General features: G+C 32.7%; 1 protein-coding gene across 1 annotated transcript; it reads left to right on the forward strand.

Annotated features, from left to right (window-relative positions):
- Positions 1–17724: 17724 nt before the first annotated feature.
- On the forward strand, positions 17725–35762 carry LOC134701438 (uncharacterized). Its single transcript, XM_063562592.1, has 2 exons — positions 17725–17841; positions 33305–35762. Exon 2 carries the CDS (start codon positions 33353–33355, stop codon positions 35510–35512), a length of 2160 nt encoding a protein of 719 aa, XP_063418662.1. The 5' UTR covers positions 17725–17841; positions 33305–33352; the 3' UTR covers positions 35513–35762.
- Positions 35763–72089: the final 36327 nt, after the last annotated feature.

Genomic DNA, 72089 nt, shown 5'->3' on the forward strand with positions numbered 1-72089 from the left:
AGTAGATATGGTAAATTTCAGACAGACAATCATAAAAATAAAAGATAGATAAACAGTGTTAGTACCTATGATAGATATAGCAGGCCCAAGACCACAATTAATGATCCCGCTTGTCGTTGTTCACGAATATAGTTCCCCTTAATTATAGTGTATTTTTTCTTTATTTTTTTTCTTTCCCTTTCTCATTCATTTCTTAGCTTTTCTGGGGTGGAAATGAAAGAAGAGAGCTGAAATGAACTTTTGGATGTTTTATTTTAACTGATTTTAACAAGGAAAGAGTGATTAGGCCAGGTGCAAAAAGGTTATATTTACACTTTTCGGAACATCTCTTGACTTGCCTATAGGGGTATGGATGTGTATTGGCTAAATTTGTATGTTGGGTGAAAGCAATCTTTCTGAATTTTGGATATATTTTTGGACTAGTACTATATATGACACACACAAAAAATTGGACAAAAAGAATCGGTGCAATTTTTTTAATGAGACAAAAAGTTATAAAGAACTAATAGAGGAATTAATTGTGGTCTGTGGCCAGCAAGACCATAATGAATTATTTGTGATGTTCATACGTAATATTTATCAATACATTTTTCATATCTTCTAATGACCTTGAAACACAATTTTCGTCATGGACTGGTTTTGCATTTCTTGCAGTGTGTTAGTTGCATGTTACTATTGACTTTTTCACTGTCAATCAATAATTGAACATTTATATTTATCTTGATTCGACGATACAATCGCCACATGATAATGTTAATACAAACGTTCAAACAAAACAATATTGGATATTGTTCCGTGTCGGTACATGTATGTACAAATGTATAATCGCGCAAAAGGGACAAGAACACGACAGGGTTAAATTATAATCATTTGTTATACACAATATATCTCTATTGCTTAGTATTTAGTGTTCTATACTAGTATTGTGTAGATGTTGTTTTCGTTTCACGTATGAAGCTCACATGACCAACAGCTCTTTATTTGAGGTGTGTTGTCCGTCATCGTCTATCGTAAGTCAAGTATAATGTTATCTTTCTTTGACATTTTTCATTCTTTTCTTCTGTCATGGCTTGTCAGTTTTCTACGAATGAGTTTAAATATCCTTACAGTATCTTTCAATTCTCTTTTTGAACAGAGACATATATATGTCTCTGTTTTGAATCATAAAACTTGATCATGATGATAGTAAATTGTAGTTTAACTTATTAAAGATTTAAAAATCAAAATATTATATGGTGGCATTTTAGGAAAAGACATTGACACTGTGTCTAAACCACACCGGCAAAATTTGCTCGGACTCGATGCTATCTAACATGCGGCACAATGACGGAACACCAATAGACAAAAGAAAGGTAGGTTTCTCCTTATTTGTTTATTCTTTTTATGATATCGAAGAATATATATACATATACAACTATTTTCTATTGTGAGATGCAATATTTTCTACAACCGTTCTCTATTAACGGAGAAATAAGTCAAAATGCATGTCAAAATGACTAATTGAGTGAACCTTGCCTCGAAATTGTTTAATTTCTCGTTAAATTGTTCACATTGTACGGAAAGAAAGGTACGGGAAGATAGATATTGACACGGTGATTGCAAATTAAGTTATTATGAGCATCTCATTAATTGTATCTCTGTGTATGGAACGAAAGAAAAGGATCATGTCAAATTAAAATAAACCGGTTTCGTCAATGTTGTTACTACACAATCACCCGGTTTCGTCTATATATATCACCCGGTTTTTTTTTATAACAAACAATTTATGAAAAGCAACTTTGGCACGGATCTGAACATTGTATTTCGAGATTTCAAATATATATTTATTGTGAGGTAAACTTGGCGTGTTAAAATCTATTTTAAACAGGCACTTTTGGACATAGTTAATTATGATAATACACATTTTCCTAATGAAAGGCGTATCCCTTATTTCACTTAACTTCAAACTAATCTTAAATGGAATATAAATACTCAATAGCAAACACTGGTATCTAATTATTTTGTAACATTATTATATTTTCTTTGTTTATAATAGTAGTATGTAAAGATGAAAAATAAAAGTATGTGTTTTGATTGTGCCATAATTTTAATTTTCTATACTAAATTATATACACTTAATGAATGGCTATTATTTATTTTGAATTTATTGAACCATAAAACTAATTTTTGACTCTTCACATTGAATAATCCGCGAAGCGGATTATGTTAAATGTGAAGAGTCAAAAAATAGTTTTATGGTTCAATTATATATCAATATACTAAATAAATAAATGATTGGGAATATGTTAAAGTAATAAAAAGTCAAGAGAATTTCAGAACGCAATTTGGTTCCGAACAATATCTATCACGCTTTGTGCATGCAGACTCCACGCGGCCTTCACGTGATTTTACTATTTTTAGAATAATTGCATAGCAACCAAATGCACCTGATTCAACCTTTACTAATTATGCAACATTTTCGAATATTCACTAGAAAATATTTCAATAGATTCTAAAATTTATATTGTAAATATACACACTGCAGTTATTAATAGATAAATAAAAAAATAACTTGTACCCTTTAATACATCCAATCACAGCGTTCTTAAGTTGACTTCCTTCGCCCTGTCTTGGGTACACAAAAGGCCAATAATGCTGGGAAAATGTAATACTTCCGTTTTCCCTATACATGAAGCATCATGAAATTGAATATTATGTCCAGAACTATACGAATGAAAATTATAATAGATCCAAATTTTATTCAGATTGTACTATAAAGAAACCGAAGTTTTTTTCGATTTATTTACATAAACTTATTAAATCAGCTACAGCATTACTATTATATATAGACCTTCATTGCTAAAGCAATGGAAATAACATTGTATATTGATATAAACGATCAAACTTGTAAAATCAAAATAAATTATTGCCATTCATTATAAATAAATTTCTATCAAAAATAAGACTCAAAGAACTTTTTTTATATTATTTATCTTGACAATAACAACGTACACACATGTTGGCGTATGAATACACAACATCAGAGTGGGCGTGTCGCCATCAAAATTGATAACATTGAAAATAAAACTAATAATTTTAACCAATCAGAAGACAGTAAATACACAAAATTTATTTATTATGCATTCAATCATTGACGAACAGTCCCAAACCGACTATAGTCTATACTGTTCTGCACAAGTTTATCATGCATGTAGTCCTGCCAGATTTTCTGGTACACTATATACTGTGTTCTTTGCGCACTAAAGCAAGTTTTCACTCTTAAGCATCCATAACATAGCAATGAGATTTGTAACTTTCCCCCCGTTTCTGGTAAGCACATTTATTTTCCTATAGGCATGTTTTTCACATTATTTTTTAGAGTTCAAATTCATCTTTTTATCAGTTCGAATTCAATTGAAACTTCAAGATATTTTTCGAAAACAATATCTGACAGTTTTGTATTTTCAATGTGAATAAAAGTTGGTTTGCAAAACATGACCGTTATTTATATCTAGGTCTTATTTAGAAGAAGTGAGGGTAACCACTTATCCCATACACATTGACAATGAGACAACTTTCTTTTAGACACAAAAATGATGTTGAATTAATCAAGTTAAGGTCACCGTATGCCTTAAACAATGAGAAAAACACACAAACCGCATGAAAGCAAGCTATAACAGGGCCCTAAATTATAAATGCAAAACAATTCAAACAAGAAAACTACCTGCCTATTTTATGTTCAAAACACATATGGTATAAAGCAACCAAAGACAACCATGGAATTACAAGCCTGTGACTCGGGAAATGGACTGAGTCAAAGTGTTGTCGCTGACACAAACAGTACAACAAAAGTACAAATAATAAAACATGATGCATATACCTTAACTCGTCCTATGACGGAGCCTTTAAAGTAAATTCGCGATTTGTGCCAAAACTTGTATCATAGTTAAAATTATCCATTAAATATGATAAATATACATGTATTCGCAGTTTACTATGAAATCCACTATCACTGAACTAGTATACATATATATTAAGGGGCCAGCTAAAGGACACCACCGGATGCGGGAGTTTCGGTTTACTCCTGGTTTGCCCACTTTTAATTCTACCAATTATCTAATAGCAAAGAAAACAAAAAAGACAAAAGGTTTAATGAGCATACAATTGTATAGTCTGTTCCAACTTCGGTATATTGTTTATCAGTGTTTTCTTACTATATTTAAATATATTTTTATTATGTTTTTTAGAAAAATGAAAAATAAATCAAATAGGTTTTCTCTCAATAATTTGATATCAATTCAATATTATCATTTAACATACAACTAAAGACAAAACAATGACATTCAGTAATAAAAGTGTCTTCACAATTTATTAGTTTCTGAATGATTTTCATGATATAAATTCTGCAATACAAATTATCTTTTATTGAAAACATAATTTATATAATATATGAATCAAAGTTTATAAGTGCATTACATAGGGAATAAATAGTTGACACAACATAGGTTTCTGACACAGAATGAATGTGGTCTAAGAACTAAAACTTAAAAACGTATATAAAAAAAAATTGTATATTTACCTATTATGGTCCAATATCCAAAATTTAAATACATGGTTAGATTCAGCATATCATAGGACCCCAAGAATTTAAATTTTGATGAAATCAAATAATGTTCAATTTTAGACCCTTTAGACCTCAATGTAAACCAATTTGATAACCGGGCCCAAATATTAAAAATCTAAATACATGGTTTAATTCAGCATATTGAATGAAGAACCCCATATATTCAATGTTTGTTGAATCATACAAACTTTAATTTAGACCCGGATTTGGACCAACTTGAAAACTGGGCCCATAATAAAAAAAATCTAAGTACATGTTTTGATTCAGCATATCAAAGAACCCCCGGAATTCATTTTTTTGTTAAAATCAAACTAAGTTTAATTTTGAACCCTTTTGACCTTAATTCCTAAACTGTTGGGACCAAAACTCCTAAAATCCATCCCAACCTCCCTTCTGTGGTCATTAACCTTATGTTAAAGTTTCATAGATTTCTATTTACTTATACTAAAGTTATTGTGCAAAAAACAAGAAAAATGCTTATTTGGAACCTTTTTTTGGCCCTTATTCCTAAACTGTTGGGACCAAAACTCCCAAAATGGATCTTAACCTTGCTTTTATGGTCATAAACCTTATATCAAAATTTCATAGATGTAAGTTCATTTTCACTAAAGTTATTGTCCGAAAACCAAGAAAAATGCTTCTTTTGGGCCCTTTTTGGCCCCTTATTTCTAAAGTTAATGAAGTTGTTAGTGAGTTTTACTGAAGTTTTTGAACAATGTATCCTTACTAAGCTGCTGATTTTGTTGTTTTTGAATAAGAACAAGCTACCTTTAAGCTAAGATACAGATTTACTGTTGAAATTGTGCATTTGTTAAGCTGCAGTTGCATTTATATTCTATTTGTTACGACTAATTGCAATTTGGATATTTTATATATTAATTTCAGAACAGTGTATTTATTTAATTGATAAAAATATCTATATTAATCTTTAATTCATTATTTTTCAGAATGTAACAATAATTAAAACTTTTTGTTGATAAGTTGTAAAAGTAATACACATTTTTGTCTATTTATACTTGCCAATTTCAATACATTGTCCCACACAAATTATATCAAATAAAAAATATCTTTGCACATTTTTCTTGAGTTAATAGCAGAATACAGTATCTTTAATTAAAAAAAAAATACAGGTAACATAAGAGGTATATTTAAATAAAAAAATATTTTCGCACATTTTCATTAATTTAATAGCGAAATATTGTATCATTTATAAAAATGTACAGGTAAATTAAAAGGTAAAAATTATGACTATTATTCAGAAATAAACTATAATTGCTAAAACAACAATTCCCCCTATGTTTACATATGCATGTAATTAAAAGTGGGCAAACCAGGATGACACCGGAGTTTCTCGCTTCATTGAAGACCCATTGTGGCCTTCGGCTGTTTTCTGCTCTATGGTCGGGTTAATTGTTGTCGCTTGGAATTTGTATGAACTTTTCATGTTTAAATGCCCCCCCCCCTTTTTGTTTTTGATTTACCAAAAAAAAATCAATCCCTCTAAACCACAATTTTAAACATCACCAAAAAGTAAACAGAAGTTTATAGAATTTATATAACTAAGAAGTGTATAAAGTTTGATGCAGTTATAATACTTCGTTTTTGAGATATGGCGCGACATGTTAAAAAAAAACACATTCCTGTTTCACTTACATGTTCTGTAACTCAAAAAGATTTAATTCGATTTTCACTAAAAGGTTTACAGATCATGTTAAATTTTAAGAAAATAAGATAAGCTGTCCTGAAGTTACAGTGCGACATATTTATGGTGGACAGACTGGTAGATAGACGGACGGACGGACGGACGGACAGAATGACTGATAGATGGAGGAACGGACGGATGGAAGGACGGATGATTAGACGGGTGTATACAATAATACGGCCTGTCAAAATTGGGACGGGTGTGTAAAAACGCAAAGAAATAGAGAAAAAAATCGTAATTAAAGGTCATTTATTAGGATATCGGCCAAGTCGATTTATTTGTATATTTGTCTGCCTTATCATTTTCCTATATAACTTTTATATATATTTGAAAAAAAATGTATAGAAATCAATAAAAAGAACTTGATATTCGGCATTTATTATGAGAAACATAATCCAACTGACATAATCCGATTTCCCGGGTGTCCCTGTTTTCTCATTTCTTACAATATTTTAATTCGGTATACACTTTATAAGATAAGTGGCGAATCTAGATGACGTATATGTTGCACGCCCCGACCCCACCTTTGGTTGCCAAAACTTTATTGAGTCCTGTATTTAAAGATTTTGTAAAGCAAAACATAATCAAAATATTGTTCGACTCGCTACGCTCGGCGGGTCCGTGTAACACTTATCAATTCAAAGTTTTAAAAAGTTTTGAAATTTTAGATTTTTGGAATTTTGATCAAAGTTTTAAAATATCAAAATTTCAAATTGTGTTCAAGTTTTCAAATTTTGAAATTTTAACCAAATTATCAAAATATCAAAATTCTAAATATCGTTTATAAATTTGATATTTTTGAAACTTGATCAAACTTTTAAAATACTAAACCTAATGTGCAATTTTGATTATTTCACTTTTTGAAAGTTTAATTTTTTAAATGTTTGCTTAAAATATCAAAAGTATAAAGGGGCGACAAGAGGGGTACCTGTAATCACTGATGTAAACACGGCTCTGATAAGAACTATTCTTAGTTATAAATAAATAGCATGAAATATATCAAATCATTCTTAATAACAAAATAAATAATGAAAAGAAGAAGTCGGTTTTTTTTTATGAAACATATTAGACATCACATGGGATAACAGTATCCTGAAATTTTAAGGTTGTGCATCTTTCAAAAAAAAAAAAAAAAAAAAACCTATTTAAACCGGAATCAACTACGTTGATTTAAATCTCTTATATAAGGTTAGCGTTTGAGATAAATAATTCAAAGCTATTTTGTGTTCCCAGTGCCCAACATTTAGAAGTATCAGTGAAAAATGACCAACTCGCAGTAAACCATATAGTATTATTCGCCTTAATATAGCGTCGCAATAAAAGTTGTGCTAGGCGTATTTCAGCTGGTCCCTAGACAAAAAAGTGTACTGGTTCAGCGATTATAGACGTAATACTAAACTCCGAAACATAACAATGAACTAAAATCAAAATCATAAAGACTTAGAAGGACAGAGGCTCCTGGATTGGGACAGGCGCACAAATGCGGCGGGGTTTAACATGTTTCGTGAGATAACAACCCTCCCCTATACCTCTAGCCAATAAAGAATGAAAAACACACAGTAATACGAACAGTAAAACGCACTTCAATAGGAAATACAAGTCCTATGTCAGAATAGGAAACAAACTAAGAAACTAATTAACATGCATGACAATGATAATAAAATAACAAAGGACTACTATACATAAGACAAGCAGTTACTGTCATACGCCAGCTCCAGACCACAATTAAACTAATTGAAAGGTGTTATATGTCCTCATTATGCACACTCTCTCCCTGTTGCATTTATTGCTATTTTGTTCCGGAACATTCATGAAATATTTGTCACTGGCAACAACAAAAAATCGATAATTTAAAATAGGTTGTTTACATACAAATTACGAAGAAACGTAAGATTCAACTTCCGAGGACAAAGTTGCCCTTATAGATGGATTTAAATATGTTTTAACTTCACTTTGGTCAAACACCTCTTTAATTGTTTCGTTCTTATTTTGCTTGAATTTCAAATTTCAGTTTCAGCGTTCCGTATGTGAATTTTTTACTTCAAATTCAGCCGTTTAACATTGTACTGCTTTTTCGAGAGCGACATTGGTGTACGGCCAAAAATGGAAAAAATCCATCATGCAGCTGACAGTGTGGCTTCTCTTTGCACGTCCCATTCTGACTGGGTGTACATGTGAACTTTTAGTTTGCTAAAAGTCGATTGTCGTACAATAACTTCAAAATACCCAAATAACAAAATGCAAATACGGGACAGTAATATCCTTTAATATACAAAAAAATCTATTCCTTTTGTTTACTATAATAAAACAGTGGTTGATTTAGAACCTATAATGGAGCTACGTGTATGATAACCAGTCCAAACATTGTCTTTAAGGTAGCAACCATGTAACTTTAAAAGTGGGGTGAGGTTGTTTTGTCGAAGCGCTAACAATTTTATTAAGTTTTTCATCGCCATCAATCAACTTGTCTGGTTCAAAATTTAACACTAAAAGGCATGGATAATTTTTTTTTTTGTCCTCTTCTGGCACAGAATATTATATCATCAAATAAGGGATCAGAATATTTTAATGTACCATTATCGAAGTCCCTAGTGGTAGTATCAAGTAAAAAACAGGGACTATCTAAATATTGGTTCCCCAGAAGATTACCATTTATCGCTGATAAAAACTTTTGAACACAATTTTCAACTTTCAAAATGCCGACACCTACAACTGGATAGATGGGTGCTTAATGTAGTACAGCGGCAACTATTACATAAACATGAATGCAAGTTGGGTGCTTAATGTAGTACAGCGGTAATTATTACATAAATATATATGCTCGTTAAAATAATGTTTATGGTATACGTTTATATATGATATGAAAGGTTTCAACTTTTACAAAACCAGAGCTATACGTTGGATTTTAAAGTTAACTTTATTTGACCTTTTCAATTTTATTTGACTTTATTTGCCTTTTTAACTTAATTTGGTTCGAGTGTCAATGATAAGTCTTTTGTAAACGAAACGCGCGTCTGGTGCAAAAACCGGCAAAATTTATATTTCGGTATCCATGCATCTATGATGAGTTTTTGTAGATACATTGTAACAGTATCTTTGCTGATATTGTATCCTATTACCGTCTTAATTTCAGCGTAAAAAAGATTATATTAAAAACATCCCACACTGTGGACTAGCACAACCTTAAACCATGCATTCAGTATCATGAAGCGCTTTTTCATGAGCCCCTTGGTCGACCTCCTTACGGAACGCTTAAAGCTGAATATTTAGGGCAAACAACTTACAAAGAACAGATAAAAAAGTTTAAGATAATCTTTCATTCTGTACATGAAATGATATATTCTTTATCCAACATGATTGCAGATAGTAAGAAGTCGTAAAGCAAAACAGAAAAAAAATGAAATCAAAAGAGATAATACATCGTGTATTGGGCCTTTTTATGGCTTAGAGTTTAGTAGAAAATGTATATATACATGCTCAACATTACCATACTATTTGACCTACTGCAAGTTGTTCAGTTTTTACGGTTACTCCTGTTTCTCCTAAAATATGGGTGCTAGAAAAACCAGCAGGTAAAATGGTCAATATCAGAGCCGTACATCTGGTTTTGAAGTGAATTAATTGTCTTCTTTTAAGAAATATTAATTTTATCATCCAATTTTTCACCGCTTTCAACTGTCCGTTTTATTTCATACATAAACTTTTAAGCATCAGTATGTTTTTAATTCATATTGTTTGGTTTCGTTCCGCTTTTATTTCGTTTCGCTTTTTACAGGTATCCCTCTTATTGCCCCTTTTCTATTTTGATATTTTAAGCAAACATTTAAAAAATCAAACTTTCAAAAAGTGAAATAATCAAAATTGCGCGTTAGGTATAGTATTTTAAATGTTTGGTCAAATTTCTAAACTATCAAATTTATAAACGATATTTAGAATTTTGATATTTTAATAATTTGGTTAAAATTTCAAAATTTGAAAACTTGAACACAATTTGAAATTTTGATATTTTAAAACTTTGATCAAAATTCCAAAAATCTAAAATTTCAAAACTTTTTAAAACTTTGAATTGATAAGTGTTACACGGACCTCGGCGGTATGTAAAAGTTGTTCGAAATACGCCCACTTTGAAATAAACTGAATCTGTCTGTCCGTATATATTGTCAAAATATATTGACCAACATCAGTGTACGATCATCATAACACAATGGAGAAAGTGCAGACTCGTTTTTTTTTAATAATGTTAACAAAATAATTATTATTGAATTGTATCGATGACCTGAGACTATTATACTAATTTGTACATAGCAGTATAGTGATAAATAAATTTTATTTTAATGCATGGTAGTTGTAACCCTACATCCATTTTCTATGCCGATTATGCATGCATATACATTTGTCTTATTATCAACGTTTATCCTTAAGAAGATTTATTTTTAACGATGGTAGAAAAGATTACATACATGGAATGATTAGATTACTTATAAAGGTGTCCATTCATTTTGTGCGAGAAAATCACATATCAATTGTGTGTTTCGATTTTTAAGACCGTAAACTTTAATTTCAAGTTTAAAAATGTTCAACATATTTTCCAAGAACTCATATAGAAAAAAACATATTTAGAGAGCTTTAATCTCAATATGCTGTTAAAAAATTTCGGAATGCAAAGTAAAATTAAAATATTTGTGTCGGCTATAAGAGTATGAATTTGCTTATTATTTATTTGAATCTGAGACTCATATAAATAATAAGCATCTGTCCGGTGAACGAACTTGTTTTCGAACGACCCACAAAACTCCCTTTGAACGCTGAAGTTAAATAATCAATTCTAATGTAATGCGATTATGATTTTTTTATTTGACCAAACCGGGTTATGCATTTTGAAATCTATGACGAAACCGGGTTGTATACATTGACGAAACCGTCCAGTTCGATTTTGACATGACCCATTTCTTTCGTTCCATACACAGAGTTACAATTATTGAGATGCTAATAATAACTAAATTTGCAATCTCCGTGTCAATATCTATCTTCCCGTACCTTTCTTTCCGTTCAATGTGAACAATTTAACGAGAAATTAAACAATTTCGAGGCAAGGTTCACTCAATTCGTCATTTTGACATGCATTTTGACTTATTTCTCCGTTAATAGAGAACGGTTTTAGAAAATATTGCATCTCACAATAGAAAATAGTTGTATATGTATATATATTCTTCGATATCAGAAAACGAATTAAAAAAAAAAGAGAAACCTACCTTTCTTTTGTCTATTGGTGTTCCGTCATTGTGCCGGATGTTAGATAGCATCGAATCCGAGCAAATTTTGCCGGTGTGGTTTAGACACAGTGATTGAATTTCTCCTCGATCATTTGATGAAGATAACCTTATCTTTTAATTATTATATAGACAGGTAGAAAACCCAATACCATGTTTATACAGAAAAAAATGTCTAACTCTGGTCTCTCTGATTGGTTAATGGTAAACAATTAACTATTTGATTGGTCAGTGGTACACGATTAAATCTTTTAAAACGTTTACAGTCAGGACAACTCGGATGTCTCTGATACGTTATAGTGTGTGATAACATTGTGTGAGGGAATTAGAAGTTTGCTATACCACTGTTCACTCAAACGCAATTTATGACGATACCACTGCATCAATCTGTATGATTTATTTTTCAGTGTTTTGAAAATTGATTTTACTTTGTTGTCACGTATTATTTTTGAAACATTCAATGTTTTAAAAAGGCGAATTTTCTGTATAAAGTCAATAATTATGTTGACTTTTGAAGCCCAAACTTTCTACAGTCTTAAATATGCAAATAAAAGATTCAGAAAGTTTACCAATACAGAACTACATGTTTATTGAATTATGGCAAATCTTTTGGTTTACACATTTTTATTCGTTATTGCAAAATAATGAACTTAAAATATCTGACATTTTCTCCCTACCCAGTTTACCCCTATTATTGTTTTATGATGTGGACTAGTCATCATTATTAATTCGTAGGCAATTTGGTTGGATCAACTTGTTATTAATTAGACATGTTACGAAAAGGTATATTCACGACGCTGAGGTTGACAAATTACATTTTAAATGTGGGGTTGTGTCAAAACACAAAAGAGATTACCTGTGTATTCATTGAATATAATTTAAACCTGCATTGGTCCTTTTGGAGGAAATTCCGTAAGAAACGAATATTCAATAACATTTTTACCATAAAAAATATGAGAAATTGAGAGCAATGCAAAAAATGAGAGAGAGGGGGGGGGGGGGGGGGGAGGGGCGTTCATGTAAATGCAGTAGATGTGCGGGGCAACGGAGACACGGGGTACAGTCATACGTGAATTCTTCGACGAGCCCTTAACAGGTCTTTCAAATAATCTGTATTATAATCTATTTTATACCTACTCGTGAATAAGTTTCTTACGGTAATTTTTATAAAGTTATGAAAAGCAAACAAAGGAGTGTATGCATTTCGGTCCACTTGTTTACCACCTATTTTTTATTTAACGGGGGTCTATTTTAAAACACCTTAAACAGAATTTTGTTTTACAATTTCAACTTGCAACTTGTTGCATTATAGTTTTAGGAAATTTACTCGCGATCATATAGCTTCGAATGCATGTTTTTTTCCCTTTATTTTCTTACAACTTTGTCTTAATTTGAACAGTTACAGCTCAATTTGTATTTTCTTTGTAAGGTGTTTGTGATTTATTGATTGTTGGTTGCTTTACATCCAGTGGCAAATATTTCATGCGCGTTCAGAACGCTAAGAGGTTTGTGTAATACATGCCCCACTACTCACCGGTTGAACATCCCTGCAGCGTTTCAAATGCATGATAGCATAATGACTTTGCATTTACACCTTAACACCACTTCTTCAAATATTTTGTATTTTATAAATTCCTGAAACGTTTTGTGGAAATTCGCCAACCGTTTCATTAACAAATGACGATAGTAAAAATAACACCAAAAAAAAATGAATGATCGATTGGTCTTTTCTCTATTTAAGATAACAATGATAGGGGTTCTCTAAAAATATTTATGGCGTTTTTAAATCAAATCTGTTGGATGTGTACCTATTACTACTCTATGGAGGTATCTTTTTACAGGGAGGGGGAGGGGGCAGGATTCAATTTTAAAAAGGCAGGACAGGAGTTTCGAGATTGAAAAAATGGCAGAATGAGCAACTTCACACAAAATAGGCAGGATGACAATTCATGTCAAACAAGGCTGAATAAACTAATAAAAAGTCCGGATAAAATAGGGCGATAAAAAGGCAGGAAATATATAACAAAAATGGTAAAGCCCGCAATACTTTTCATTAGCCTGTCCTAAGTCAGGGGCCTGTAGTTCAGTGGTGGTCGTTAGCTACTGTCATATGTGTTCTTCGAAAATGTTTACCCCTACAGACGCCACCAACCACGAGTAGAAAGAAGAAAATGTTAACAAATGAATTTTCTATATCAGAGTGTCGGATATATGTCGAACACGCTATAAAGCACTTTAAAACTTTCAGTCATTGGAAGCTTATGAAGACACCGGAGAGAGAAAAATCAACCAGACTATAGAGCTCTGTGTATGATTAGTGGAGCGACAGAATGAAATTTTTCAGGAACTGTAATACAACAATAAAACTAATATCTATTTAGCTTAATATGTATATGTTATCAATCTATAATCGAATGAACTTGTATAACTCTCAGTCCCCCTTTTTCTAGCCCACCCCCTCCTGCACGAATACACTTTTCATGTCTTATGATAGCCAAAAATGATATCACAAAAGCAATTACCATCATAGTATGTTACATTATGATGTTTCAGATAAATGTGATTTGAATTTACCAAGACACACAATATTTAAAGTTTACCTGTTTAAATTATAATCAATGTTTTGACAACCTCAGCGTCGAGAATATACCTTTTCGTAACATGTCTAATAGTTTACCTTTAAACTTGTGTATGCTTTTCATACATGACTATTGAAAATAAGAACGTGCATGCATGTGTACGGTAACTAAAATGACCTTCAAACTGGACACTGGACGAGTCAATATTATGTGTTATCAATGAAAGTTAAGTTATGAAAGGTGAGAATTGCCACTTCTTCTATTTTCACAAAATTTTCCGAATACAAAGTTGAAAGGTTATTTTTTAAAAGCCTATTGTGGAGATAAAAGAGAAAGTTTACAAATTAGACGTTTCGTTCCATTAAACAAGTCATTTTCTTAAGAGAAATGCCGAAATACATTTTCCGCACGGCTACGGCAAGTAAAATTATTATTTATCATAACCAAAAAAGCATTTTTCAGTCTCATTGGAATATATTAATTACAATTAATCCCAAACTTAGGTAGTAAGTAAATGTAGTCAAAATATGTCCGATCTGCCTATTTTTGACCATCAAAAGTCAATACGATCGTTTAAAAGTCAATTTCGTCTAGTCTCTCTGATTGGTTAGAGGTACACAATTTCATTTCGTCTGACGTTAACAGGCAAAATAAATCGGGACTCTGAGATTAGTTGGTTGTTTTTAATATGGAAAAAAGTAAAAACACCAAAAATCAATCGTTTTATATCCGCCAACTTACATCCCAGCTCCTTTATCCGACCCGATGTGATCTTAGCCGGATATTCGGACTAGGTGTGTCAGTGTTATATCACTCGGATACCTCCGGCCATCAGGGTGATCTTACATGGACACACCGCGTCATCATAGGATAACTATTGCATATTTTATATTGAAACGGATTTCCCAAAAGCCTCATTATAAACATAAGAAGTATGTCAAGATATTTTCCCTAGGCATCATACTATTTACAGTGGCGAATCCAGGGGGTGGTCCCACGGAGTACCGGACCATCCCAATGACGAACCTCAATTATTTTTAAAGTGTCTATTTTTTCAATAACTAGCTAATTAACAAATTAATACTTAAGATTAATCCTTTCATCGCACTAATTGGTTAGAGATTACCTGGATACCTGGAGGTGTCACAATGATAGAATACGGATCAATACTGTATTCATGTAATTAAATTGTCAAAACATTTCGTCAATGTGAAGAAGTTGACTTCTTATTTTGAAAGGTAAATACAAATTATTTTTGTATTTTTAAGTGAAATTTTCATATATACTTGCATTATCCAACTAACTTAGTCTCGGTTTTAAATTTCATTATTTACATTTTGAAAAAAACAATCTCCTCCCTTTTCCTTCCTAAAAACTTTAAATGTTTAAGCACGACTGACCGACCTTCTATATATTTTAGGTCGTCAAGCTGCCCTAGTCCCAAACACAAGTTGGAGCAAGATGACAATATTCAGCCTAGAAAACGTCACAAAGCAAATCTAGATGAAGTTTGTGATAGTCGAGGGAGCTCATCTGAGGAGTCACGTTTGAATACAATTGTTAAACCTTCATGTTCATACGCTCAGCCATTGCAGTTTTCTACTAAAAATGATGTTGGTAATTTTTCGTATAAACTGCAACTCAGTGAGGAACAGAAATATCAACTTCTTAGGAATCATTTTATTCCGAATAAAAAAATTGTATTTCCAGTTACCAAGGATGGGGGTCGTAACAGAACATTTCAGAGTACTTGGTTGGAAAGATATGTAGGCCTTGTATATTCACCTTCTTTAAATGGCTGCTTTTGCATCTATTGCTTCTTATTTGGATCAGATGATTTAGGTGTTTTATCATCCTAACCTCTTTTAGATATGGCATCAGAACTGCGTTTGTGGCAAAAGACTTGCGAGTCAATGCTTTCAAAACCAGAAACTGTAGCCGGTGCTCTGAAAGTATGTTGCAAAACAGACTTCCCAAATATTTCTGTTATCTTAACAAGAGTGCACACACTGAAATGTCTCGCCTTCTTTACTAATCATTGATATTATATATGTTGATAGTCCTAATAATGAAGCTTTATTTCAACTGTCACATAAACTTAACATAAACCAGGAAAACGTAACATTGACCTTTGAATCATGAAAATGAGGTCATGGTCAGATGAACCATGCCAGGTAGGCATGTACAGCTTACAATTCTTCCATACAACAAACGGTTACGGTTATATGTTTTTGGTGGACGACTTACCAATTGGTAATTGCGCCCTGGTAACTAAATTTGGAATTAGTCCATCATAGTAATATTTTACTTTAGAGATAATTCCATTTAAATAAAAAATTAAGAAAATAAATATATATTCAAGGCGACCCTCTTTGTTTACAGGTGGTGCGCCTTATTAAGCCTGTACTAGTTTAAACTTATTTTATTAAATTTAAATAGAAATAAAACTTATAAAACAAATGAATGTTCTTTTTAAACTTTTATAAGGGGTTAAGAAATTTGGTTTTTGAGACTTCGGGTTTTGCCCTATACTTTTCCATTTATTTTTTTAACTAGAAGAAAAATGCTATATGTTTTTTGTTTTAGTTTTTGTTTTTTGTTTTTTGTTGTTTTTTTTCTCCATCTGTGGTTGTTAGTGTTATTGTTATAAATAACGTATTGTGTCACTTAATTATGTTTGTTTTAATTATGACAGTCAGTTGCTTTGTCGTATTTCTTGAATACTATAAGTAGACTATGTTTGATCAGTTGCCCCAGCCAGTGGTCCCGTGAGAATCGTGTATACGCACTATCTCACGGAAGATACAAACCATGATAGTGTAGGTTAATTGCAACCTGGAACAAGGCATCGTCGTGTGCTCTGACTGGTGATCAGTCAGGCAGAGAACAAGCCCATTTCTAACTCCCGAAATGCAATAACTGTTTCATGATATACCCCCCTGAAAATCCAAATTGTATAGATAAAGTAAAAAAATTAAATTAAATTAAATAAATGAAACTATAACTTATTTAAAAAAAAACGGGGCATTCTACTTCTAAATTAATTACAAGGGTTCCAGTTTGAATTGTACGGGCTTTTTTGTCATTTCAGTACAACCGATGTACTTTGCGCTGACTCCACTGTTTTCTAAGCTTCGTACATGTCAAACTGGATTTAACTTTAACTTAATTTCATGCCCTGTATGTCATGACTACCATGTCTGGGGGCGACCACTGGTTGGCACCGCTAATCTACATACATGTCTACAAGTAATGCTTACGACTTTTTAAATAATTTTGTTTGTTAGTTAGATTTTATATTTTTATATGTTAGTTGTAGCTTTAGCCTTTAAATTGAAATCTGAGTAGAGAAATTTGGTTTGTTGGTTTTTAAACTTAAATGCTAAGGGTACTATAGTAGTACTACCGATATGCTTAAAATGTTTGCTACTTTATAAAGTCGTAAAGGCACTTATATTAATTCATCTTTTACCCTTTCTGTGTTCCTTTATTGCACAATTGAACTATTTAATTGACCTTGTAGTGTTGTTGTGTTATACTTATATAATCAAACAATAAAAATGTGGGTGTGTTTGATAGGATGTTTGATTTCTAAATCACGTCCTTGTACCTGGGTGTGTATGTACTAGCACTATAGTGTTGTAACACGTGTTTGTGGTGTGACATTGGTGTTATTGAAGAAGTTGGGTAAGTTTTGTGTTTACATGTTTACTTTATAACCTGTTATTTCTTCATATTCTTATTTCTTATTCTAGTTTTTTTTTATATATATATACATTTATTACGGATATTATCCTTTCAATGTATCCCTACTTAGTTCTGTTGTTTGTTTTTTTTTTTTTTTTTTTGTTTTTTTCTTTCTTTCTTTTCAGAGTTTAATTGCAATTTACGCATTGTTTTATACAAATGTCATATGTTTATATGTTCCCTTTTGTGGCATGAATAAAATTAATAATGGGTAGGACTGATTGTGCTTTTTCACTAAGCAGACTTTGCATCGAAAAATTAGTAACTCCTTGTGCTATTAATTCTTGGAACATAACATTTCTGTTATCGCTATATGTATTGCACTCTAGCAGAAAGTGTTTTGCTGTTTCTGGTGCTCTACCGCAATTTTCGCACATTTCAGAATTTTTAACTCCTATTTTGAATAGATGTTTATTTAGTTTAGCATATCCAGTTCTAAGTCTGTACATAATAGTTTCTTTGCGCCTTATCATTTTTGGTAAGGACACATTAAATGATATGTTTTCCTTTATTTCATACAAGTGTCTACCCTTTTTGTTGGAATCCCAGCTAGTTTGCCACATAGTTTTAAGTATATTTGTACATAAAGTTTTAATATCTTCTTTATATAGTGGGGTATTTGCATATATAATTTCCTAATTCAAAGCATGTTTTGCTTGCATATCAGCTAACTCATTTCCCCAGATACCTACATGGCTAGGAATCCATTCGAGCACGACATGTATACCTGCTTTTAGTAGCGTTGTTATACTATAGTATATATCATAAATTATTAAGTTATTGACCTTTGATAGAGGTCCCTGTATTGCCTGTAAAGCTGATAATGAATCAACGAATATTACAACATTTAATGGTAGGACATCTTGTATCCAATTGAGTGCCAGGAATATTGCCATAAGTTCACATGTAAATACTGATAAATTGTTATGCAGTCTATACCCTTTTTTATTTTGAATTCTGGTATTACATAAGCACAGCTACTTTTTCCACTATCTGGTTCTTTGGATCCGTCAGTATATATTTTTATATAATTTTTATAATTAGTATCAATGAGGATATCGCCCTCGCTTTTGATAAGATGTGGGAGGTCCTTTTTTGTTATAATATTGTGAAACTGGGTGCTAACATTGGGTTTAAGTAAGTGCCACGGGAGCTGTGGGCATTCACTCTGTTTATATATAACTTTTGTATCAATATTAAATGCTTGTATAACATCTTGTGCTATGCAATAGAATGGTTTTTGCTTCGTTTTAATACGGTTTTGATAGTATTGATAGTCAAAATCGTTTTGTAGACTAATTTTAGCTGGATGGAGATCATCATAACTCATAATATTTAAATATGCTTTTGTAATTAAAGATTTTCTTCTGTCCTCGTAGGGAGGGTCACCCATTTCGGCCTGTAAACTTGCAAGTGAGGCCCCTTTAATGACACCTGTACAAGTACGCAAGGCCTGCGTTTGTAATTAAACTATCTAGGATTTTTTTTGTCGAGTATGATGCGGTATTATAAATTTGATATCCATAATCTATTTTGGATCTTATTAACGCTACATATATATTTCGTAGTGTGTGACTGTTAGCACCCTATTTGGTCCCAGATATTACCCTCATACAGTTCAACACTTTGGTGCATCTAGTATGTATGTACTGAATGTGTTTATTCCAAGTTAATTTGCAATCAAATATAATCCCTAAAAATTTAACTTCTTTATTTATTTGCAATATATTGTTTCCAAATTTAAATTTGATATCAGGAATATTCTTTTTTCTATTAAATATAATACACACTGTTTTATTGGTGGATAAATTGAATCCCCAAGTGTTACAGCATTTATAAATATTATTTAAATCCTGTTGTATTTTATTCTGTAAAAAAGAAATACATTTTCCCGATAACCAGATAGCGCCGTCATCTGCAAACTGTGACATTTCACAATTTTTAATGCAGTCAGTGAGGTCGTTTACCATAATATTAAAGAGAGTAGGGCTTATGCAGCTACCTTGGGGTGTTCCATTTTGAAGTATATATATTTCTGAGAAAGTGTCATTAATTTTGACTTGTATAGTTCGATTTGTAAGATAATCACTAACATAAGCAAGCATGTTTCCTTTAATTCCTAGTTTGATCATCTTTTTCAACAAGCCATGTTTCCAGAGCATATCAAATGCTTTCTGGAAGTCAATAAATATACCTATAGTGACTAACTTTTTCAAAAAGCTCTTTTGGATGTCATTGTCTAATCTAATACACTGTTCTAATGTGCTTCTGTTTTTTCTAAACCCACTCTGGGTGGGTGCATACAACTTATTTTTTTCTAAATACCATTTTAAGCGATTATTAACTATTTTCTCCATAATTTTATTGAAATTTGAAATTAAGGAGATAGGTCTATATGACAAAGGGTCGGAGTGGGGTTTACCAGGTTTTATATGTGGGATAATAATTGCATGTTTCCATGTTTTGGGTAGTTCCTGTAAAAACCATATTCTATTAAAAAATAATAATATAATACTTAAGGATTTGTTCGACATGTGTTTAAACATGTTGTAACCAATTTTATCTTTTCCTGGTGCACTGTTATTTGTGTCATTAATCGCATCATTTAGTTCATTTAGTGTGAACTCTTCGTTATAGCAGTCTGAGTTATCTTTATAGAATTGTACTAAATTAGTATCATTATTTTCTATATCTGCTTTGTGTTTTTTAAATTCTTCGTTATAGTTATTTGTACTGCTTAGAATGCAAAATTTTTGGGCTAATAAATCTGCCTTTTCCTTTGTTGTTTCATATATATTATTATCTATTAAGGTTTCTATTTCCTTTTTCTCAGTTCCCTTTCCTAACATTCTTTTTATATTGTACCACACATTTGATAATTTTGTATCAGTATTCATTGAGTCACAGTATGATTCCCAATATTGTTTCTGTGAATCATTTAGTATATTTCTGCACTTATTTTGTTTCTCTTTGTAGTTTTTAAAATCCTGCCAATTACCTGTATGTTGAGCTTTATTTCTGGCTTTATTTCTATCTTTTACTGCTTTAGTGCAATTAGTATTCCACCAGGGTACAGATGGTTTGTTACTTTTGCTATTATTTTTTCTGACTGGAATGAACTCCTCAGCGATATTGGTTATTGTATCAGTTAGTAAAGTACATGTTTCTTGAGTGTTACAAGTCATCATGTCTTCACATAGTATTTGGTCACACTTGCTGGAGAATCCATTCCAGTCAGCTTTAGCGTAGTTCCACTTAAAAACTGATTCATTTTTATAATCCGGTTTTTCATTAAGTGTTAATGAGACCACAAAATGGTCACTACCATAAGTTGAGCTATGATCTACTGCCCATGTGGCTTTGTGGCAAATATTTGGACTAACAAGTGATATATCTATACATGACGTTTCTAAATTTATTGGATTTAGTCTGGTACCACTTCCATCATTAAGAATGACTATATTGTTATTGACTATGAAATTATATAATTCTCTCCCTTTAGTTTGGATACTGTTACTATCCCATAGAATATGATGGGCATTAAAGTCTCCACACATAATTATATCATTTTTAACTTGTTTGAATATGTTTTCATATTCTGCTTCTTTAGTATTATTAGCACTGTCATATATATTTATTATAGTAGTTGTTTTGTTATCTATTTTAATATTAATACTACTATTTTCCAGTTTAGATATTATATTTACTTTTGTGTATCTAATATGATCTCTACAGTAAATTGCTGTACCACCCCCTTTTGTGTTTCTAACTGAAAATGTAGCTAGATTATATCCTTTTATTTTAGTATGCTCTTCTTCATTATTATACCATGTCTCTTGTAGACATATAATATCAGGTATTTTGCTTGTTTTGCTCAATGACCATAGGTATTCTGGACCATGAGCATTGAAACCTTGACAGTTCCAATGAATTATATTTAATGTATTAGTCAACATTTGACTAAGCAGCATAATTAATTTTATTATAAGATACATTTTAGATTCTTTTTGTATAACTGTATATATATACTACTCATACTTTTCTTAACTTACAAGTTCAATAGCTCAGTATAGCTGTGCAATAGTTCATCAGTCTTCAACTTTATACCCAATATTTTATCAAATAATCTGGTCATTAAATCACAACATTCTATTGGGGATTCTAGTGCTTGTAGCCTAGTAAATGCTAGTAGTATTAGCAGTGCAAAATCATTTAGACCTTGTTGCTCTGTTATTTTATGGGTATGTATTTTTGAACCTTTGGATTTAGTTTCTGTTGCAGCCTTAGTGGCTTGACTTGCCCTTTTCTTTTTAACTTCTACAATGGCCTCTTTAATTGTGATTTTATCACTGTAAGCCTTTTTTAATACCTTTTGTTTTTCTGTCCTAGTAGGACAGTCTTTGCTATTTGCTGCATGTGCACCTTTGCAGTTTATACATTGCACGGTTTGGGAGGGACACTCATTGATGTCATGTCCAAGACCACATTTTCTACAGATAACAGCATTTCTGCATTGTTGGTGCATATGACCATATTTTTGACATTTGTAACATTGTATTGGTCTAGGTATAAATGGTTTGACTTTATACCTTGTAAAGCCTATATTTATGTTTTTTTTTTTTACCTCATTGGACTTGATATTGTGTATTGAATTGAAACACGAACGCGGACCTCGACGAGAACACCTGGATTGAAAGTTTGCTAACGTTCCGACCAATGAAATTCATACTATGTAACGCGAACTTCAATGAAAGCACCTAGATGAAATATTGTGTATTGAATTAAAACATGTACGCGGACCTCGATGAGAACACCTGGATTGAAAGTTTGCGACCCGACCAATGAAATTAATTTTGATATGTAACGCGAACTTCAACGAAAGCACCTAGATAAAATATTTTATTTCTACGGCAATATTTTTTATTTAGAAATTACCGCTAAAATATAGTAAATAGAAATCATGCCAGAGCAGCAATGCATAATTGTTTCTTTTCCATTCTTGTTTTTTTTTAAATAATGTTGATGTTGATTTTAATTTGGTAGGTAGACTTTTATTTAAAGCCCTAGACGTAAATATACGGGTTTTTCTTTAAATGCATTCAGCAAGTTTTGAAACGAATATGTGACACAAAGATCTACTGCATTTGGGTAAATTAGAAATATGTTAAACATCTAACTATTTCATTTTTAACAGATTGACAAGTTTTGCATTTTTTAAACCGTGCATTAATGTTTTAGTGTTTTCTTTAAATTCCTTGTATGTTACGTGGATTGATCATTCGTTTGAAGATTGTGACTTTAATAAGAATACATGCATTTATATATACAAGTCGATAAAGTTTGAAACAAGTAAACGAAAGATACACGATGTTGTTTTGCTTGAGTGATTTATCTGTTAAAAGCTCGGGTCTCAACATGGTTTAAAACGAATTAATACCAGTTTGAAATAGTTTAACAGGGGCGTGGCCTATATTATTAACGTAACTTACCATCAACTTGATTTCAATTGAACGACTGCAAGCGAATCTATTTGACTGGCATTAAAACGATTTGACATGCATTGAAATAAAAAAAAAATGATTTAAAACGATTTGACATGCATTGAAATAAAAAAAATGATTTTTAATTTTTGTCAATCTTTATCAAATAACGATTTATATCATTTAAACAGCGTTAATGCGTTTTTGTCCGATCAAGTTAAATTCGGGTTACTAGTGAATTTACTTCTGAAATTTTGGAATGGAATTGTTCTGTTCATTTTTAGCCATGGCGTTGTCAGTTTGGTAATTTTCGTCCCTCTTATATTAGTAGGGTGCCCAGTATCGAAAAAGACGTCTAGCTAACGAGTTTAAGTTAACGGATAACATACGGCTATATTTATATGCAAACGATTGGAAAATCATTATATTTTTTAATCATGAATGTCGTCGTATGCTCCCGTGGTCACGTTTTTCAAAATTTTGTGGTTTCTTAGGGTACCCACAGATACCTCATCATACAGACCATCTTCAACCCGAAAAATAAAAGTATTGCTTTCTATTTTATTTGTTCAAATGATACTCATCATTTAGCTTAAAAATGAAATTTATCATATAATTAAAGATGAAAAGATTTATATAATTTAAAAATAAGTATTTCATGATTTTAGTATGGCTATTTTTTTAGCTGAAATTTATTACATTTTGAACAAAAGAAAATTTATTACGTGTTACTTTCACGGAATTTTTTCTCTGATTACATCAATAACACATGGTTCATATGTGTGCCAAATATCTTTTGTGTAATGTTAATCGATGAGAAGAAAATAGCAATTTAAAACACAAATTTAGTGATAATTCTGCCTTGTTTCAAACACGCCTTTTCTCGTGCCGTTAATCGTTTTGTAGCTTACACTACCAGGTCATTAACTAGGACAATTTTCATTAATTTAAATCCATTTTTTGCTTGTCGTATGGTCCAATTGTATATTTGGAATAGTCCAGTTAGTTTGAAGATCGTTGTTTTGTAATTGGAAATATTTTTTGTTGGTTTTCATGACATTAATTGTTTTTTTTTAATTGATAGTTTTGATATTATTGTAATATACAAATCAAATCCTTCGATCACGTTTCGGACCCGGAATATGACACACATTTACAGTCCTGTTAAACTAAGCTATTCAAACCATAAGCGAAGTAAGAATGAAATACAGTGGCGGATCCAGAAATTTTCATAAGTGGGGGCCCACTGACTGACCTAAGAGTTGACCCGCTCCAGTCACGCTTCAGTGATTCCCTATATAAGCAACTAAATTTTTTTCACAAAAAGAGGGGACCATTATAGGTCAATGTACGGCCTTCAACACGGAGCTTGGCTCACACCGAACAACAAGCTATAAAGAGCCCAAACATTACTAGTGTAAAACCATTCAAACGGAAAAAACCAACGGTCTAATCGATATAAAAACGAGAAACGAGAAACATGTTTAAATTACATAAACAATTCTATTAGTAACAACTACTGTAAACCTGTCCACGAAATATGTAAAAGTCTCGGGTTTGCCATCTGTAACTTTCTAGCACATGTGCTGTTACATGATGCAATACAACGTATTGGACCCTGTTTAGGATCAGTAAGCGCACTGTGTTGTTTTAGTCTTGAAGGACAGCCCAGATGATTTTACCCATTTGTCAAACCTTTCTTATTGTGACATCGCTGAACCTTTAGATGCAGATCGATGATCTTGTTGTCAGGTTGAATGATCTCAAGTCAAACTAAAAATAGATCACTGCGACCTAAACAATTTGAGCGTAAAATTGGCTACAATTTAAAATTTCTCCCTTGTCAAACTTCCACCTTGTGAATCTACTTTTAAACAATATGTAATAAGAGTTTCACTCCAGACGTAAATTTTATGTCTTCCCGTGTAGCAGAACTAGACCTTAGCATTCCCCTCTTCAAAATGGGCAATGACTTGTTCCTTTCTATCTCGGAGGTCATATTTCATCCAAATGTCTGCAAGATTTAGTTTCTACTTGTAAGGGGAATTCTGTGTTTTCAAAGGGTTGCATTTGCATTGATCAAAATGTATCATGTATAGATGTATGCCCATGTCAGGCAAATGACATATGTCAAAATGTAAATACTCGTGTGGTTGTAGTAAGACAAATTGATGATGACGAAGATGACGATGTGTAAGATTTCATTTTTCTGTATGTGTCTTATAAATCATTGTTAGCAATTGAATGAAGATAACGCAGTCCATTATATTTTCTAAACAATACATAGACCATCTTCTCAATTTTGAAATCGTGGGAAATATAGTAATAATCTATCTAGTGGGGAAAGATATGTAAAAAAAAATGATAAAAAAACTGCTATATGTTCTTTGACGTTGGCCGGGGAACTACAGGAGACCATCGAATGTAGTGTAGGTAATACTATCCTCGATCATAATTTTCTATTTGCATAATATGTTTTTCTTTTTCGTGTTTTGCCATGCTGAAGTCTGCTTGTCTTCAGTTTATAAGTTTTTAATGTTCCTTTGGTTTCTCACGCCTATTTTGTTTGCAATTGTTTGTAAAAAACATAAATACTGAACATAACCCTCTCCCTCATTATATTTTTGGAATACTTGTAAACATTATAGCCAATTGTTGCTTATTTAGTCATTTGTATATGTAGGATAGGGTTTCTAATACCTATTTTGTTTTCAAAACTTTTTTCCCTCCCCCTTTTTCTCTGTTTGCAGTAATTTTTACTTCTGTTAAGCAAAACTATACACAGAGCTTTATATTCAACCAAATGTGATGTTAATTTTGAAACAAATCATTTATATATACTCTTTAACACACAATAACAGAAATTTGATTTTTACCTTGAAATTGACGAACACCTTACTATCAAAAGACGTTAAAATCACATTTTTTTTCGACAAATGATTAAAGTTAAGATCTAAAAAATATCTCTAGATCGTACTTGTAGCGAATTTAATACAAAAAAATCAAATTTAGAAATTGAAATAGGTCAATGTTATTGAACAGCTATTCGAAAATTTCAAATTTGCACCCTGTATGCAAAAAAGTCAATTTAAAGTCATTTTTGGCGATAAAAATATAAAATTAGTTCTAAATATAGATACATAAGATATTTTTCTCAAAATTAGTTGTATTTATTTTCCTCCAAACGCATATATGTAGGCGAAACTAGCTATCTAAACTGTGACTGTGCATTTTTCTTGATTTTTTGCTTTGACCTTTGACCCTGATTAAAAAAAAAATCGTGACCACGACAGACAACGACGACAATGCTATTTCGATGAGGCTTGTTCTCCTCTTTACAAGGATATAAAATATAGCCGTATGTTATTCCGTTAAGGCAAATCGATAAAATTTGTTGATTGGGCACCCTACTATATTGGAACCTGGACCCAAAGACCGATCTGTAAGTATTGGGATTTACTGGAACCTGGACACAAAGACCGATCTGTGAGAACTGGAATTTACTGGAACCTAGACATAAAGATAGATCTGTAAGAACTGGGATTTACTAAAACCTTGACACAAAGACTGATGTGTAAGTACTGGAATTCACTGGAACCTGGATACAAAGATCGATCAGTAAGTACTGGGATTTACTGGAACCTGGACACAAAGACCGATCTGTGATCACTAGAGTTTACTTGAACCTAGACACAAAGATCGATCTGTAAGTATTGGGATTTACTGGAACCTGGACACAAAGATCGATCTGTGAGTACTGGGATTCACTGGAACCTGGACACAAATATCAATCTGTAAGTACTGGGTTTCACTGGAACCTGGACACAAAGATCGATCTTTAAGTACTGGGATTTACTGGAAACTGGACACAAAGATCGATCTGTAAGTACTGGGATTTACTGGAACCTTGACACAAAGTTCGATCTGTAAGTACAGGGATTTACTAGAACCTAGACATAAAGATCGATCTTTAAGTACTGTAGTTTACTTGAACATTGACACAACGATCGATCTGTTATAAGTTCTGGGATTTACTGGAACCTCGACACAGTGACCGATCTGTTATGAGTACTGGGATTAACTGGAACCTGTACTCAAAGATCGATTTGTAAGTACTGGGATTTACTGGAACCTGGACACAAAGATAGATCTGTAAATACTGGGATTTACTGGAACCTGGACACAACGATCGAACTGCAAGTACTGGGATTAACTGGACCCTGGACTCAAAGACCAATCTGTAAGTACTGGGAATTACTGGAACCTGGACACAAAGATTGATCTATAAGTACTGGATTTTACTTGGATCTTGAGACAAAAATCGATCTATAAGTACTGGGATTTACTGGAACCTGGACACAACGATCATCTGTAAGTACTGGGATTTACTGGAAACTGGACCCGAAGATCGATCTGTAAGTGCTGGGATTTACAGGAACCTGGACACAAATATCAATCTGTAAGTGCTGAGATTTACGGGAATTTGTGTCGGAACCTTGACATAAAGACCGATTTGTTAGTACTTGGAAGTACTGGAACCCTGACACAAAGACCGATTTGTAAGTACTGGGATAAACTGGAACCTGGTTTCAAGCCAATAACAACTATTAAAAAATCATGAATCCAAGCTTAAGACATTTACTTCTGAAATTTTGGAATGGAATTGTTCTGTTTGTCTTTTTCCTTTTAGCCATGGCGTTGTCAGTTTGTTTTAGATTTATGAGTTGGACTGTCCCTTTGGTAATTTTCGTCCCTCTTATATTGAAACCTGGACCCAAAGACCGATCTGTAAGTACTGGGATCTACTTGATCCTGGACACGAAGATTGATCAGTAAGTACTGGGATTTACTGGAACCTGGACACAAAGACCGATCTGTGATTACTAGAGTTTACTTGAACCTAGACACAAAGATCAATCTGTAAGTATTGGGATTAACTGGAACCTGGACACAAATATCAATCTGTAAGTACTGGGATTCACTGGAACCTGGACTCAAAGATCGATCTGTAAGTACAGGGATTTACTGGAACCTGGACACAAAGACCGATATGTAAGTACTGGGATTTACTGGAACCTAGACACAAAGCTCGATGTGTAAGTACTGGGATTTTTTGGAACCTTGACACAAAGACCGATCTGTAAGTACTGTGATTTACTGGAAAATGGACCCGAAAATCGATCTCTAAATACTGGGATTAACTGGAACCTTGGCACAAAAATCGATCTGAAGGTACTGGGATTTACTGGAACCTGGACACAAAGATCGATCTTTAAGTACTGGAATTTACTGGAACCTGGACACAAAGATCGATATGTAAGTACTTGGATCAACTGGAACCAGGATACAAAAATTGGTCTGTAAGTACTGGGATTTACTGGAAACTGGACCCGAAGATCGATCTGTAAGTACTGGGATTTACTGGAACCTGGACACAAAGATCATCTGTAAGTACTGGGATTTACTGGAAACTGGACCCGAAAATCGATTTGTAAGAACTGGGATTTACTGGAACCTGGACACAAAGATTACTAGTATCTCTAAGTACTGGGATTTACTTGAAACTGGACCCGAAAATCGATCTCTAAGTACTGGGATTTACTGGAAACTGGACCCGAAAATCGATCTCTAAGTACTGGGATTTACTGGAACCTTGGCACAAAAATCGATCTTTAAGTACTGGGATTTACTGGAACCTGGACACAAAGATCGATATGTAAGTACTTGGATCAACTGGAACCTGGACACAAATATTGGTCTGTAAGTACTGGGGTTTACTGGTACCTAGACACAAAGATCGATATGTAAGTACTTGGATTTACTAGAACCTCAACACAAAGATAGATCTGTAAGTACTGTGATTTACTTGAACCTGGACACAAAGATCGATCTGTGAGTACTGGGATTTACTCTACCTGGACACAAAGATCGATCTGTAAGTAATGGGATTTACTGGAACCTGGACACAAAGATCAATCTGTAAATACTGGGATTTACTGGACCCTGGACACAAAGATCGATCTGTAAGTACTGGGATTTACTGGAACCTGGACCCGAAAATCGATCTCTAAGTACTGGGATTTACTGGAAACTGGACCCGAAAATCGATCTCTAAGTACTGGGATTTACTGGAACCTTGGCACAAAAATCGATCTTTAAGTACTGGGATTTACTGGAACCTGGACACAAAGATCGATATGTAAGTACTTGGATCAACTGGAACCTGGACACAAATATTGGTCTGTAAGTACTGGGGTTTACTGGTACCTAGACACAAAGATCGATATGTAAGTACTTGGATTTACTAGAACCTCAACACAAAGATAGATCTGTAAGTACTGTGATTTACTTGAACCTGGACACAAAGATCGATCTGTGAGTACTGGGATTTACTCTACCTGGACACAAAGATCGATCTGTAAGTAATGGGATTTACTGGAACCTGGACACAAAGATCAATCTGTAAATACTGGGATTTACTGGACCCTGGACACAAAGATCGATCTGTAAGTACTGGGATTTACTGGAACCTGGAAACAACGATCAATCTGTAAATACTGGGATTCGCTGGAACCTGGACACAAAGATCGATCTGTAAGTACTGGGATGCACAGGAACCTGGACAAAAAGATCGACATGTAAGTACTGGGATTTACTGGAACCTGGACACAAAGATCGATATGTAAGTACTGGGATTTACTGGAACCTAGACACAAAGCTCGATGTGTAAGTACTGTGATTTATTGGAACCTCAACACAAAGATCAATCTGTAAGTACTGGGATTTACTGGAACCTCAACACAAAGATCGATCTGTTTGTACTGGGATTTACTGGAACCTCAACACAAAGATCGATCTGTAAGTACTGGGATTTACTGGAACCTGGTTTCAAGCCAATAACAACTATTAAAAATTCTTGAATCCAAAACATCTACTTCTGAAATTTTTTGAATGGAATTCTGCTTCTAATATTATGAACTGTATAATTTGACATTTTTCTTTTCAATTCAGTAAATTCTTTACTAAAATCATTGAGTTTGATTTCTTTCAGTAAAACCTACAACATGTATTACCGTGACATTTTTTTGTTATCCTTGTCAGGGATTGTCTGCGTACAAAAGCCTTGTTGCATACTACTGTTGATTCATTAATATTCGTTGGATACCAATTTTCGTGGATTTCGTGGATACAGGAGAACCACGAATTCAAATGTTCAACGAAAATCAAATTGTCTAAAGCAATGAGTGTAGACTTTGCCAAAACCACGAAATTAAATATCCACGAATATGTCAATTTTCCTCAAACCACGAAAATTTGTACCCACGAAAATAAATGAATCCACAGTATACATTTAAAGGGTTTGTTGTTCGAGTGTCTGTTGTTGCGATAACCATCAACATGTACCTCGTCATTAAACCGGTGATGACAATTATCACACTCTAGTATACGACAAGAATTAGAATGATCTCTAATATGAAAACTTAAGAAGATTCTTGTAGTATACTTTTTGCAAAAAACATCGCACACCAAATGGTCTGAATTTCGCATTTCGTAGTTCTTATACCACATCTATATATCAGCGAGTATCGCAGGACAATATGAATAAATCAATTTGTCCTCTCGTATTTTCAGTTGCCGTGGCAAACATCTTTTTTCGATAACTTTTTAACAGATTTCGCAACAGTTAAACTTAAGATTATTTTGGCAAACTCTGTTGATTGTTGTTGAGCCTTCGACTGTTTTGAAGTCCCTCTTGACTTTCTAAGATAATGATCAGATACTCAGCAAATAGAAGGCTTCCTATTTTTGATTCAATCAGAGAGACTTGGTTTGAGTATTGGCTATCGAAGAGATCACTTATATCATTTATAAATATTGGTAAGAGGGTGGGGGTTAGTGAATCTCATAGTGGTATCCATCTTTGAAAATGGAATGGGTCCATTTGCAGATTTTTATGTTTAAAGCAAATTCTGCATGCAGTCTGATTAAGTTGGTTTTTTAAGTTATATGATAAGCCATTTCTCCATATGGAGTCGAAGGCTTTCTTTAGATCAATGAAACAAAGATATGTTTTTTACTTCTTTTTGTGTATATTTTTATTTATCAAGGATGTAGATATAACAATTCTATCTGATGACTATAAATGGACTTATTTTTTCTGCCAGGAAACATAACATTCACTCAGTGATTAATTTTTAAATGTTTTTCAAAACTATCCTGTATTTGTACCAAACTTGGTCAGAAGCTTGTTTATGACCATAATTAAGATAGTATTCAGGAGTAAATTTTGAAAAGAAAAAAATCCTTATTTTACTTATAACTGGACTTATATTACAGAGACTCTGTTTGTTTAAAGTTTTTAAAATTTTAATTACTTTCTAAAACTATTCTGGATTTGTACCAAATTTGGACAGGAGTTTGTTTATGATGACCAAAAGCTAGTATCGATAAGGAAATGTTAAAATTGTGTACCCTTTTCCTGTATTTTACTTACAAAAGGACTGTTTCTTCAGTTTCTGCAGTTTTTAAAACATTAATTAGATTCATAAACTATCCTGATTTTTTTTACCAAACTTGGACAGAAGCTTGTTACGATCAAATAATAGTATCTAGAGGAATATTTTCATTATTTGTTTCCTCCTTGTTGAACATGCGATTAACAGCAAAGGTAGGCGAGACACTGGGTTCCGCGGAACCCTTACGATTGTTTTTTTTTTTATCATTTTCATCTAACTTTTTAATGTTCATCGTTATTGTTTTAAAACACTGTTTCTTTGGTTAAATCTGTATCATCAACAGCTTCAAATGACCCGTCTACAGGAGTAATAGATTAAATTGTCTCTGAAAAATTGAATGAGTCCAATTCAAGCGATTTGTCTAGAATGTGAAGCCATAACAAAACCAATAATAATTAATTTGGCAGCAATGACTGCGTAGGTTACTAGTTTAATGCAAAATTTATGTAGTTTTACAACTAAAAGAAATTATAATAAACTACTAGACTAAGTAAGTAAGTATAGAAAATAAAGTGTTCAACGAAAATACCAAACTGGCATTCATAACAAGAGCGAATAATTGTTGGATTGCTGTTTCATCTATATATATTTCCCACATCACCTTATATATATAGCATTAAAAGCATCATTAAATGTCCAAAAAAGTATTTTGGGAGAACAATTCTAATGTTTCTGATGTTAAGTTGAAGGATGCAAGTGAAATCAACATTGTATTTATAAATTAACCATCTTTTTCATCCTCGTCTGATGGGCTTTGGTGGCCGAGTGGTCTAAGCCTGAAGTGAATCGGTGGCCGAGTGGTCTAAGTAGTTAATACTGTAATCGCTAGACAGTCAGCACTAAGGTTATGGGTTCGAACCCCGCTCATGATGCACGTGCACTCGACTCTGATCTTAATTGACTAGATTTGTCAGTTTTCCTATCGAAGGTCGGTGTTTTTTCCGGATACCCCGGTTTGCTCCGCCAATAAAAACTGCTTTAAAGTGGCGTTAAAACACACAACATCAAATCAAAATTAATCATTTTCATCCGTTTTATTCTGTGCTATTTCAACGATAATGTATAAGTGTTTAGCCGGTGAAAAAATGAGGTCGATCACAGTTTAGAATAATGTATTTTTTAGCCGGTAAATAAATAAGGTCGATCACAGTTTAAAATGATGTATTGTTAAGCCGGTAAACAAATAAGGTCGTTCACAGTTCAGATGTACATGTTCTGTTTTTTCAGTTCCTTTATTTATGTACTATATATCAATTTATAACTTTTTAAAAAAGCTTCTTATTATTACAAACAGAGTAGCGAACATCCTTAAACGACTTTTTGATTTTTGTTTATGAAGAAGGATAGTGTTGCAGTTTAAGCAACATTTCCTGTATATAGAAAATAAATTTCTAAATTTATTTTCAGATGTTCATGCAACAGGAAAATTGTTTATAAAACCTTAATCCACCAAAAATGATTCCAGTGAGGTGGTCTTCAAATACATTTCGGAAAATTGCGAAAACAGTATGGATTCCGTATACTATGTGTGGATTTCTCTTGCTCTATTTAACATATTCTCCCAGAAATTATATACAGATATTTCAGCGTCAAGAAACTAAATTAGACAATCATAATGGAGTTATTACACAAACCGAAACTCCGTCCGACGAAGCACGTGATCATATCGTGATGGGAATATTAAGTGCAAATGGAAAACAACGTTTTCGAGACACTCAAAGAAAAACTTGGATAAAAGCAATGCTTCGTATGCAACATATATTGCCATTTAAAATAACTTATAAATTTTTACTAGACGAGCCATCTTCTGAGACAATTGCTGAAAATACATTAAATCATGACATTGTATATTTGAATGTGACTAATCATGGACGAGCGGTAAAATTTGGGGAAAAGATGTACATATGGTGGAAATATATTCATACAGTATATCCTGATGCTCTCCTTGGGGCTAGAATAGATGACGATGCATTTTTGTGTGTTCCACAGGTATTCTATAGACTAGATAGTATTAAGTCGAGTAATCTATACTATGGCTGGAGGCATGGAAAATCAAGACAAATAAATAGGGACAACAGAGTAGACGAAATGTTTCTATTTTTAGGACGTGAACTCATGTCTCTTATTTCGAAAAGAAATTACTGTGGTCTGGCTAAATGCAAAAATAAAGATGACTTAATTGACACAGACTCTGGGGGTACTTCCCTTGCAGAATGGCTGTCTATATACAGTGATAAGGTTGATTTTATTTCGGATAACGACAGAATAGTACATTTCGGTAAAATTTCTCACGCTATTAACAAAAAATATTTGAAACCTGGTTTTTGTCACAAAAAGTTGGTTTTTCACAAATCGACGTATGAAATAATAGAACTTCTACAATTATACAACGATTTTGCATTTATGGAGAAAAGCAAAGTTGAACAATCAATTAGAAGTGATGTTTTTGAACGAACCATAATTAGTGGTGTGTCTGGGTCTATATTTTCTGGAAACGTGGTAAGAAAAGTCCCCCAAATTAGCATCGAGATGAAGACCACACTATTTTCAAATGCAAGAGACTCTAAAATCTGTGATAATTGGGCTGTGGTGACTACCATTCACCAGCCATCTAACTCGGTACGAAATATAGCCAAAAAAATCTCTTGGTGTGTCGTAATTGTAGCAGATTTGACGACGCCATCGGAAGACGCTTATTTGAAAAGTATTGTAAATGACGAAAATAAAAATAGAGTAATATACTTATCGATTAACAGACAACAAACTTTATACCCGTTATTATCAGAGGTTATCCCAGTAAAACATTTTGGGAGGAAAAATATCGGATACATGTACGCTATTCACCACAAAGCAAAGTATATTTGGGACTTTGACGACGACAACAATGGAGTATTTGATTTAATCGAGATTGAAAGATTAACAAAAGGAGAATCAGTCACAGTTTGTAATGAAAATGAAAGTAAATTATTCAATCCATATCCTTATTTTGGAGTACCAGAAACACGTGTATGGCCAAGAGGTTTCCCCTTGGAGTCAATCAAAGATAACAAAACGATACCACAGATATGCGAGACAAAGGTTTCCGTTCAAGTTGGTGCGATACAGTGTCTTGCTAACGAACAACCGGATGTTGATTCTATTTATAGATTAACCCGAAATGTGCCATTTAACTTTTCAGCAACAAAAGAAACACATAAGCCATTTGTTGTTCCAAAACAAACATTTTCCCCCTTCAATGCGCAAGCCACGTTGTGGACGTCGTCAGCATTCAAATATATGGCGTTACCGATAAGTATAAATGGACGTGTGAGCGACATATGGAGAAGTTATATAGCACAATATTTTTTTTATCGGTATGACTTAAGACTAGCCTTTTCTGTGCCATATGTTGTACAAGAGAGAAATATTCATTCTATTTCTGCAGATTTTAATGCAGAGCTTGATATTTACGAAAAAGTGGGTGCTCTTTTGAATCTTATGATGTATATGAAAGATGATAATCTTGTTTCCGTTTATGAAAATCTTTATAGTAGAAATTTTATTGAAAAAAGTGACCTCACTTTTATAAAAGTATGGCTGAAAACATTTTTAAATGTTACTGACAGTAATGTATGACTGAATAAATCGATGTGTAGTACATTGAAATTCAATTTAATAAATAAAAGAAGTATGCCACCATTACAGTGTTAGATAAGAAGTATGCCACCATTACAATGTTATATAAGAAATATGCCACTATTTTATATTCCTTGCAAAACGTTTTGTTAATTATTGTTTGGTCGTTATTACACGAAATTATCTGGTCATTTTATTGATAATACTCCGCAATTCAATGTGATGGAGAGCTCTCCCATTAGCACTCAGAACGTTCAACGCACGATTTCTTCTTAAAATGTAATGTACCAAGTCAGGAAAATGGAATTCGTTATCAGAAAATTCGTTTCTGTGTGTGTTGCATTGTTGTTGGTTTTTTTGTTGCACTTCTGTGTTTCTGTTGTTTCGTTGTGTTCATCTTATAGTTGATGTGTTTAACCCGGATTTTTTCTCTAAATCGATTTATGACTTTCGAACAGTGGTATACAACTGTTGCATTTGTTTATTGTCTTGAAACAGTCTTGTGATAATTGTCAATCATTTGTGTTGTTGCTTTATTTATAAATTAATTGTGTTATAGATTTGCCTTGATGTACGTAGGATAGTTCCCCTTAATTTGGACAGATTAATAATTTAGTATTTGAATGTTTATTTTAAGTTTAATTTTATTTAAACACAGTAAGATCAAAGTAAGAATTGTTAATTTAACTGTTTTAGTATTGAACTTTCGATGTTTTTTTTAATATTTTATGAATATTTATTTATTCAACTTTTCTTCAGTACCGTTTCAGTAAAAGTTACCCTGTTTAATTCGATTCAATTCAATTCATTTCATAATTTCAAAGCCATATAAACTTTACAGTTTGTGACATAATATAACAACAACAAAAACAAATGAAGACAACAACTAAGTACCTCAATATATATATGTTCCGGACCATATGAGTATCTGGACCATACGCGTATGGTCATGACCATACGGGTATATACTCATATGATCCGACCATACGCGTATGGTCGGACCGTACGCGTATGGTCGGGGTTATCAACTCTTCATTAGGTGTGACCCTTCTGGTTGTTACGTCACTAAAATGTCATTTTATTATATATTGAAAACACTTATTAAAAAACAGTTTCACACACTTTATATTACTTACTATTTGTAAGTACAATTATAAGAAGATGTCAAAATCGAATGAACATATTGTAAAAGGAATTTTGTTGTTTAAAGAAGGTGACATCACCGGCGGCAAGGATCTTGATATTTTGTGAATTTTATTTAAATCATTAAAAGTGTATGTTTTTTTTAATGTATACGACCAGTAAAATAGCATTTAAGAGCCATGAAATAGCCTCTGCCTTTATTTAATTTGATCTGTGATATTCATTTTACGATATTGGAGATCTAGAGTTTCTTAAAAAGACTATAGACACATCGGATTTGTCCGAGTCGATATCACTGCACGCAATTAGCGATGAAAACTAAGATCAACTGACTGTGGCATCAATATTTAATGTTTAGGTAGCTTTTAAAATGTAAAATTAATACATTTTATTTTGTTTGTAAACACATTTGTTTTTAAGATAAAGTTTATTGTATTATTTCTATTGTATATTTGAAAAAAATACATGTATGGTCAATATACTCATATGGCCCGTTAATAACCAAACGAGTATAATACTCATATGGTCCGACCATACGCGTATGGTCGGACCATATGAGTATACGCATATGGTCATGACCATGCGCGTATGGTCCAAAAACTAATATGGTCATGAACATATACACAAATTCAGGTAAATATTAAAGGGTCCCCTGTCCTCAGTTCCATTGACTTTTTTTATAAAGGATCCTTGTTTATTCACTTGTGTTGGTGCTGATGGGTTAAGTATATATATATAACTTTGTCATTGTCAGTGAGATTAGCAAATGAATTACTTTCTCTGTAAATGCAATCAAAATATGTTAATCTAATATTTGAATTATGAGAACAATTTATTAAGAAATGTTTCTCATCATCTAGTACTTTGCATTTTTTGCAAAGTCTCTCTTCGCGAGGAATTTTAAAATACCTCCCTTTTTCAATTAATAATGAATGGTCACTGATTCTAAGTTTTGTAATTAGTTTTCTAAATTCAAAGTTTGGGTTAGAGAGGTAAGGTTTGATCAATAGATTTGGCTCAAGTGCTTTATAAAAATTTAGTTTACTTTTATCATCAATAGATGTTAACTTATTTATCAACAGGTTGCTGTAGTATGAGTTTATTTGGGGTTTAATATAGCTTTTAATATTTTTTAATTGTTTTAAATGATCACAGGTTTTTAGTGACAAGTTTAGAATATCATTTGATATTCAGTCGGAGTCGACCTTGCACAGGTCTCCAAATACTCGCCGGACTGTATCAGTTCACATAAGATTAGAGTTAGCCACTACTTCGGTGCAGTTCGCCAGAGTTCAATAGTCACCTCTTTATGGTGCAAATTTCACTACTTTAAAACACAATGCGAAGCAAATTTACTTGCACAATCCAATTTACCTTTGAAATGACTCTTTTTTTGAACTTCAGTTTAGAAAGATTTCTGACTCCTGTTTATATCCGACTTTGTTTAATACATGCAATTATTGAACATTTTTGAATAAAATACAGTTTCGTTTGATTCATTGTCTGTTGTTCAGCCATAATCTGATATCAGGTATACCAATAGTCGAATAGGGGCGAAGTACTGGGCGCTACACGTCCCGGAAGGTGTCGTCACCGACCTCCTCTGTTACAAGTTTTTACACATTTTTGATTTTTTTTTAACTAAGGCTTTTCTACCTTAGGCATAGATTACCTTAGTTGTATTTGGCAAACATTTTAGGAATTTAGGTCCTCAATGCTCTTCAACTTCGTACTTGATTCTTTTGCAGACGAAACGCGCGTCTGGCGTATATACTAAATTTAATCCTAGTATTGATATTGAAATTATCTATTATATTGTCCTTCTATCGTCTATCAGTCTATCGATATGATACATCAATTATTTTTTTAAAGGGGCATAAAACTGGACCATAAACAAGTCAGTCCGTCTGAAGATAAAAAAGAATGATAACCAATGAGACAACTCTGCATTAAAACCAAATGAAAAAGATGTGGAAAAAAAACGGGTCATCGTATGGTCAATCGCTGCGATGTGTCTCACCTCATAAGAGACATGGAGTCAATTTCACAAAACATCGTAAGTTTAAGTCTTAAGCGTTGTACTCAAGACTTTCCTAAACTACAAGTCCTTAGACAATTTCACAAAACATGTCGTAAGTTTTATAAGTTTTAATCCTAAACTTAGGACCACTCTTTTGCTTTTAAAATCTTACGTCTAAACTTACGACCACTCTTACCTTAGCAACGTTACTTTCACTTCATCGAAGCATGCGCAGCGGTTACTCAAAATGTAAACAAAACGGGACGGAAAACATTCCATAGATCCCCCTTAACTTGTCAATGGAAATAACAAAGACAAAGCCAGACTGGTCAGAGAGTGAGCTTCTTACTTTTCTCTGGCACAGTAACTTCCAACATTTCTGTGATTAAGGTGCATTGACACATATTTGATGTTTTTTTTAAACGCAGAGAGGTACCACCGACACCCTTAGCCAAAAATAATACAAAAAAAATCTTCATTTTCTCCTGTTTGCCTTCGGACTTTGTTTTTTTAATTGTAGTTCCACTTTCTATATTTGGTATTTATTCTATAAATATTAGTCCAACATGGTAAAAATCACGTAATGCAGGAATATTGAGTTGGGCTATTTGCTTCTTTTAAAGCGGGAACTCCAATCAGACAACAGCATGTGTATGGCGGTACTGTAGATTTTCTTATTAAATAAAGAGAGTTGCTGGTCCTGTATATGAATTAATCGGTTAGAAAGCAAAATTCCATTTGAAGGTCCCATCCAAAGGCTGAAAATGGAGGGAGCAAAAGGAGGTGTTCCACGTGAAATATTTGTATCTTATGAACTCTTATACATGTACTTAAAAAGTTTGGGTTTTTTTTAACGAACAAAAAACGTTAGACAAATTGTGAATGGTCTTCTTTCTCCCTTGCAAAGAAATTGCCTCCGTTAAAAGTTTGCAAATATCTCTATGAGCAAATTAGACGGATGATAAATATTTACCATTTGCTATACGTTGCCGTGTTCTAAGCGTACTTGCAGGTCCTAAATTAATTTGTTGAATGGAATCAAATTTTTATCTAATAAAGGCTTTCTTGGCATGGCGCACTTTGTTTGTACACCAAATAGCTAGGCTTAAGACATTACAATACACAATGAAAGTTTGTAGAATTGTAAAAGATACGCACTTAACTCCTTAAAGGCAGCTATCATGAGTCATATGGTAGTTTCTCTTCATTGTTAGAGCACAGGTACTTCGTCTTATGAATATAAAAAGGGAAATATAAACTAGACAAAGTGATGCCCCCGCGGTCCACTCTGAAGTAACTGTATTATAAAACAATCAATGTGGGGTGTTCTTTGACATATTATTGCGTCTGGGCCCCCGCAGATGCAAAATGATATTTTTAAATAACTATAACATTTATGCTAATGCTCTCAAAGTGACAAAGTTCAACTATCTCATAAATGAGCAAATATTAATAAAAAAAAAACCTGACCATATGCACACCTTCAATATGTGATACAAACAGCCAGCAAAGTGTAAACTTATAGCATTCACACTGTAGGAGGAGTTCTCTGAAAACGCTCCTCTTATGCAAGTAAATACTCCCAAAAATGACAAAGTTTATGCATGTATATACACCTTACAATAATCCAAAACACTAAATATAGTTGACATATTGCTTGTAGTTTCTAATAAAAAGACTTAACCAAGAAAACTAAACCAATGAACCATGAAAATGCTATCAAGCTTGGTCAAGGTAATATGAACAATGCCAGGCAGATGTTTACAGCGTACAATTCTTCTATACAACAAATAGTGTTGAACTATTGTTTATAGTTTAAGAAAAATTAACAAAAGCACAAAATCTTACCACTGAGCAATGAACCGTGAAAATGAGGTCAAAGTTAATAATTCCTGCGAGACTGACAAATACATCATGATATATTTCCACACAACAAATATAGTTGACCTATTGCATATAGTAATAGAAACAAGAGGCTCTCACGAGCCTGAATCGCTCACCTTAATTTTTTCGGTTAAATCTCTCATCAATGATTATTTTGGCTTTTCAATTTATTTAAATATTCTTTGAATCGTCCTAATTTCTTCAAAAGCAAAAACAAAATCATGTTCTCCTATGTTCTATTTTAGCCATAGGAGCTATGTTTCTTGACATACAAGGAAATAAAATATAAAATTTATACTAGATACTCTGAAACTCATTTAGCCTAAGTTTGGCTGAAATTGATCAGCAGTTTCAAAAGGGGAAATGTTTTAAAGTAAGTCAACATGATGAACAAATTGTGAAAAATTGTCATTAAAGGACAATAAACCATAAAGGGTCGATTTTTGACCTAATGAACAAATTTACCCCCATGTCAGATTTGCTCTTAATGCTTTCGTTTTTGAGATATAAGCCAAAAACTGCATTTGACCCCTATGTTATATTTTTAGCAATGGCGACCATGTTTGTTGATAGATCAAAACTACGGATACAATTTATAAACTAGATACTCTAAGAAACATTCAGTTAAAGTTTGGAAGTATTTGGCCTAGTAGTTTCAGAGGAGAAGATTCTCGAAATAGTTTACGACGACAGACGAAGACAGACGACGGACGACGACGGACGCCAAGTGATGACATAAGCTCACTTGGCCCTTCAGGCCAGGTGAGCTAAAGAGGACCAAAACTCAAACACTTAACTGTGACCACTGAACCATGAAAATGACACCTGCCAGCTAGACATGTAAACCTTACAATCATTCCGTACACCGAATATACGAGACTTATTTTTTAGAGTATCTGAGATATGGACTTGACCACCAAAACGTAACCTTAAAAAAAGAAGGTGTGATATGATTGCCAATGAGACAAATGTCCACAAGAATAAGCTGCGCATAAACTAAATAGTTGTAAAATTTTAGCGATTTCTGTAATTTAGTTCTTTTTTTTTATTTCGATATTACCGCTTTTTCTCCTATTATTTCAACAGAAAAAAAGGACATTTACAAAAATGTATGAATCATTCGAAGGCAGATTGTGAGCGTAAATGAACGATGACCCAATGTTTTTTATTTCATTTTTCTATTAAGTATTAGATAAAGTCATTCAGTATGAAAAAATATAAAAGAAATCCCTATCTAACTACCCTATTTTTTTCAAAGATGTTATAGGAAATACACAAACAACTTTGTTTGACTCTGTGGTCAAAAATCTATTGTGCAATACTGTGATATTGATTAATATTTAACGAAATGTGTTTGTAACGAGTGAATCTCCCAAATTGCTACGATATTCCCTATCATGATTTCCTTGATAGAGGATCGCTGCTCACAAGGGAGCTTTTAAACCAAGAGTTCCAAATGGTGAAGTTGAAATCCTCCCTTTGTACATTTTACGGACGCCATCACGAGTTGGTTGACCGTTATGGAATGTCTGTTTCACAGATGATTTTGGATATGTTCCTTATGTCGTTACTATAAAACCCTCCCCTTTTCTCGAATGTAACCTTACGAAAAAGACTATTTACAGGATTTGTAATAACATAAGCAACAAGACGGGTACCACATGTGGAGCAGGATCTGCTGATCCTTCCAGAGCACCTGAGATCACCCCTCCAGTTTTTGATTGGGTTCAGGTTGCTTAGTCTTTAGTTTTCTATGGTGTTTCTTCTGTTTTATTATTTGTCTGTTTGTATTTTTATTTTTAGCCATGGCGTTGTCAGTATATTTTCGATATTTGAGTTTGACTGTCCCTCTGGTATCTTTTGTTCCTCTTTTAGTAGTTTCCGGTAAAAATCATGTTTTATTTTTGTTCTGTTGAGCTGAGTGCGTACGGTTATAAATTTATGTTATAACATTAAATACTGTTCATGCGTGCTGTGGTAAATTTACACCCACAGTATACTATATATAGTAGTTGGTCTCTTTATAATGAGCGAACGCAGTCTATCAGTTCCAAAACAATGGTCCTTGAATTGGAAATATGAGAAAGCATATGTAGAGACCGTACAAAACCACTAGATATGTTTATTGATGCCGAGATGATAAACCGCTATATATTGTACTTTAATCATTCTAATCATTTTCTGTGCTTTATTTTGTAATTCATTCATTTGATTGTATAGCTCAAATTTTGGGCACCATGATTGGTTAATAAAAATTATCTATCTATCTATCTATCTATCTATCTATCTATCTATCTATCTATCTATCTATCTATCTATCTATCTATCTATCTATCTATCTATCTATCTATCTATCTATCTATCTATCTATCTATCTATCTATCTATCTATCTATCTATCTTTAAAGAACATGTAAACTATGATCTTGAAATTTAGTTCTTTTTCGCAAATTAAACCCACTTAAACTGAACTTTAAATGCAAAAGACTAAATGGCTAACAAATATTGCTTAAAATAATAGTCACTGATTATACATGTTATTAAAGAATTTATGAAATTTACATTGATTTTGTCAGTTGAATGGACTAGAATGAGATAAGTTATATAGACAAAAAGGTTTTTTCCAACAGTTGTGGTGTAAAATAAATCAGTTATATTTTATGGTTGACATATTTATGGATATACAAATGTACATGTATGAAGATCATTGGCTTTTCAACGCATTGATATTTCACACTATCGATTACCTGTTCATTTTTCTATATTGTTGGTATTTTTCAGCTTCCTAAAAAAAGTTTCAATACAACATAAGCGCAAGCTTGATACGGTGTCCTCACACATTTCGAAGTGGCTGCAAAAATGTTGGTTGACATATGTGTCCTCTTCTCATCGGTTATTTAACGCTCAGTGTAAAATATCGACAAATATCATGCCTACCCATGTTAAAATGAGCATAGAGCATGATATGAAGGAATTATTTCGATTCTAATAGGACAAATACAGAATTTTTATATGGCAAAGCGTACGAAAATACCGTAAAAATGTTAAGCTGTTTCCGTTTCCTCCTCGAGGAGTCTGTTCATTACACTTCATATTTGATAAGTTTAAAAAATACGAGCAGGATAAATATATGTTGAGCGATATACCAAATAAAAGTTTATGTAAGCTACTTGAATGTATATATTTTATAGGATAACGGTGGAAATAACTTTAATATAGACAGTAAATTTGTACGCATGTGTCAAACATATTTTGTGCTCATTAGAACACGGCTTTGTTTACAAAGCGTAATAAGGACGTCATATTAGAATGTGCTATTAAGAATGCATTCTGGCGTCACAATTTCATTTGAAAAGGCATGCAAAGTACAAATTCAAATGACATACGATTACATATGATCTGACCATATACATGTACATGTATGAGGGTAGTTAGGGCGGTACCTTATTGAAGTATTCTTGCCAAATGAAGAATAAACAGTAATTTTGAGACATGACGATAAAATGTAAACTTCTTTTCAGACGATAAAAAAGAAAACGCTGAATTTGACAAATCACGCTATTTGTTTTCAAAAAATTACAGTAATGATAATATTTGAGACATCTGCCAAATCACCTTAAGAATATTTTGACTAATCACAGTTAAATTTTAACCAATTTGAAGCTAACAGTAGCCGAGACTGACTGTTTGATGCCTGACAGTAAAGGACATTAACTCCCTCATGTATATGTAGCCGAGACTGACTGTTTGATGCCTGACAGTAAAGGACATTAACTCCCTCATGTATATGTAGCCGAGACTGACTGTTTGATGTCTGACAGTAAAGAGCATTAACTCCCTCATGTATATGTAGCCGAGACTGACTGTTTGATGTCTGACAGTAAAGAGCATTAACACCCTCATGTATATGTAGCCGAGACTGACTGTTTGATGCCTGACAGTAAAGAGCATTAACACCCTCATGTATATGTAGCCGAGACTGACTGTTTGATGCCTGACAGTAAAGGACATTAACACCCTCATGTATATGTAGCCGAGACTGACTGTTTGATGCCTGACAGTAAAGGACATTAACTCCCTCATGTATATGTAGCCGAGACTGACTGTTTGATGCCTGACAGTAAAGGACATTAACTCCCTCATGTATATGTAGCCGAGACTGACTGTTTGATGTCTGACAGTAAAGAGCATTAACACCCTCATGTATATGTAGCCGAGACTGACTGTTTGATGTCTGACAGTAAAGGGCATTAACACCCTCATGTATATGTAGCCGAGACTGACTGTTTGATGCCTGACAGTAAAGGACATTAACACCCTCATGTATATGTAGCCGAGACTGACTGTTTGATGCCTGACAGTAAAGGACATTAACTCCCTCATGTATATGTAGCCGAGACTGACTGTTTGATGCCTGACAGTAAAGGACATTAACTCCCTCATGTATATGTAGCCGAGACTGACTGTTTGATGTCTGAAAGTAAAGGGCATTAACACCCTCATGTATATGTAGCCGAGACTGACTGTTTGATGTCTGACAGTAAAGAGCATTAACACTCTCATGTATATGTAGCCGAGTCTGACTGTTTGATGTCTGACAGTAAAGAGCATTAACACCCTCATGTATATGTAGCCGACTGACTGTTTGATGCCTGACAGTAAAGGACATTAACTCCCTCGTGTATATGTAGCCGAGACTGACTGTTTGATGCCTGACAGTAAAGGACATTAACTCCCTCATGTATATGTAGCCGAGACTGACTGTTTGATGTCTGACAGTAAAGAGCATTAACACCCTCATGTATATGTAGCCGAGACTGACTGTTTGATGTCTGACAGTAAAGAGCATTAACACCCTCATGTATATGTAGCCGAGACTGACTGTTTGATGCCTGACAGTAAAGGACATTAACTCCCTCATGTATATGTAGCCGAGACTGACTGTTTGATGTCTGACAGTAAAGAGCATTAACACCCTCATGTATATGTAGCCGAGACTGACTGTTTGATGCCTGAGAGTAAAGGACATTAACTCCCTCATGTATATGTAGCCGAGACTGACTGTTTGATGTCTGACAGTAAAGAGCATTAACACCCTCATGTATATGTAGCCAAGACTGACTGTTTGATGTCTGACAGTAAAGAGAATTAACACCCTCATGTATATGTAGCCGAGACTGACTGTTTGATGTCTGACAGTAAAGGACATTAACTCCCTCATGTATATGTAGCCGAGACTGACTGTTTGATGCCTGACAGTAAAGGGCATTAACTCATCATGTATATGTACATGTTATCAGCTTCTCTGCATATAAGCCAGTGAGCCAAAATGAACTTAATGGCGAGTGAGTGCAGCTAATGAGCTAATGTGAATCAAATTGTGTCCTCAGTGGGGACAATTTTAAGGGATCTATTTGAATAAAACCTGATCAACTGTTCATCATTCTTTTACTGGATTTTTCACCTCCATAACTTGGCCTATGACATTTTTTACAGACGAAAGCCAGCTTGATATTAACTTCTCCTCACACACATGTTTAGATTATCAGATTATCTACACATGAATATCATAAAATATTTGCCAGTGAATCGTAATGAAAATGTTAAGCCAGTGAGCCCAGCCAATGAGCTAAAATGAATAAAACTGTGTGCAAAGCCAGAATTGGTGATATTTTAAGGTATATTTACAAAGAAAACCTGCAAATCTTAGTGGCAGATCCAGAACTTACCATAAAGGGGTGTGGGTTGGGGGGATATGACTAACCAGAGGGTTGCCCACTCCCTGTTATGCTTCGATGATTTCATATATAATCGAACTAAATTTTTCCAACACCATGGGTTTGACGACGCATCTGTTTATCGTTCTGCAAAATAGTACTAATAGGGGGTCTCATTGGGGGGTTCCGATCCCGGATCCCGCTTACTGTTTTGTCAGATTCCCGTATCCTGCTTACACTGTGTACGTAAGCAATTCTCATTTTTTTTTGTCATTTCCCGAGTCCCGCACGACCTCATTTTCACGACACAATACTTTGACTTTCACGTATCACGCTTACAAAAAATCGGCAATCCCGCGTCACGATTAGACCCCAAATGAAACCCACCTAATACTTGCTTTTTTCCCTCCCTTATTTGGCCCTAGACAGTTGCTTATCTGATTATCTTCTATCACCTGCATGTTTTTACTAGAGATTTCATGCGTACAGCACTAGTTCTCCGTTAAAGCGTTCACCGTCAGAGTAAAAAATGATAAAATATAAATTGCAGCAAAACTTGTTTATAAAGAACATAGAACATCTTAATACATAGTGTATTCTATCCACTCTATAAATTTTAGAATGTAATGTCCTACCGTTAATTTGTAATGATCGAGACAGTTTAGATGAAAAAACAATAAAACAAACCTTTTAACGTCATTTTATTTCCTTTGACGTCGTGATTTTCAATGCCAAAATGCTAAAAACTTTTTTTATTGATTCACGTAAACTTTTATTTCTTTTTCTTGTAAGCTGAAATTTAAGTATGACACTCTCTCATATATGCGTTATTATTATATATTATACTAGAACACGGCCGTGATATCGTAATTAACAGCATTGTCCTATATTAGTTATAAATAAAGTTGAATTCTTTGATTCGCTGTTTTACGTCATGTCCGTTAACAAATTAAAAACTGTACCCATACGCCTTATTTTTAGTCCAGATTTTTAGTATTCGTATGTTATCTTAGAAAGTCTTACTGATTAAAATACTACAATAGGTAACAATTTGACAATTAAGTAGTGTCAACCCTGTGATTATGACCCGTGTAATACTATATAGCATATTAATCCTGAATACACCGTTTGGTGGTGCGCCTGTCAGATGCGGAACGTACAGATACGGTAATCGGTAACAGGTGAATATACTATTGGTATCGGTATCGGTATCGGACTCGACCCGGAACTTCTTAATTATTGGCAATATTAATTACGTGGAAAACGAAAGGGCCTGGAGTGGTGTAATTTTCAATCTACACCTTTGTACTATATTAGTTATATATAAAGTTGAATTCTTTGATTCTTCGTTTTCACGTGATGACGGCTGACAAATTGGACCTCGTAATTTTTAAAAGTATTATAGATAAGTTTTTTTTTTTTTTTATCTCTTTAACACAAATTAAGGTGACAAATCTTCAATTTGACCTTTTCTGTGCGAAATAGTACGATAAACAATCGATTCAGCATTTCAGTCTTGTACAAAGCAGGATAAATTATAATAAAATCGTATAATTATAGATTATCGTTGGTCATCTCAACGAGATTGGTTTTCTCGCTTGAGCTGGTACAGCGAAAGTGAGAAAAGAAACCGAGTTGAGCTGACCAATGATAATCTGTTTATCGCTATTTTACCTAGGACGACGTTGTCAATTTCATGTCAATTTCCTTAGTAACGCCACGTGTCTCCTTAGTTTCTAGCGATATTTTTTTCATCTCAAGCGAGAAGTATGATATGAAAATTATCACAAAAATTGATCAAAGGAAAATTGCACAAAATAGCGATAACATGAATTATCGCTATTATCTGTATTTTTCTTTCATGTTTTTTGTGATAATTTTCATATCACTCGTGTAAAGTGAGAATGAAAGTTATCGCTAGTTTCTAAGGTCCTTAGCAACAGCGTATTAATATAATTCATGCGCTATAGAAGGTTGGGGCTTTTTTCCACCGGCTAGAATGAGGGAAGTGAGTGACGTTATTTGTATGAACGGATCGGATAAGGAATGTTCTGTTCTTCCGGATTGGATACGATAGTTTACATGCGTGCACCGGAAGCGACTATCTGTCAAGAAAGATAAGCGACGGCATGGGGTTCATCGAAAGATAGTTTAACGTAGAAATGTTTGTTTCAGATTATTCCAAAGTGACAGAAAGTATTGATTTACACGAAAACAGCAACACTTCTGCCTTTGTTAGTCAGCGATCTGAAAACAAACGCAGATATAGCACTAAAACTTTCCCAAGTGGTAAGTGACGTCCACAGGGGCTTGTTACTATTTCCGGGTTTACTATCCATACGAACCCCTAAAAAAAAAAGGTAGAAAACATTGCAGGAAAATAACCCTTTACCACAGTCTACTCACAGGGGCTTGTTTAGTGGGTCAGATGAGGTTTTACTGTCAATGGCGATCACTATCCTATATAAAATTCTTGGGTTTTTATATAGGATAGCGATCGCCATTGACAGTAAATCCTTGTCTGACCCACTAAACAAGCCCCTGTGGTCTACCGAATTATACTGTTTATTAGATTTATTATAAGTTATAACATGGGCAAACACAATGGGTGCCACATGTGGAGCAGGATCTGCTTAACTATCCAGATCACCCCTAGTTTTTTGGTGGGGTTTTTGTTGCTTATAAATCAAATAACAAAAACCTTGAAATGGAATTTGACTGTGACCTCCCTTAACTAACACTGTTCATTTGTAATTGTCATTTGATGTCTTTGATACTGATATTGAGTCTCATGGGGTTTGGCATGGTATCAGCTGCATGATTTCTTCAACAGTTCAAGTGTGACACATGAAAGTTGAATAATACAGCCTGAAATTGGGATAAAAATGTCGAGCGGGTCATGGGAAATTACATGTACATGCACTGTTTTGGGTTCAAGAAGCAGGATATATAGGATTCTCACTGAACAGAACAAAACTATCATATAAGTGGGAGCTGGGATCAAACCCCTCCTCTTTTTTAATGAGACCCCCTGATAGTCCAATGGTTACTTGAATTGAATGGTAATGTTTGGACATTGGTTTCAATAAAATAAATTGCATACTTACTTGTACTCCCAAATCAATTCAAAAAAAATAATCTAAAGGTTTTTATTTATGAATGAAACAAATGTCAGTACAGTATTGAGAAGTATATAAAATGGTCTATATCTGACCCCATTGTAGCCGGTGAGACATTTATCAGTACAATCTTAAGAAGTTTATAAAATGGTCTATATCTGACCTCATTGTAGCCGGTGAGACATATATCAGTACAATCTTAAGAAGTTTATTAAATGGTCTATATCTGACCTCATTGTAGTCGGTGAGACATATATCAGTACAATCTTAAGAAGAATTTAACATGGTCTATATCTGACCTCATTGTAGCCGGTGAGACATATATCAGTACAATCTTAAGAAGAATATAACCTGGTCTATATCTGACCTCATTGTAGCTGGTAAGACAATTGTCCGAACAGTTTAAGAAATATATAACCTGGTCTATATCTGACCTCATTTATCCGGTGAGGCAATTGTCAGAACAGTTTAAGAAACATATAACCTGGTGTATATCTGACCTCATTGTAGCCGGTGAGGCAATTGTCAGAACAGTTTAAGAAACATATAACCTGGTCTATATCTGACCTCATTGTAGCCGGCGAGGCAATTGTCAGAACAGTTTAAGAAACATATAACATGGTCTATATCTGACCTCATTGTAGCCGGTGAAACAAATGTCAGTACAGTATTGAGAAGTATATAACATGGTCTATATCTGACCTCATTGTAGCAGGTGACACAAATGTCAGTACATTCTTACATATGTTGTGAACATTATTTCTAAACAACGTTGTACAGTTTCCCGGATTTTGCAAGCTGATGACGTTGATGAGTACTTTTGTTTTGGAGACGTTAGACACGGGGTGTGGTGAAGTAAGGACACGAAAAGAAAGGATTTTATAGTATGCTGTATTGAAGTGGTTTATAGAATATAGAGCTCCAGTGATTTAATACATCGGTCTGGCTTGTTATTATTCGTATATATTCAAATGAGCAATCCTTGGACATACTCTTAACTTTTCCGTCAGAAGAACTGTTCCATAGCATAGCATATATTTACGGACTTTATTCAGATTACTATTAAGTATTCAGGAACTGTGACATTTTATACCGATTTGTGATCATAATTTTATATGTGTTAATTAAATCATCATTTTCTACAACTTTCTCCGTTATCTCAAATAATTGTAGCTGAACGTTATAATTCTATTTTTGATATTTGTTTATGAAAAGAATCCACCGCTCGGACATTCCTCTTTTCATAACACATATTTATAACATAGTCTATATCTGGCCTCATTGTAGCCGGTGAGACAAATGTCAGGTCAGTCTTAAGAAGTATATAACATGGTCTATATCTGACCTCATTGTAGCCGGTGAAACAAATGTCAGTACAGTATTGAGAAGTATATAACGTGGTCTATATCTGACCTTATTGTAGCCGGTGAGGCAATTATCAGAACAGTTTAAGAAACATATAATATGGTCTACATCTGACCGCATTGTAGCCGGTGAGACATATATCAGTACAATCTTAAGAAGAATATAACATTGTATATATCTGACCTCATTATAACTTGTAAGACGAATGTCAGTACAGTGTAAATACAAATATAATTTGGTCTATATCTGACCTCATTGTAGCTGGTGAGACAATTGTCCGAACAGTTTAAGAAATATATAACCTGGTCTATATCTGACCTCATTGTAGCCGGTGAGGCAATTGTCAGAACAGTTTAAGAAATATATAACCTGGTCTATATCTGACCTCATTGTAGCTGGTGAGACAATTGTCAGAACAATTTAAGAAATATATAACATGGTCTATATCTGACATCATTATAGCCGGTGAAACTATTGTCAAAACAGTTTAGAAGATATATAACCTGGTGTATATCTGACCTCATTGTAGCCGGTGAGGCAATTATCAGAACAATTTAAGAAATATATAACATGGTCTATATCTGACATCATTATAGCCGGTGAAACTATTGTCAAAACAGTTTAGAAGATATATAACCTGGTGTATATCTGACCTCATTGTAGCCGGTGAGGCAATTATCAGAACAGTTTAAGAAACATACAACATGGTCTATATGTGACCTCATTGTAGCTGGTGAGACGGATGTCAGTACAGTATTAAGACATATATAATTTAGTCTATACCTGACCTCATTGTAGCCTGTGAGACACCTGTCAGTACAGTCTGACAAATACAAATGTCACTACAACCTATAGAGGTATATAACAAGGTCTATATTTGCAGCTAGTGAGACATGTTAGTAGTCTTAAGAGGTATATATGTAAAAAAAAAAAAGAAGATGCGGTATGATTGCCAATGAGAAAACTGTCCACAATAGACCAAAATGACACATACATTAACAAGTTTAGGTCACCGTATATCCTTCGACAATAAGCAAAGCCCATACCGCATAGTCAGGTATAATAGGCCCCGATATGACAGTGTTAAACAAATCAAACGAGAAAACTATCGGTCTTTTATAATAAAAAAAAATGAAATACCATGGCAAAGCCTCGCATTTCCACGTTTTCTAAGCCTCATCCTCATATGTCAAGTCAATGCACTATTAATTTCTATATATACAGTATATATTTAAACTTATTGCAGCTGGTGAGGAAAAATTTCGCGGGTGTAAAAAAAGATATACGAAAAATAAGATACAGACTATGTATACATGCACGTCAGGACTATACGTTTGTATTAAATGCAGATAGATCGTGTCTTATTCACAGAAGCCACACTATGACGATGTAAAATTATAATACTTATACCAAATTATTGAACCCTTTAACAAGTTTAATTGGAATAACATTTTTTTTACATCTTATCTTATCTCTTATCTTATTTTAATACCTGTAAGACTATTCATGTAATTTTCGTACATGTGCGCCTTATATCAATATCTCCAAAATTTATATAACATGAGTTTTAAAATGCTAGCAATGTAATGGTTTTAGATAACTACCATGCGGAAACAGCCGAACGGGTGTGCTGATTTAAATAAGCAGGGACTTTCTGTACTTACTATATATATCATTATGAAGAACACTTCGTAAATGTGAAATGATTTGCTGTAAAGTCACGTGACATCAGCTACGAACGAGATCAGTTTGATAATTCGTTAAAAATGACCAGTCTCGTTAATCAGGAACATATATATTGATATTAGATATACTGTTCCCAGCGTTAATTAGTAACTAAAACGTAGCCTGATTTGTATAAGTAACTAAAAAGTAGTGTGCGCTCACTTATGCGTGTTTTTAGTTAGAAGCCGTAATTGTGTTTTCAGCAAAATTATTCTAAACGGATAAGTTGCATAAAAGATTATTAATTCCGTAATGTACCAGTAATTGTAGTAAGTGTTTGAAAGGGTTTAAGATATAAAAAGAAATATATTAAATAATACGATATAACAATACTATCAATTACATATTTAGAATTATAAATTAATGTCCGTAATGTATATCAATCCTAACCCGTAATTGTACTACGAGTTCGATCCGTATTACATTATTCAATAATATCAAAACCTCATCCTAGCCGGTGGAAAAAAGCCCCAACCCACTAGAGTGTCGGCCAATCAGAAAATATTAGCCGGAACTATACAAAAAAATGTTATCGGATGACTGTGCTGAAATGTCAAGATGATTTCTCGTTTTAATATTTTACCGTGTATTTCGCCGTTAAATAATTTATTGGAAGTTAATAAATTTAAAGTAATCAAATCATGTTTTTAACAGATACAAATGTCCCTTTTTACATAAGTCTACTTCAAATCATCGTAGGTCTGTCTGCATGTACATTTCTTCATACATGTATATTTTTTCGTCTGCTTTGAAAATACATTATATATTCAACCGTTCACTTCATTTTGTTACGAAGAAACACCAAATTACAGCTTATCAATAGTGAAAATGGTCATCGACATATTTGAACACGCCGGATGGTCAGATGAGACATCTTTTTTTCAAATGAATGAACTACCTGAGCGACTACATATTTATACCAAATAAGCCTACGCCAAAAAAAATAGTACCACAAAAGAAAATGCATTATCATCGTATAAGATACTTTTTTTTTGCTGAAATTTAAATTAAATGATATTCGAAAATACAAATAATAGCGATAAATAGATTAGTTATGTTTTTTTTAAAACTCGATGAATTTTCTCATTCTCATCTCATTTCAGGGCTCCGACCTTCGATGAGATGAGAATGAAAAAATGCATCTCGTTTAAAAAAGCATAAATAATCTATAATTATTATTGAGGTGGTCAAATTGATCTCGAAAACATATATACAAATCAACTGTTTTAATTTCAAAATGCACAAGTATGGCGTATAACGCATGAATTTCTTGCTTTGAACTGTTTTGAAAAATTCCTTCGAAGCCGAAGCTCAAGCCTTGTATGATATTGTATCTTTGATGGGTTACTTCCTTTGATATTCCTTAATACCTTTCTGTTCATTGTATCGGAAAATGGAAGAAAAAAGATAGGAGGGACGATAAGTGTCTATTAGTTTTTTTAGCAGACCAATGTAAGTATGTTTCTTAAAATTGAACACTTGAACACTTTAATATAACAATAAGAAGATGTGGTATGATTGCAAATGAGACTCCAGTCTGAAATTCAACTAATAAAGGTAGTCGGCAAGATCCTTTCGTTACACAGTATGTTAGTGACCTAATACGATATATACAGGGTCAGTAAATTCCATATGAGATTTTATTTTCGCTCAAATCCCTGATGGAATTTACTAACCCGGATTTATCGTCAATGGTCACTAACACACTGTGTAACTGATAATATCTGACTAAAATTTAAACGAATCACTCATTTGATAATGTTTACAGTTAGTATGATATATTGTCAAAATGTTATATACGGAAGTTTTCAAATGCAGGAACTGAACCCAAGAGTTCTACAGGGAAGGGTATATATGTCTACAAAAGTAGAACTGAAGGTAACCCAGTGCTATGGATCAGAAAACAGTATAATACTCTTCTGTTGAAATATATGATCAAGCGTATAATACATGGCAAAATCCGTATCACATGCCGTATCACCCTCGACCAATATCATCCCTCGGGCCTAAAGGCCCTTGGGCTGATATTGGTGTCTCGGGATGATACGACATATGATACGGATTTTGCCATGTATTATTCTCTATATAATATGTATATTGGGCGATCAAGCCTCCAAATTATTTTTACATTGGTAAGCGATTGGGTCAAATTTATCACTCAAGACTTCGTAAAATGTATGCAATGCAGTTCTCTAAATCATCATCTTTTTGTTAAAAATATAGTGGATTTGTTTATATGGTGCTATAGAAACGACAGCGCACTACTTGTTGCTCTGCCCCCGTTTTCACATTATGCGTGAACAACCTTATTATATGTTTTTTTTCTTCTTTCCATCTAGTGTAACATTGTTATTTTTAAAACATTATACTCCTTGAGTATTACAATATGAAATGTTCTTATTAGGAAACGGATTGATATAAGCTAAGAGCCTGTTTCTGGATCCTATTAATTATTTCACATGTATTATTATGTAAATGACTATGTATGTACATGTACCTGAATATAATAAATTATTAATAACATATGTTTACACTATATTGGGCATGCCATACTTGATAAAAGTGCGGACGTGATAGAAAGCACTCTTTACCAAAATGACAACGGAGATTACATTCCACGGAGGTTACATTTAGACGATTTCGTCGTTTATGAAACATAATATGTATATCTAAAGATCGGAGTTGTACTAAAAATTAATGTTGACATCGATTTCGATCTGTTGAATGTGAAATTTATTTTCAAAATTGATGTTTTTAAAGAATTGGCCATTCCACGGAGAATCAGATAACACACTTAATAAATCTCTAGTTTTCAACTTTGCTTCGTTTTTCAGTTTGATGTCACTTGGAATAAATGACCATTGTTATAAACAAAATTATTTATGGTTACCTTACGATCAAATTTAACGCATATTACACTGTATAGTGTACTAAATATTTTTCCAGCTTGGTCTTTATCTATCAATGGAAATTTCAGCTTTTCGAAGAAACATTACGGACGGCCGGTACGATAAGGATCGCTGTGCAATATGTGATAAACTTTATAAAAAATAAAAATATAGATAACAAAGAAATCTAAGTTTCTCAGATATAAGTATAACAGGCTACGGGTATATAACTGAAAGTCGTTATGTTTGCTTTTTTACGGTGGGACAAAATAACGTCAGTAAACGGGCGCTTTAACGGAGAACCAGTGTAGAACGCGTACGATCACCCGAAACTGAAGGACAACAGTCCGATAATTGTATGTCATCATTAAATGTTAGGTTAAAAGCTTCCTCTCTCTTCAAAGGGGGACACGTCTGTTGACTTGTGTAACTTTTGTAGCATGAACGATGATAAACTGAATGCATTGAGTTCTTAAAATTCACAGATATATTGCATGCCACACCGTGATGCAATCTAATCTCTGATTACGTTATACTGCACATGAGATCTAACAACTATCAATATGTAGTTTCACTTCTGAGGATTTCACACGTGACTTTTTAAACCAATTAGAATCAACCTTAACAAATCTTTGCAGTCCATTCGATACCTAAATGTATAATATGGCTTATCTATATCATGAGGATATGTCCTGAGAACATCGAAAGATAAAGCCCGACAGTTTGTTACTCGCTTCAAAAACAAAGTCGATAAATAAAGCAGTTTTGGAGACATTTATATCGAATTAACATTACAAAATAACATTCAATTGAGATGTTTCTCGAAGTAGGAAGCTTAAACAGACATGAATAATCTGAATTTGTTCCGCTCAGTCCCCCCCCCCCCCCCCTTTTCGATAAAAATAACCGTGGCCAACTTTCAATCGCAGGATTTTGTTACAATTTACCGAGTTTACGAACCCCGAAAAAAAACAACATGGTTCCATACTACAAATGAAAGGCAGGCATTGAGTTTGGAGGAAATTATTCCAAGTGGGTGGCGTTTTTTCTTTCCAATTTCTTTTTTTTTCTCAAGAACTATGACAATATTTGTTTGAATCCAAAGTCAGACAGTATCAACTGTTCAGGGTTTGCTCAGTGCGGCATTTAATATAGTATAGAATTAAGATGGGCAGTTCAATTGAAGCATATGTTTTGTGGTGGAGATTGGAGTTTCTTAAGGGCAAATTATTGTCGCAGGAAAAATGGGACACCAATATCGCAGACTAGGGTGAAGATTAAGACACCATAAAGCACAAAGACTTTAGGCGTGGTGATAAGTGTGGGCCATTTTCTGCATTAACCGAGTTGTCCAATTTTAAGATACCCTATTATTTTAATCTGAAAGTATGAAAATTGTAAACTAAGTTTACAATTGTGTTCCAATAAATATGAACAAAATATTTGCATGCAACAGAGCTCTATTCTGTCATTAACTTGCATACCAATATGTGGCTTTCAAGCCATACTGAATATATATATTTGAAAAACAGAAAGTAACTTTACTTTAATTGAAACATTTTAAACAAGGCTAAAAGAATATATAAAGTTACAAATACATTTTGTACCTGAAGCGGTGACTTTCGTCTTCCACCTTCCTGAGTGTAATATGGACCAGTGACTATCTCGAAAAGTGCTTATATTAGTGTACATGTATGTATGGTTAATTTTGACGCGCTTTGAGTTCATGTACAACTCATGCCATTTGAATATATATAAATAAAATTTAAATAATAATAAAGAATTGCTTTAATTTTCTATTGTACTAATTTAAATATTCAGTATGTAAAACCAAACATAATGTACAAAGCAATAAATTGTTTCAAAATATGCAGCGCAAAACTATTTGTCATCTATCGTCAAGAAACATGAATATGAATATGATATGAATGTGAAACATATAACACTGATAACACAAATAACACAATATGTTCAATAATGAAACAAAATTGATACATATATCCGGTGACACACACCCCTACCTGCAAAAAGTTCCGTCTCGAAACTAATATATCAAACCTATGACACTTTTGAAATTTGGGCAACCTAGATGTGCATGCGGTAAACGCCTCTATACCATATATATAGCAATGAACAAAATTTAGGACACTTTCAAACAAATAACAACAACAAAAAATATTAAAAAGTCAAATAAAATAAACAAAAATTTCCCTCATTACTATAAATTGTTGTTGACAAACGATCAATCCAAATTCTTGCAAATCAAATGTAGGATGTACCTTATCCCCTTATCTGTTGCACACATATCTAAATTTCCCACTCTTACATATAAATATATATCATTTAAATAAAAATAAAGAATTAGGTCCAATCCATATATGCATACTTTTTCAAAATATGCATATGGTCTGAATGTACACTTATGGTCTGCCAGATATAAGACTTTATTCTATACATATACATGTATATCATTAAAAGTATAAACATCACAGTTCAACATAACCGAAATCTTAAATTAATATTAAAAGTTCAATTGTAATTGAAATAAAAAAAATAATGTTTTAACTTTTAACTATTTAAAAGTTAATCTCCTGTACAGTTTATCACGGAAGAAAATGGACATAAATTATATAAAAATCTGTTCCAAAAAAACTAAAATCTATAATAAAATAGTGTTAAAAAGTAAGCAAAGAATGAAAAAGTTTTCATTTTGGTCTTTTGTGGATAGTTGTCTCATTGGCAATCATACCACATCTTCTTTTTTTATATTTGTTACTATGAGAAGAGTAACTCTGGGTGTAGGGTTGCTGATATTATTGGTAAGGATCCAATTTTATACAAACTATAATTTGGCATATTGTTAGGTTATGAGTGCAATAGAACTTTTGACATACAAAATTGAAAATGCAATTTGTAAAACAAAAGGAATTTCATTGCATGCTACTGCAAAACAAGCATGGGATGCAAATGCAAAGGAACATGCATGAACAAAACATGTAAATGTAAGAAATATGATGTTCCTTCCGTCAGCAAGTGTCACCAGGGACTAGAATGATAAAATAAGATTGAAACAGACAATTAAATACAGAATTATTCAATTTCAATTAATGTAATGTTTTCCACTTTATTCCCTTAACTGTCTAATTTTAATAAGTTATACTCAATAAAAGTATTTTTGATAAATATGTGTCTAAAATAAATATATGTTCCAAATACATGTACGGTCAAGCTCGTACTAGATCATGAGTATACTCGTACTGGACCGTACACATACAATCCAAATACTTATATGGTCTGGAATATATAAGCTTAGGTACTTTCTCCTTGTTATGATGTATGAAAAAAAGTAAAAACACAAAAATACTGAACTCCGAGGAAAATTTAGAAAGGAAAATCAAAAGTCCAAACTCATCAAACGAATGGATAACAACTGTCATATTCTTGACTTGGTACAGGCATTTTCTAATGTAGAAAATGGTGGATTGAACCTGGTTTTATAGCTAGCTAAACCTCTCACTTGTATGACAGTCGCATTAAATTCCATTACATTGTCAACGATGCATGAACAAAACAAACATACTCAAGGAGTAAAAAAGTCAAAAATAGGGGTACAGCAGTCAATATTGTGTTATCATCTTAATATCACTATAAAAACAACAAATGTAACAAAGAAGCACAAAAAGGCATACATCAAATTTAACATACTCATATTGCTTTTCTTATACGACTTAATGTATCTATGTAAAGTCTACCCGTGAAGGAAAGAACGTTTTCAGTTCTGGTGTAAAATTGCGCGTTTGAAATTCACACAGGTAGACATCATGGACATAAACCGTTGGTTTTCCTGTTTGAATGGTTTTACACTAGTAATTTTGGGGCCCTTTATAGCTTGTTGTTCGGTGTGAGCCAAGGCTCCGCGTTGAAGGCCGTACTTTAACCTATAATGGTTTAATTTTTAAATTGTTATTTGGATGGAGAGTTGTCTCATTGGCACTCACACCACATCTTCCTATATCTATAAAAATAATTTTGTCGTTCGATTGACGGCATACATAAATGCAGAGTCACGTTAAGTAGATATAACAAAAAAACATACTTAACAGTAGAAGTAATAATAATAGATAAAATAATTCTGTGGTTCAAGGTATGACGGAATACATAAGGTTTTACAAAATTGTCAGATTGTGAAGACAACCCTTTAACACAATGTTATTTTCTGTTTGCAACGATAACTCCTATATATCATATTCTTTCACACAAACAAAAATTGGGTCATATCATTCTTTTTCCCTGCTACACTGTGAAATTAAAATTAAAGTATCTGAGTTTTATGCATTAAAATGACTGAGTTGAAAATGATCAATCAGACAAAATATAATTGTCCAAAGTTAATTCGTCAAAACATAAGATCAATCCCACTATTTTTATGCCCCACCTACGATAGTAGAGGGGAATTATGTTTTCTGGTCTGTGCGTCCGTTCGTCTACCCGTTCGTTCGTCCGTCCGTCCGTCTGTCCCGCTTCAGGTTAAAGTTTTTGGTCAAGGTAGCTTTTGATAAAGCTGAAGTCCAATCAACTTGAAACTTAGTACACATGTTCCTTTTGATATGATCTTTCTTATTTTTAAGCCAAATTAGACTTTTGACCCCAATTTCACGGTCCACTGAACATGGAAAATGAAAGTGTGAGTTTCAGGTTCAGTTTTTGGTCAAGGTAGTTTTTGATGATGTTGAAGTCCAATCAACTTGAAACTTAGTACACATGTTCCCTATGGTATGATCTTTCTAATTTTAATGCCGCATTAGATTTTTTACCCAATTATATAGTCCATTGAACAAGGAAAATTATAGTGCGAGTGGGGCATCCGTTATTAATGTGCCTTCCTGTTTCAATTTGAAAATTACACATTTTATATTGACACTATAAACTCTCGACCGAATGTTTTCTGCTAAATACAATTTAAGCCCTAAATCATTATACATGTTATAATGCCTATTTCATCTATGCTAATTTCGACAAACAGGGAACAATTTGGTGATTTATTAGAAGGTTTTGCACAAATAAAGGCGGGAAAATGCACAAAATTTTCGCAATACTTTTTGATATCAGCAGAAATCTCTAGACTTTAAGGAAATCGAGATTATCATACTTCAAGCAGCAACATGTCTCTTTGCATGCGAATTACCCATCGGATTCGTTTTAATACTAAAATGCATAACATATAAAACTTCCTATATACGGAATCTAGAACGATGATAACAGATTAATTCGGAAGTGACCTGAATCATAAGATGCCAATGCATTAAATCCCTTGCATGATATTTGTGGAAGTAGATAACATTGACTTCCGGCCACCCTCTGAAGACAAATTGTCTATTTCCGAACAAAATGGCAAAACAAGCTACGATGCGTTTTATGAATTCAAGATTAAAACAAAAGTTTTGTACACTATATTGGTAGTTTTTTTTCTATATTCTACAAAAATACAATAACATGATTTAATAACATTATCTTTGCAGATTAACTTTTACTTAGCATAGAACAAATTTAAAATAGTAATATTTATTTTAAATGAACTGATTTGTCTGTCCTTCAACTGTCTAGTATGAATGTATTTAAGATATAATGATACGATAATTTAATGTCAATCAACCTAATGGCGTGTGTAATTGTGTCGTATTAAGATAATAGGATTTAAAATCTAAAATTTAAATCAGTTATCGGTAGTGCTCATACCACTGTCCGTCGTTATACTACATCGTCAAGTAATAGTATTTGGTTTCTAGTTGGATTATCGATCTTTGCAAGTGATTGATTTACCCATAATCCTCCTTTTTGACGTCGACATTTAGGAAAAGCAGACGCATTTTTTAGCCATAGATTTATCTTCTAAAACCCGCCTCAATTAACCTAATGGCGTGTGTAATTGTGTCGTATTAAGATAATGTATCGTCGTTTTAGATAATTGTGCCGACATTGAATTTAATAGATTCCTGCACTAAATAAAATGCACTAATTGCGGCATGACTGTTGAAAGCAATACTTGGTAGTCGTTTGACAGAGAAGAGAGCTGGATTGAATTATATCAAAAAATATATTGCAGACGACTGTAGTCCATATGAATTAGACTCGACATATACACAGAAAACACACAAAATCATTTGAGGTATGAAAATTATCAAAAACGGAACTTCTTTATTATAAAACGAACATAACCATTAAAAATATACATTACTTGTACCAAATTAAAGACAGACGTACGACAATATCTAAAGTGAAACCATACAAGACGAATCTTCTTTACTAGAAAGCTCACACAATCATGTGATGAGAAACAAATACCAAATCCACAATTTATAAAAACAAAGAGGCATAAAACAATGATTAGTGAAAAAAGCATTAAAACGAAACTTTATCCTTGAAGGACGCACAAATTGACACAATTGTCGTTCGGCAAGTACTGTCATCACTTTATTTATTTATCATATGACAGCATCATATTTTTGCAGATGAAGTCGATATAGAAAACAAAAATGCCCTAGTTTTGTATGTTTTTAATTCTTTCAACACGAGTTATTATATGTTATTTCTAAAAAAAAAATCGGGCATCGACAACCTCATATGTTTTTTTTATTACAATAGGACAATTTAGTTTGTTTCAAAACCTGATTTTGTTTTTTGTCCATGGATTTATGTGTTTGAACAGCGGTATACTACTGTTGCCTTTATTTTCTTTTTTACTTTGTTTTTAATACACTCTATTTAACTATTAATTCAGTGTTGACCTCTGTTCTTTGGTGAACATTGCTTCATATCTTTCTAATACAAGGAAAGTAAATTATATTGTCTAATCAAAATAAGAATATGTGTTATGAGTGCCATTGAGACAACTCTCCATCCTAGTCACAACGTGTAAAAGGTAAACAACTATAGGTCAAAGAACGGGTTCGACTGCTTCCTTCACAAAATATACAAAATGATTTTACAACACTACACAACAACATTTTATGACACTGCTATCCCTTAGGAGACTATACCTTACCGGATTAAGATAATACACCTTCTGAATCCCAATTTGTATGGAAAGAAAGTAGCTGTTGAATATTAATATATAAATTGCGTCGGAGGTATATCGACTTCATTGAAGTGCACAAACACATGTATATAATTGATTTTAGAATATTTAAATACGATTTCAAAGAAATGTTGTTCTGTTATGTTATATAATAATTCACTTTTTTAAATCGTTACATATTTCGATAGAAATTTTGTAAACCCGAAATATGTTAAATGAACAGTATTGGTAATCGTTTGCATAAGTTCGATTAATATATGATGCAACTCATATGCTATAGTTATGTTTGAAAACAAAAATATGAATTCAATACTGTTATAGAAACAAGATAATTTCAACGAACAGTGTAAGGTTCCATAATACTATTAGCATTGTCCTATGTTAACCATTTAAACATAGATAAGTTAGGTTTCATTTGTTCACAAAGTTAACAGTAATATATGTATTTTAGTTAACACGATATTGATTGTTAACTTCGTAATGTTTCTGAATTCCCGGAATGATAGAGTTACATCCGGGCATTAATCATAATTTGGTGTCATAATCATTCAAATGGATTAATATGAAATGATCTTTTCCTCGGTTCTCTCACGTTTTGTTGTTATGAGACTTCTTTTCGTTGCAGCGTCTTAATGTATTGGTTGTTTTCGTAAGTAAATCAAGTTTTTAAGACATTGGCCGGACAAATAACGACACTTCATTAATCTATTTACCACTCTTGTATCAATCAATAGTTAATCAGTATGGATATTTACTACATAAAAAATAAATCTGTATCTTTACAAAATCAGCAATAATTGTTATAAAAGTAAAATTTCAATAATCAGCTGTGATAGGCTGAACACCTGTTCAGATATAAGCTTTAAAATACCGTCATTAGACTTACGGTCTTAAATAGCAATAGGGGATGGAACGAAGTATGATCAAAGATCGATGTTGATTTCAAATAAGATAAACTAACATTTTCAATGAAAAAATGGGTTGCACTTATTCTGACGTCAGATTTGACAATCCAGGTTTGCAGATTACGTCATTTGTAACGGAAGAGGAAGTTAAACTCGTCCATGAGAGTTGGAATATTATAAAAAATGATACAAATGTTGGACTACATATGTTCAAAAGGTAAGACGGTCTTTTACATTGTATTATTGAAACATTTGTTTAATTCTTTGAATCATGTGGTCTCATGAAAAGTGTGTCACAAGTTCATGTTTTCTTTGCATTCAATCCTTTAAATGTTGGATATGCACTGATTGATATATTAGTCTCTAATACTTGATTTGTGTCTTGTTTGTTAATATGGATTTATAATTACACTGCGATGTCTTTTCTTTGTTATTGTGTGATGTGTTCTTCTTTTTATTGAGTATATACCGCTGTTCAAGGTTGAGAACGTATTGGCGCCTTGAAACATATTTAGTCGACTACATTCTAAATGTACCTGTACCATGTCAGGAACCAGTAGTTCAATGGTTGCCGTTGGTTCGTGCAGGTCTGGCATATTTCGTTTTGTATTTTTATGTTAAAAAATAAGGCTTTTAATTTTCTCTTTTCGATTTATTCATATTTGTACTGTCGAGTTGTTTTCTTACAGCAGACTGTACGGTATACCTTACATTCTCTCATATTCAAAGGCTCTACGATTGTCAATGATAATATTATATCATCCATCAACTTCATTCGAACTTTGGCGAATTGATGCCTTTTTGGAAATAATCCACATCTCCTTATTTTTAATATATTTCAAAAACATAAACAATAAGTTGATACGATTAAGTCTCGCAATATATACATTGTAAGGAAGATCTTCTTTTTTTTTTTTAATACGAATAAGAGTGTTATATGTCAAAACCAGAAAACGACAATAGACATGCAAAACACTAGCTTAACCGTCCGAAGACTTTCTTTATTTAAAAAAATAGTACATTTGTCTCAATTTGACATAAAACACTTGTCACAAAAATAGAAGAAACTAAACAGAAATAAAATCAAAACAGCATAGTGCAACATGTCAGTGATTTACTTTTTAAAAACTCTCATTCATTTCTTTTCTTTCTATATGCAAATCTAGACATTTGCTCTGTTTTAAATAGTTAATGAATAAACGAAAATATACCATTATACTGGTCATTAAAAAACTTTGGTAAATGTATAGAACCGGAAATTGGTATAAATATAAACTGGACGAAATTCGTTTCGTCACGATTTCCATTTAAACTCCTAATTGTATATATCTTATTTTTGATATTGACCAAAATCAACAACTATAGCAATGGACACAACAACTATAAAACATAGTTTATCAACATATTATTTGAAGTACTGATATCATCGGTAATCGACAGTTTAGAATATTGACTCATTCGGGTGTTTGACTAGGTCTACCTATCGTCTTCATAACACACGAAGATCGTAACTTGGATGAACATGTACTAACATAGGCTTTCTTAAAGCTTATATTTGCATGAATTGTGTTTGGTATATTTACGTATTATCTCAATGGATTGTTGTTATTAAATACATTTCTTATTATGATAGTGAACAAAATATCGTTATTCTCTAATGGTCGTCCGAATAGAAAGTTGAGAACGACTGTTAGTAAATCTCGTTTCTTCTATTTTTGTTTTTATTATTTATACTCTCTACCATGACCTTGCTGGAAAATAAGCATTATCAGGTCTATTGATTTCCTTTTTAATACCATTGAAAACTGTATTTATTTTGAAAGTTAATTGAATATTTAATGTGGTTGTATTGACCACTTTGATTAGGAATTTGGAAATATTTTGTATTTTTTTCAAATACTGCAATTAAATATATCACATCTCAACTATATATAAAACAAAGTTTTGTATTTCCAAAAAATCGTGTTCATATAATTGCTAATACGTGATGCCATATATTTTGCTCCATTAAATTTATAACCTATGTGCCTGACAGGAAAGAAGATCAAAATTAACAACTTATATCAATTTAAGGCTGATGATCCAACTGAATTATTTGTCTATAGAAGAGGTAATCAATGTGTAAAGTATTAAATTACTTAGGCACTGCACGAATTGCTTCTCGACGTTTGATCGTTGTGGTCTATGAGACGTACAACATAGTGCTGTGCAATAACGAACCAAAAGATATAACTGCGTGGGGATATTTGAACGATGCATGATGCAATCAAGGAGCAAAAATATATTATAATCTCCCGAAAATTACATTATTAATTTTGATTTATTATGGTGCTTTTCAATGTTATACCTTCTTTTTAAAATTTGTCATGGAAAATTCATATTAAAGTGCTAGAGACGCGAGACTATTGAAAAAAAAATGATAGTTTTCTCTGAGAATAGACTCATCATATATACTAGGACTTAATTTTGTATATACGCCAGTGTTCCTAAAACATTGAGAAATGTAACACTTAAAAGTTACAAAAAGCATACCACAGAAATCTTTTGAAATTTAAACAATTAGTCGAGTAACAATATTGTTAACTAGTAGCATTTGTCTTTCTTTCATCTTCGTATAAGAAAATGCATATTATTGAAATATTATTGAAAAACACAAATACCCGATCATTGTAAATATACGTGTCTTCCATAAATATTAGACCATATACAAATTTAGATACATAATTCAAGAAGACTACAATTGATACCTGTATATACGAGTATAAATGAAGGAATACAAATATTCTAAATGCTAAACGCCAAGTACTTTTCGTGCATTGGAATCTGAAATGGCAAACTTTTTTTTAAGGATGTACACCTCTGAGGAGCCAAAAATTTCTAGAATTAAACTTTTTTTCTAAACCTGTTTTTTGGGTTCATATGACTGTAAAAAAATAATTAGTGAAGAAAAAATCATATGGTGGTGCACTTCTTTTTTTTGCTACGGGCCTTTGAAAGTACCTAATTTTGATGATTTTCCCATTTTTCATCAGTTTTTACCTATTTTTGGGCTATAATCATGAACAAAATTACATTTCTACAATTAAACTTTTTGTCATACTTTCAAAAAAGATAAAGGGGACGGATCTGTATAAATTTGAATTACAAAAACTATAGGTAGGTGTTAATATAAGAAAGTTTTATCATATTTTGATGCTTTTTTGTGCCAAATTTACCATGTTGTCCATTTTGTAAATTTGTGATTTTTCTCTGTTTAATGTACAAATTGCATATTTTTTCAACTTCTTTGTTATAAATGATTTAAAACATATATATCTAAGAAATTTGAAAAGAAAAAAGGGATGTGGGATGAACATGTTTCTGGTAAAATCATTTTTTGTATCCCTCACCCATTTTCTGCAAATTTTGGCTAAAAAGACTGACTTGATTGGTAATAGAATTTGAAAAATTGATTACTCAAAAACTACTCATTGGAAATACCCTTTATTTCACAGAGTTGACTTTGATTATAACATTTTTGAAATTCATTCATATTTTCCACGTGTATCACATGTTTTAGACATAATTCCAGAACGAGATTTCAACGAGACTGAATCGTCAGAAGAATACATCCTTAACTCGCAAATGTCTTACTAATAATACACTCAAGACCGAATGTATTACGTAAAAGATTTTCTTTTCAATTAAGAAAATTAATCCAAGAGCGATTTTTATATACAAACATTATTAAAAACTGTTTTCTGTCCTAAAAATATTTATAGTACCTTTAAGTATCTATCGTTTCACTTTCTCTTTTTGTAGGAAAAAGTATAGGTAGTTGATAAAATTTCACGTCGAATTTCGTACAAACGTACATGCTTACAAAGATAAAAAATGATCACTAGATTATACAAACAATTATTTAGAATGATTCTCGTTATAAACAACAGAGAAAGGTTATTGCTAGTTGTTTGCATAGAATTCCGAACAAATAGATCACGGTTATTCAACATGTTCAACAGAGATAGAATATGTGTTCATATCATAAAAATGACAATTTACAATTGCAACTAATTTTGGAATATGAGTTCATTGAAAAAGGCGGAAAGAGTATTATTCTGAAAAAAAAATAGTCCGGACGTACCTCAGCTTTTATTTAAATTGTTTAAATGAATTAAGATATGAGAATGAAAAGGGTTACTGAAATTCATCTTAATTTCTCACAATTTCAAAAAGCTTAACACTGCAAATTGTTTTCAGATGTTCCTATTTCTACAAAAGGGCAGAATAACATCATTCCCCATAATTTTTCCTATCTTTTATAAAAAAAAAATGGAAACAACACGTAAAGTAATTTCTTGCGTCCAAAGCGCTTTTTTGGATTTACCTTCATCAAGAACGCTCAAAGCCAAACATTTGAATCCGAAGATGTTTAAATATTGAAACCGTTGAAGAGCTATATGTCAAAAAATACCTAAAATAAATAGCCATCTAAAGCCAGCATTGCCTGAGAGAGTTGAAACCTTATTTTTTTTCATAATTTGAAATTTATAAACGGACAATTTTTATTAAGTTTCCTAAGTTTTACTAAAGAACTTTATTCTGTAGTTGTTTTTAAATCAACATAGAAGTATACCCACGATTTCCGGCTTTCAAGCGACGGTTATACAATCAAACCTGTGTATGAAATGACTGTATATTCTTACTGTAATATAAATTTATGCATTGTATATGAAATATACTCATTATGAATTTCCTGCTTCCGTCGCGCTTTTGTTCGTTTACCTCCATCCTGAGAACTATATCGACTTAGTCATTGAAAAAATGTTAAGTATTGTTTGTTTGGGCTGGAAAAAATAATCAAACTGTAGTTGTCATGCTCCTTAAAGTCGTTGATACTATTTATTTTATTGCACTGATATCGCGTACTAAACAAGGGAGAGTGATTTAAAAACAAACGTTACGCAAAGATTAGTAACTTTTGAAATAATTCTAAATCATTGTATGCATCGACAATTTTTGGCTAATAACCGTTTCTATATAACAAAACAAATTGCAATAATTAACAAAAAATAACCAACAACTTAGTAAGACGTTTTCACTTCAAACTTGATTATGTTATCCATTCGTTTGATGTGTTTGGACTTTTGATTTTGGACTTTCCTTTTTAAATTTTCATCGGAGTTCATTTTTTTTGTGTTTTTCTTTTTTCTTTAACCTTTCTTATCAGAGGGCTATATAAGGTCGTGTTTTCTCAAACTTCGAATAACGACGTCTTAGTACTAAATCAATATGCACTGATAAGTATTTTAATCTTAGTTACATCATTTTATATTATTTGTTATTGGCTTTGGAATAAATTTCTTAACCTGTGTGTTCATATGTCTATTATGTTTTTGTGCTTCGCATCATGCTCCTGTTTAACGTAATCATACACTTTGATCATATGACTTGGTTTGTAAATAAATCAGGTCGTGAATGCTTTTCATTTAAATTGTTTTTAAAGTTATGTTGGTTCTTTTATAATTTGCTATGCGGTTTGGTTTTTATTCATAGCTGAAGGCCGAACGGTTATCCATAGTTTAAATTTGATGCGTAAGTTTGATTGACAAAATTAGTATTGAGATACGATATTGATTGTTCACTTTGTGATGTTGCTAAATTAGATTAACATCCGGGTATTTATCATAATCCTATCTCATAATCATTTAAATAGATTTATACGAAATGATTTTTCTCTCAGTTGTCTTTAATTTTTTCGTTCTAAGGTTTCAATTTAGATTTCAGGATCGTAATATTTTAGTTTGTTTGTCTAATAAATATTTTTTTTAAAACAGTAGTTGGACAAATGGCGGGATTTCATTAATCTATTTAGTAACTATTTACCAGTCTATAACACGATAAATGAATCTGTATCTATTTAAAAATCAGCAGTGCTGCTTTTGAAATTAATCGTCCAAATATCCGCTGTCATTTTACTAATGACTTTATATTACAATGGAAACTAAACGAAATCGGATTAGAGAGCGATGATCATCTAAACCAACAGTTTTAATGAACATAGGGTTGCTATTTCGGACGTTAGCATTGATAAGCCAGATTTGCAGATGTACTTATATATTGTGCAAATGTACTTATTTGTTGTGCAAACATCCTTAGATGATGTGCAAATATACTACAATGATGTGTTAATATATATCTATGATGTGCAATTTTTCTTATATTGAATTGCAATAATACTTATATCATGTGCAAACATATCTATATAATGGAGTTATTTAAATTTATTATGTGATTGTACCACTAAATGATGTATTTTGGTTCACTTTATTGTATGTTGTAGACGCATTAATTTATGATGTGTTTTTATCGTTGTTTAGTCAGTTATCATGATTACGATTATATCGATCCCTGTCTACGTCATAACTGCTGCTCTTGAACTACTGTAAACCTAGCTTTAATCTGTAGATTTAATAAACTATAGGGTTCAGTTTACAATAATGAACATACGAATAAATCTATCGAAATATAGGTGTTTACCACTGTGGATTTGGCACCCAGAGCTAAAACAATTATTCTACCAGAGGGTAGTATATATATTTGTTAATAATAGTTTTGTGTTCTATTAACTCCAGCCTCGTTTCGGAATGAGAAAGAGCAAACATATACATCAGTTTGCCGCAACAATAAAGCTTTTCATATATACACCTCCAGACACCTAACTGCAAACAAGGCAAATGTACCAAACATTCATTCTTTTTTGTTGGGAAGGGGAATTTTTTTTTTAATATTTTATTTCAAAGTTCTTGAAAAAGTCATTATTCACTTCAGAAATGGTGTCCATGTATTTGCTTATAAATAAACTCACCAGATACAAAATGAAAATTTTATATTAACGCTAGACACCTATTTCGTCTTCACAATGGTCATCAGTGACGTCCGGATAAAAAAATGTTTAAAAGGCCAAATAAAGAACGAATTCGAAGTTGAAGAGCATTGAGGACCAACAATTCCTTAAGGTTTTTTCCAAATACACCTAAGGTAATCTACTCATGAGATAGAAAAAAGCCTTAGTATTTCAAAATTGTAAAGTTTTATAAACAGTTAATTTATAATTATACACATATCATTGATACCTCAAGCAAACACAGAAGTGTTGACTCCTGAGCTGGTGATACCCTCTTACAATTATAACTCCACCAGCAGTGGCATCGATTCAGTGGTTGTAAATAAACTCATTATAGAAACCAGGATTAATATTGTATATTTAAAGGTAGTATCTTTTTAATAAAGTTAATACATATAGTCCAAGTTAGTTCTTGTTTTGTATATATTTTATCTGCTGATCATTTTAGCTGAGAGTGCAGTCTTAACCTGTTCCAAAATTAACTTGAATAAGGGATTATGACTGCTTCTATGTTAACTAAAGGTAAACATGTTAACTTCGTCGTTGGTAGAGACGTATGTTTGCACTTTTAGGTCCGTTACAAACCTATTGACAGTTCTTCTCCATACTGGACTTGTTAACAAGTATGTTATTGACCAGACCCGTAGATGATTCTGCCTATTACCCTATTGCGTTTAAATAGACAAAACAAAAGGGTTCCATTAACTATATAATTTAAGGCAGTTTTATGGTAATATAGGCACCGACTCGATCAGAATACACATCACGTATATTATTTGCCTCATTTCCAACGGGAAATGAAGAATATTTTAACTAGCCTTAAGAATTAAAATAACGACTTTATTAGAGATATTTGGAATAAAATAATTAAAAGATTATAATGCTTTTCCTTGCCTCCCCAAACAAATGAACAGTTGGTAATCTAGTACTTTTTAACAGTTTACTGCATTGAATATGAAGATGTATTTGAGCGGCTTCCAACGAATCGAAATCCTAAAAGACATTGATCTTTGTGTGAAGGAACTACTATGCTGCAGGTATCTCTTAAATTTCTAGCTGAAGCTGTTGAAAGGTGATCAAACGTAGTGAAAAAGCGGTACTCAAATGCAAATATCATATTTTTATTTTGTAAAGGTGAAGTTCATTTCATATTTAATTTCAATTATTTAAGTTTGCATCAGTAGAAGTGTTCATAGCTAATGTTATAAAACAATACTTTGAAAAAAGTTATTGACAATGTTATGAAACATTTAATTTGAAAAAAGTTCTTGGTATTGTTTATTCTTTAGTTTTCTATGTTGTGTCATGTGTACTATTGTTTTTCTGTTTGTCTTTTTCATTTTTAGCCATGACGTTGTCAGTTTGTTTTAGATTTATGAGTTTGACTGTCCCTTTTGGTATCTTTCGTCCCTCTTTTATAAAATACTTTTGAAATTTTTCAAAGCTAATGGTTTAAAATAGTTATAAAAACGACTGATTTAATTTCTAGTTGAAGCTGGTGAAAGGTGATGAAACGTAGTGAAAAAGCTGCACTCAAATATTATATTTTTTTTGTAAAGGTGAAGTTCATTTCATATTTCATTTCAATTATTCAAGTATGCATCAGTAGAAGCGTTCATAGCTGATGTTATAATACAATACTTTGAAAAAAGTTATTGGCAATGTTATGAACCATTAATTTGAAAAAAGTTATTTGTACTGGTAAAAAATACGTTTGAATTTTTTTTAACGCTAATGGTATAAAAAAACTTATAAAAACGACTAATTTAATTGCTTTTGTTGGTATACAGACAAATTTCTATTCATAGTTTTACCACATCAAGAAGATTCTTATTTAATTCCACCGTCTCA

The sequence above is a fragment of the Mytilus trossulus genome, unplaced genomic scaffold (genome assembly GCF_036588685.1).
Source record: "Mytilus trossulus isolate FHL-02 unplaced genomic scaffold, PNRI_Mtr1.1.1.hap1 h1tg000244l__unscaffolded, whole genome shotgun sequence".
NCBI lineage: Eukaryota > Metazoa > Mollusca > Bivalvia > Mytilida > Mytilidae > Mytilus > Mytilus trossulus.

Excerpts from the sequence above, each read along its gene's own strand:
- LOC134701438 (XM_063562592.1), top strand. The coding sequence starts at position 33,353 with ATGATTCCAGTGAGGTGGTCTTCAAATACATTTCGGAAAATTGCGAAA.